Source organism: Arachis hypogaea, chromosome 4 (assembly GCF_003086295.3).
Source record: "Arachis hypogaea cultivar Tifrunner chromosome 4, arahy.Tifrunner.gnm2.J5K5, whole genome shotgun sequence".
NCBI lineage: Eukaryota > Viridiplantae > Streptophyta > Magnoliopsida > Fabales > Fabaceae > Arachis > Arachis hypogaea.
This window is the reverse complement of record NC_092039.1, coordinates 105,316,991-105,389,079: the sequence shown is the minus strand read 5'-3', so window position 1 is coordinate 105,389,079 and position 72,089 is coordinate 105,316,991. Positions and strand designations below refer to the sequence as shown.

The following is a 72,089-nucleotide window of genomic DNA, read 5'->3' as shown; positions in this document are numbered from 1 at the left end:
CGTGGAGACAGTGGGTTTGTAGAGAGAAAAATTTGACTGTTTCTAAATGAATGGAAAGGGATTAGGTTTTTTATGAATTGTTTTTATTGTGTATTATAAATATGATTAGGATAAATGTAGAAAGAACTTTTTTGAATTTAAAATTTTAATTTTTAAATTTTTATTTATTTATAAAATTTAAATTATAATATAGTTGGCTTATGTTGACTTGTAGGGAGTTGTTTCTTTATACTTTCTCTTATTAATTACTTTTTTTTATTAAAACGGAGCTATTTATTAATTACTCTATATCTTACAGATTCAGCTGAATTTTTTATTGTAAAAAAACCCGATTCAGCTTTATTACTGGGCTTATTATTGGGCTTTTCTATATTACTCTTGTTTGCATTATGGAGTAGACACCATAACTTCTGCATGATAGACCATAAACATACTAAGCCATATTTAGAATTAAGACGACAATCAAGCTCCAAAAGAAAAACTGAAACGACAATCCTCACAATATATATAAACAAAACAATGTGTAATCGTTAATTGAGTCGCTAAAAAAAATTAGGCCGTTACTCTGGTGATGAAGAACATATTCTTCATCAGTTGATGAAATTATGTGTAAGGCACAATTAAGTCATGCGTCCTTTATTTCTTGAAAGAAGAGACAGTTTTTGAGGTGCTGCAGGAGCTTGTATCATGTCATGTCTCTCTTCTGTGGGATTAGATGAAGTTAATGACATTATTTTTTCTTAAGTTAATGATATTGTTATTATTTTAGTTAATCCGTTGAGTCTTTTTGGTTGATTATTGGCCAGTGTTTTTTTGTTGTGATTGAGACATTGGGCATTATGGCTAATATTTGTAAATCATACAAAAAAAGGATTTTGGTGTCACAAATTTAAGATTGAAACTCATTATGACCAAAAAGAAAAAGATTGAAACCCATGTTCTCGGACCAACTGAAATCATGAAAATAATAACAATGATAATAAAATAAAGGAGCATGATTACTATGATGGTTTTGAATTAAAAAAATTGAAATAAATAAATTAGTAAAAACAAAAAATATAAATTAAATAATAAAAACTAATTTTAAAGTTTTGTAATTCTATCATTTATATATTATTAATTATTTATTTTATTTTATTTTTCAACTTGTGTTGCTCCATTATTGTTATTATTCTTCAATATTTATCTATCATTTATGATGTTTTTATTAAAATAAATATTCTAAAAAATTTAATTAGTTAAATTTTTGATATAATAAGAATTTGATTGGTATCTAAAAATTATCATATTATTTTATATTTTTATTAAATAATAGAGGAGTGCATAATAATATTTTATAATTAAAATTAATATTTTAATATAAATTTTTTAATATTATAAATTTTATATTTTATTGTTTTCAAAAATTTTCAATTACACTAATAGATGAATGTGCTAGAACTCTTCACATTTCACAAAGCACAAGTATATATTTTTTTCTTAATTTTTGATGATTGTTATTATTCTCACACCAAAATCTTTGCTTTTTTTATTATTGTTTTTGTGGAGATGGGTAAAATCCAAAACCCAAATCTCCTCTTACACTTTCCACCCCAAACTCATTCATTCCTCCTTGTTTACTACACATGCAGCACGCTTCTTCACCCCAAATCAGCCTCTCATGGAAAAAGAAAATAGCGGCAATGAAGAGGTATCTAAAGCCACCAAACTTTCTGAAAAGTTTGACTTCACTAATGAAAACGGAGTTGTTGCTTCACTTTTCCTTCCGATCCGGTGCTGTTGATTCTCTCACAGATTTGGTGCTACTACTTCTAACCCTTTCGGCGGTGCTATTGTAGTTCGTTCTAGTTCAGATGATGCCTTTCTGCTCTGGTGTTGTTAGGTTGCACTTTCGATATTGTGTGCCACCAAACAGCTTCTTTTCAGAGGATGTTGAATAAGGATTATGGTGGATTTCTGCTGGAGATTACCCACTGTTGCCAGTTTTGCTGCTTCATGTGCTAGGATATTTCCTTATCTAGAAATCTAGATAATGCCACATTTATTTATGCCCCCTAGTAGTTCCCATATGTCCTGAATAATTGGTTGAATCTTTTTCATGGAATTTTTTTACTTAATGCAAGATTGGCCCAAGCCGTCTGATTTGAAAAGCCTAAGAGGATTATTGGGATTAACCGGATACTATAGGCGATTTGTTAAAAATTATGGTAAGATTGCTTGGCCACTAACTCAACTCCTCAAGAAAGATAGCTTCAAGTAGGTGGAGAACGCTCAAATTGCCTTTGAAGAATTAAAAAAGGCAATGACTACTCTGCCAGTGCTAGCACCACCTTCTTTCCAAAAACTTTTTACCATAGAAATTTATGCTTCTGACAAAGGAGTAGGAGTTGTCTTAATGCAAGAAGGTAGACCGGTGACTTGTGTGAGGCAAAAAATTTTAGAATAGTACAAGCCAAGTCTGTTTGCAAAAGAGAACTCATGGCAATAGTGTTGGCAGTTTAACGGTGGAGATACTATCTTTGGGGCAATATTTTACAATGCATACTGACAAAAAAAATCTTAAATATCTGCTGGATCAACGAATGGTAGGGGAAGACCAACAGAAATGGATAACAAAATTGTTGGGATATGACGTTGAGATCAAGTATAAAGCTGGCACTGAAAATAGGGTAGCCAATGCATTGTTGAGAAAACTCAATTTCTCATCCCTCACCATCACAGTAACAGCAGTAGAATAGGATGAATTAGAAGATGAAGTGCAAGCTGTTGACAAACTCCAAGGCATTATTTAAGAACTTTTGTAATGAAAAGACACTCAGTCAGGGTTCAAACTTAAACATGGAAAGCTGTATTACAATGGCAGATTGGTGATTCCAAGAAACTCCAAGAGGATTCTGCAAATTTTGAAAGAATTTCATAATACAAAGGTGGGTGTCATTTTGAATACTTTTGGACCTACATGAGAATTTTCGAAGTGATGTATTAGGAAGGAATGGAAAGACAAATTCAGCAATACATCAAAGAATGTGTGGTGTGCCAACGAAATAAGCATAAGATGTTGTTGTCTGCTGGCCTTTTACAATTACTGCCAATTCCTACAAATATTTGGTTTGATGTATCTATGGACTTCATTAGGGGATTGGCCAAGACTTTGGAAATGGACACTATCTTGGTGGTTGTGGATAAAATGACTAAATATGCTCATTTTTTTGCTCTAGCACGATCTTACACACCCAAGGAAGTAGCTGATTTGTTTGTCAAAGAAGTGGTACGACTTCATAATTTTCCAAACTCAATTGTTTCAGATCGAGATAAATTATTCATGAGCAATTTTTGGGGTGAGTTGTTCAAGGAAGCCAGAACCACTCTCAAGAAGAGTTCAGCTTATCATCCACAAACGGATGACCAAAGTGAAGTTGTCAATAAATGTTTGGAAACCTACTTAAGGTGTCTTATAAGTTCCAAGCCAAGACAATAGCCTAAATGGCTAGCTTGGGTAGAATATTGGTATAACACCAACTATCATAGCTCCATTCAAATGTCCCCTTTTAAAGCCTTCTATAGTAAAGAACCTCATATGCTGTTGAAAGGTAGAGCAAAAATAGTGGTAGAAGAAGTTATAGTCCTCCTAGAAGAAAGAAATCGGAAGATTGATGAGCTCAAATTTCAACTTGAAAGAGCCCAAAATAAAATGAAAACATATGCTGACCAGAAAAGGCAATATGTGACCTATGAAAAAGGGGAGAAGGTGTATCTTAAGTTACAGCCATATAAGATGCAAGCACTTGCCAAAAGGATCAATCAAAAGCTTAGTACAAGATATTATGGGCCATTTGAGATATTAGAAAGAGTGGGACAAGTTGCATATCGGTTAAAACTATCAGAAACAACTAGAATTCATCCTATTTTTCATGTTTCTCTATTGAAAAAGTGTATTAGCTCGAATATCCAGCCACAACCACTTCAAGAAGCTATTTCGGAAGAATGGGAGCTTTAAGCTCAACCAGAAGAAATCCTCCAAGTTTTTACCGATGTAGCAGGACAGCTCAAAGTATTGATCAAATGACAAGATTTACCAGAATTTGAAAATTCGTGAGAGTTGGGCACTGAAATTCAGAAGGTATTTTCTTCTTTCCACCTTGAGGACAAGGTGGCTCTTCAAGGGGAGGATATTTTTGAATATCCTAGAAAAAAGAGTGCAAAAAGAAATAAAAGATAAAGAAAAGAGAGCAAATGAGCTCATCATTAGGGATGGAAAGATTCTCCATTTGCCTTTTAATCATTCCAGAAAAAAGATGAGATAAGGAGTTGTGGGTAGGGCATAAACAAGCTATATGATTATTGAAGAAGAATAATTACAGTATGGGAGTGAATTATTTAGCATGGGAGTGAACTATTTTAATTCGAAGACAACACTATTGATGACTGCTCATCGTTAGTAATTTTTAAGATTCTATTTCTTTGGTTTTCTAGTAGAATTTTATAATTAATCAAGTATTTGGAGTTGTGTTAGTGTTATTGTGTTTTCAGCAGTTTTTGTCTCAAAATAATCAAGAATTAAGGCTTTTTTAGTAAGAAAATACAAAGTCAATTTAAAGACGGTCCAATCGGGGCATCAAACCGAATGCCTAGCCTTCAAGCATGGACGGCCGACGGCCAAGCATGCAAGCCTGACGGTTGCAACACAAGCCTGACGTCCCTCCTCATTTTGGCACACACACCCGGCAAAAATTTGATGCGGAATTTATAACCACAAACTAACCGACAAGTGCACTGGGTCGTATCTAGTAATACCTCAGGTGAGTGAGGGTCGATCCCACGAGGATTGATGGATCAAGCAACAATGATTGAGTGATTGGTTTAATTAGACAAACAGAAAATGGTATTGAAGGATCAAAATCATAAACAACGATTTTAGAATATCAGAAAGCGAGCAATAAAATTGATGTGAATTACATATGGAGAAAACAGTTAAGACTTCAGAGATATCTATTTTCTGGATTGACTTTTCTTACTAACTATTTTAATCATGTAAGATTTAATTTATGGCAAACTATATGTGACTAAACCCTAATTCCTTAGACCTTTTTAGTCTCCTCTAAAATTCATCAACCGCCAATTCCTTGGTCGCTTAATTCCAATTAGAGGGTGAAGTTCAATTCTAGTTTATATGCCACAAAAATCCTAATTACCCAAATATAAGAGGATTATATGTCACGTATCCCGTTAAATCCAGATAATTAGAAATTTAGGAGAATATGTTGTTCAAGTAAAGAGCTTTTCCAAGTTATACAAGAACTCAATTAGAACCAAGGTCATACTTCTGTTCAACCCAGATTCATAAATTAAAGAACGAAAACAATTCTTGAATTATAAATCAGTACATGAATTAAAATAGAAAAATAATAGTATCAATCTATACAATAGACAAAGCTCCTAACCTTAACAGTGGAGGTTTAGTTGCTCATGGTTCAGAGAAAAAAACTAGGATTCAGGTAAATTGCAGAATGAGATAGAAGAGAAGAGATTAGCCCGAAGGACTGATTCTTTTCCCTTTTATATCTAATCCTAATTAATGTAATTATATTTTCTAAAACTAAAATAATATCTTTTTCTATTTTAAAATAAAATTCAAATTCAATCAAAATAAATTTAGCTTCATTCGCAGCTTTGCATGAATGCCTTGGGACCACTTGCGTTTTGAGGGTCCACGCTGAACTTGGAAAACTTCAAGTTCAGCGTGGGATGGCAGAGACTTCCTTATTGAGTTCCATTGAATCCACACTGAACTTGAAAATTTCCAAGTTCAGCGTGGAGGAGGCAGTGTCAATTCCACGCTTTCCCTTTGAATCCATGCTGAACTTGGATTAACCCAAGTTCAGCGTGGGATAGTACATGGTTCTCCCTTAGTGCGTGAAGGAGGCAGAGTTAAATGGAGAAAAAGGGTATACTATTATATATCATTAGAAAGCTCTAGAAGTTAGCTTTTCAATATCGTTGAAATCATGTCAATTGAATCTTTGCAACTCAAGTTATTCCTATTTGAGTGAAAGGAGGTCGGGGTTGACAGCATCATTCGCTTTCTTCCTTTTCTGCTACAAAACTCTGTCAAATCCATCCGAATGCTACCTAAAATAAACAAAAATACACACAACTCAAAGTAGCATCCATAGTGGCTAAAAGATATTTAAATCTTGATTAAACTCAACAATTTGAATGAAAATTTACTAGGAAAAGATAGAAAAGATGCTCACGCATCAGCGGCCTTCCTCCAATTTGATGCACGTCTAGTGGCCATGAATTCCTGGAGGCTTATTTGAGCTTACGCCCAAATTTGAAGATAGAAGCCCGGCATACATAAACCTCAACTCCCAAAGGCAATATTATTAAGGCCCAATCTCAATTATACAAATCATGAGAAGCTTTAATCTCATCCAAAGATTCAAGATTCAAGAGATTAGTCATCATTAATGCCTTCTAGAAATATAAAGATTTGGTTGTTAGGATTTATTTTTAGATTAGATTTAAATTATTGTTTTGATTTGAATTTGAAATAGGTAGTTAGTTATCTTATCCTTCGAAAGATAAGATTAGATTGAGTTTTGGAATTTGAATTCTAAACAGAACTTAGGATATAAATAATTGAACATGGTTCGTAAGAGAGATCAGCATCTATCAGGGGATCACACACCTCTCTCATCATTAGGATTATTTTTTTTCTATCATGAGTCACTAAACCTCCCCTGTTGAAGGTTAGGAGCTTTGTTTGGTTTTAGAATTAATGATAGGGATAAGTACGATTTTGGTCCCTAACGTAGAGGTCTATAATTTATTTCGTCTCCGACCTTTTTTTGCTACAAAATGGTCCCCAATGTTTCAATTTATTGTAAAATGGTCCTTCGAACAAAAATATCCCTCCCTCTCTCTCCTCTTCTTCCTCAACCAGAAACAGAAGCAGAAGCGCAAATGCAGGCAGAAGCAAAAATAGGCAGAAGCAGAAGCAACCAAAGCATCAACAACAACAATGAAATAAAAGGAATAAACAGAAACAACCAGAAGTATCATCAACAACAACAATGGAATCCTTTAAATATGAAAAATTAAAAAAAAGGAATAAAAAATTGAAACAGAGGGAAAGGGTTGCGATGGTGGTGGGAAAAGAGGGGTTGCGGCAGTGAACGGCGATGCGGTGTTGGCGGAGTACAAATCGCCACGAGGAGGGCGCTGTGGTGGTCGCGGCGCTGCGGAGGGCTTCGTTCCTCTCTTGTCGGCGGCGCTGTGTATTTGCTGAGAAAGAAAAGAGCGGCGTGGAGGAGCAGCAGCGTGGAGCGGCTGCGGCGGTGTGGAGCTACTGCGGTGGCGACCTTCCCCCTTCCCCCTTCCCCCTCCCCCTTTTCCCGAAACAACACCCCCTCCCGCTTCTCTTTCTCTCCCTCCCCCCATCTCGGTGGCGCTGTATTTTCTCCCACCACCACCACTAGAACCCACCACCACCACCATATTATCATCATCATCATCATCATCATCATCATCATCATTATCATCAGAACAGCACCTAAACCACCAGAACAGAACCACCACCACCACATTATCATTATGGTCATCATCATCATCATCAGAAATTCACAACAATATTCCACAACAAATTTCAGCAACAACAATATTCCACGACAAATTTAAAAAAAAATCCAGAAATTTCACAAACAAATCAAGTTCACAGAAGAAGAAGAAGAAGAAGTGGTGATGCGGTGGTGCGGCAAAAGAAGAAGAAGAAGAAGAAGAAGAAGAAGAAGATGGTGGTGGTGCGGTGCGGTGGTGATGCGGTGCGGTGGTGCGGGGGGGTGCGGTGCGGTTGTGCTGCAGGGGCAATGGTGCGGTGGAAGAAAAAGAAGAAGAAGGTGGTGGTGGCACGGTGCGGTGGTACGGTGGGGTGCGGCAGAGCGGCAGAGTGGCGGGGCGGTGGTGCGGTGGTCTCCCTCCTCTCCCCCTCCTTCCCCCTTGTTCTCCCGCCACCCCTTCTTTTTCTCCCCACCCCCTTCGTATCCCTTTCTTTCTTCTTTTTATTTTTTAATTTATTTTATATTTATTTTATTTTATAATTTTTTAATAAAGGGTAATTTGGTAATAAAAAAAATAAAATTGGTAAAAAGGACGATTTTAAAACAAAGTGAAACCTTTGGGACCATTTTATAGCGAAAAAAAGGCCAGGGACGAAATAAATTTTCAGCCTCTACGTTGGGATCAAAATCATACTTATCCCTTAATAATACAAGTACTTTTTTATTTTAATTCGTGCTTCTTTACTTTTTTAAGATTGAGTTTTGTTCTTCATCAATAACGGTTAAAACTATTGAAAAATATTCTAAATCTGTTTTAGATTCTAATTTTATATTTGGAAAAATTAATATTAGAATTAGCTTGAAACTCATATCACAATCTTCAATTATCTAGATCTAGTTTGAAATAAGTGACATATAATTTGACTAGTGATAGTTCTTGAAGATTGTGTGGCTTAAAATCGAAACCATTCTTCACCTCTTCTCTTGATTAGTTGACCAAGGAATTGATGATTAATTGGGTTTAGAGAAATTAAATCACCAAGGAATTGGGATTTGGTTACACATGATTTGCTGTGAAAAGATTTTTGCATAAATTAAATAAAAAAGCGTAAACATTGTTCTTCCAAGAATCAAACATCTCTGAGGCCTTCAACATTCTCATCTACTGATTTTCTTCCAACTTCAAAGCATTCTCTCATTCTCTTCTTTTTTGTTTCTTCTCTTCTTCAAGATCCACAATTCATAATCTAAGGTTTGATCGATCTAATTAGAGATTTGATTAAACACTGCTTGTCTCAATCCGTTAATCCTCAAAGGAATGATATCCATTCACTGTGGTATTACTTGAATGATCTAGTACACTTATTAGTATCTGTGAGCTCTAATTTTCGCTCATCAACTACATAAAGAAAGAGAGGAAGGGAGAAGAGGAACCAGCATTTGCTGAATTAAAAATTTGAGGCCAAAGGGCTCCTTATGCCCAGAACCTAGGAGCGTGATAGAACTCTACAATTTCCTATTTTGTATTTCAAATTCTATTCTTTCTATTTTCTGTAATAAAGAAGTCAGTAAGAGAATGAAATTTCACTAAATTCATCTCAAAACTCAACTTCTTGACTAGCATTAAAGGTGTGAAATAAGAATTTTAAATACCAATTTTTATACTCTCTATCCTATTTCTATCTCTTCTCAAAATGGTTGAAACACGAAAAAAGACTATTTTTATCCCATCTTCAACCACTTGACTTTGGCCCTCTAACCTTAATATTTCTCTTCATGTCTCCATAACTGTTTTATTTTACTTTACACTTCTTTAATTTTCTCGTCTTGTCCATTTGAAATTTTAGAGGACTGTAAATTTTGTAATTTTAGCTTTAGTTGATCAATCTTTGTCAGCCCTTTTGAAATTATTTTTGCTCCATTTTTTAACTCTCTTTTACAATTTTTCATTCTTGTAATATGAGCCCAACTTTTGCCATCATTCCTGTTCTCTATATTCCATCTTTTCTTAATAATATTTTTTATATTCTTGATTATTAGCCCAAAATACCTCAAAATTAAAGTATTAATTCCTTATCTCCTCTGATTTTAAACAAAGGACAATCGGAGAATGGTCAAAACTTACAGTAGGTAAAGCAATTAATAATGCATGTTGAATTCTTCTTCTTCATTCTCAATTAGCCATCTTCCTATCTATTCTCTCTATTCACACAACCATTTCTTGGATCTTAAACCATGTGAATTTAGCCGCTTTTAAATCTATATCATTAACTGCACAATTGTCCACAAAATTTTTAAAATCCTGAATTTGCCTTCTAGATCTCATTTGCAAGCCTATCTTTTTTTCTTGGTCTAGAATTTCATTAAAGTCTCTTATGATTAATCTCGGTTCACTTTCATTTGTTATTTTCGCTGTTATTTCTCTTCACTGCTTCCTCCTTTTCCTAGGATCCGGATGTCCATACATAAATATAGTTTTCCCTTCCTTACTATTTTTATATTTAATATTTGCTTTAATAAAATTAGAACACCAAGCACAAATTTGAACATTAACATTAGCATTTTAAAATAGAGTTCCGCTAGGGAGATAATGACTTATTTGTACAATGTGTACAATGGGCTATATGAGTTACAAAATGAACATCCTCTATACTATCTAGAAGAACCATCCGAGTACTAGGGATAATAAACATCTTTCCAAAAGCTTAAACTAATTTTCGGGTTCACCAAAGATCAAATTCTTGACCTTTCGGATCTAGAGCTCTAATACCATGTTATGATACCACTCATCCCAAAAACTTCAGCTGATGAAAAAAGATAACACTAATGGTTATATCTCTAATACTCCATAAACCTCCATTGTACATATTGTACAAATATTCCGTTGGCTCCTCATACTTTTCCTTTAAAATAAACCAAGGCCCCGGACAAGTTCCTGAATTTCATACAAAACATATTATAAAAGTGTAACGTTCTTCTAATCCTATCTATACTACTTTCTTTAGCCTTAATCTCAAGAAAAAACAAAATGGACGGCTTTATTGTTTTACATAGATGTTATATTTCTGTAACTATCGCGGGTGCCGCCAACCCGTGACAGTTCCAACTAATCATAGTCATGGCTGAGGATGGAACATGATTCAGCCCACCTCCTCAACCATGAGATCATTTACCTAAATCATCTGTCTCTTGTTTGAGTTTATCATTTTCTTATCTTCCTCTGTGTTGCCAATTGTCTCTTCTAGCATGAACAGATCATTTTCTCCCTTTTTTTCTTTTTAATGCACAAGCTGCTGTTAATATTTTGAATCAACTCTATCTCTCACTGTTTCGTTTTCTCTTTGTCTGGATTACTTTCTTCATATTCTTCTTCATCTCCTTCTTCCACCGCCAATTCCACAAATAAAAGTCTCCATCTTTAGTATTTTGTTTAAAAATCCTATTGGATTTTTTCACATAATCCTATTCCTTATGTTTTTCCCTACTTCTCCAAATAACCTCTCCGCCGGTGGCCAATTTCTTTTTCACGTCCTGTCTACTGCAACCCCTCCTTCTTTTGAATACTCTTCAATTATCGTTTTTTTTTATTTTTTTTGCTACCCTATTTCTCTCTTAAAATGTTCTTGATTGATCTATTATTGGTTGGGTTCATTACTGATTGCTTAACTTGGGCCTCAACATCTTTGTGTCTATTGCTCATTTCTGATTTATTAGTTTTTCTCTGATCTATTAGTTTCTCTCTGATATACTGATTGGACTCTATGTTCTCACTTGTCCTGCTTACTTTAGCATCAATGTGGCCCATATTCATGTTAGAAGGATTGGTTCTTTTTTCAGCCCCAAATGTAGTTTTTCTCCCTCCCTTTCACTTGGACCTTCTATATCGTGCCCCATTTTTATAATTTTTTCCTCTTTAAATGATTTTAAAATTCCTTCCAAAAATGCAATCAGATCTAAATCTTCGGTATCCCTGATTTTTGTTAGTTATCCCGAGTTTTGGGGATATTTCCAACCTGTTCTACAGTCTTCAAATTTTGCAACTCTCTATTTTTCTGTTTACCTATAGTTTCCTCCCCTAATTTTTGGTTAATTCTTTCTATTTTTCTGTTCAGCTACAGTTTTTTCCCTTAATTAGAATGATAACAATGTCATTAACTTCATTTTTTTGGTGACTCATTAACTTCATTTAATCACACAAAAAAAAGACAGGGCATTATACAAGTGCCTGCATTGCCAAAAGTGTTGTCACTTCTTCAACGGGTATCACGGACACGCGTCTAGTAATGATAGTATACACATAATTTCAACACCTGATAAAGAATGAAGAATATATTCTTCATCAACATAGCAAGATCCAAAAAAATTAAATCTTGTAAACTTCATCATTTAAATATTCTTAGCTAATGAATAAAAAGTGATCATATCACAACAAAATAAAACTAGCCGTCAAAACGCTCTCTAGACCTCACTTCTCTCCATAGCTCTGAACTTGGTTCTTATTACTTTGCTAGGAGAGTTGTCACTGTCATCATACTTAGACAGCGGTGACCTTCTTCACTGTCATCACTACTCTTTGATATACCATATTAGCATTTATCTCTATTTTCATAGGTAGGATTCTATGAAATTAAATGTTGGACTCATTTTTTAGTTTTAGTTTAACATAGAGAATATTTGACTTGTTTTCTTTAGACTTAGATCTAATATTTTTTTATTTATATATAAGTGTCATATGACTATCTCATGAAAGAAATATTTTCTCTTATTCAAATATATATATTGTTAGCTAAATGTGAAAAGATTAAATGACTTAGATATTTTTAAAAAAATAATAAATGATTATTTCTATTTACAAAAAGTTTAGAACACTAATAAATTTAGTTATTAAAAAAATTGTATACATGAAAGATAGATTTTAGTTGATAGAATTATCAAAATTTTAAAAAATTATCCAAAATTTTTAACTCACTCCCAATTCTTTATATGTATCTCTCAATAACTTTGTAATTGTGAAGTTCTTATCAAAATGTAAAAGATTATTTTTATAATCATTCTAAAATAAGATAATTTTAAATAATTCCTCCAATTTGTAACGACTCGATGATTTCACCACCTGTAAATTTACAAAAATTTGTAATTCATAAATTTGATCTATATATAATAATAAGTATAGTATCAACCATGATTAACATACACAATAAAATTATCTGCTCTTTATCGAAAAAGATTAAAATGTTCTTCGCTAAAATAATACATTCAAGACATTTTTATTAGTAGAAGTAATATATATATATATATATATATATATATATATATATATATATATATATATTATGTAGTGTCATATATACAGTAATATAATCTATTTTAATTATATGAATAATTATTGTTATTGTTATTTTTATTTTTTTATTACATTAATAAATAATATTTTAAACTAAAAAAAAGAAAAAAATTAATTTTTTTAACTTAAATTAAAAAATTTCTTATAAGTATAACCAAATTTTTATATATATTAATTAATTATAATATTTAATAATATAGTATTTATTATAATAATAATTTAAAATACTAATTTAAAATATACTTTTACTTAGGAAGATCCAAGCAAGGAAGATTAATAGGTACTTGTGAAAGTACAACAGATATAGACAAAATAATGGGTATTCGTGAGAGTAAGTATTTCTTTTATGTCCTTCCTCTTCTTTTCATCTTTATCTCGAATTTTTTTTAGATATCCTCTTACACAAAGTAGATACCCAAAAATATTTATAGATATTATTTTAATTTTAGTGCAAAAAAATTAAAAAAGATCTGACATAATTATCATAAAATAATCAATTCAATTATAATTCAACATAATTTATAATTAATTTAAATGTGAGACGGCATACGAAAATATAACTCAAGATGCAACAAAGTAGTAATCTACAAGAGAAAATTATTCTGACTGTTTGATAGAACCAAAAAATTCGTTGTCATGCGAATTCAGTAATACAATAAGTATAAAAGGTTGCGAAATTTCCCATAATTTAGACATAATATATCATATAGGATTCATCTAGTGTAAAAATGTATATTGGTACAAATTTATAAATTTTTATCTTTATTAAATCTGTTGTGGATACGTGTTGTTTATGTATGGCTAAGATCAGATAGCTCTCAGAAAACTAAGGAGACTGATCGAAGGGTTGGGTGAGCCGGCTGATAGCTTGATTTAGAACGAGGTTCTCATTTTAGAGAGTCCAGTTAGCGCTTGTTGGCTACGAGAAAAAAATAAATTCACCACCATGTACTGACACATGACTACACTTATTGCTTTAGGGCCTGGTTCTGAAGAAACAATGAGCAGCTACTAAAACATCAACGTTATCACATGACACAATAATAATAATAATAATAAGAATAATAATAATAATAATAATAATATAATATTTTTATTTTATTTTATTTTCGGATGAAGGACTGCTATGTGACTATGTCTAATATGTCTAATAAAAAATTTTATTGGACATTCATTTATACATTAAATTTTTTTGATGACTACAAATATCTATCTTTAAACCTCTAATATTTTTTACAACCTCTAATATTTTTCAACGGTTTTTACTTAAAAGGTAGAAAAAGAAAGCATGATAATATGGTATATGTTCATTCCTCTTCCTCCTTTCTTTTTCATTTAACCTATTCCCTCTTTAATTTTTGGTTCGGCCTCAACAATTAACTGCAATGACCCAAACCCTGAACCCTCTTTAATTTTTTATTTTGCATTGACTATTTCTCATTAATAACACCCAAAACTCACCTCAATACTATGCTCAAAACCAACAAACCCAGCTGTATTTAATAACCTTATCTTTTTTTTTCCTTCTTGGAATAACCTTATATTAACCCCATCGGGTTAGTAGTTTCACTATAAGGACAGTTTCCTTTTGATCTATTTTCCTCCTACATTTTTTTAACTCGTTTTTTTTCCACCACTTCCTTATTTTTGACTTGAATAAAACATTTTTCAGTCCACTACTAACACGGACCAAATGCTCTCAACAAAGCGTATCATTGAGCCCATTCTTAGAGAATACAAGGTCCACAGCAACCCACTGTTACGTTGCACGGACGTTATATGTGTCCTCGTAAGAGCTGCCTCCAGCCAGCCATCAGCCATCAAGGGCCCCTATGCAACAAATTTGTCAAGCCGCCCTCCCCAGCCTCGACACCATAACCACGTGTCACTCACGAACTAAAATAGAAGGAATATACGGATTTCTGTATGCTCATTCATCTGTGCACTATAATTCTCCTATCATATATAAGTAAGTCAGTAGTATAGTGTCTGGCATGATCAGATCGTGACTAGTGAGTCCAACCATATATATCAAGAATTTTGAAGTGATCACAATAACTCTGTGCAAAGGGTGGAGGAAGATCAAAATATTCTTCACTAAAACAATCCATGGCATTTTTGTTAGTAGAAGTAAAAAATTAATATATATATATATATATATATATATATATATATATAGTAATATGATCTATTTTAATTATATAAATGATTATTGTTATTGTTATTTTTATTTTTTTATTATATTAATAAATAATATTTTAAACTGAAAGAGAGAGCATTTAATATTTAAAGTAATATTGTAATAAAAGTATATATCAACAAAATATAAATACAGAATCATTCAGCTTGTTTGCTTAAATAAATGTGAAAAATTTAACTTTTATCTTATGTATATATCATGCAATAATTCATTGATTAATGATAAATTTTTAAATATAATTTAGATTAATAATAAATTAATCTTTAATTCTGATTATCGAAATAGAAGATACTATAAAAAAATAAACAAAATAGACAAAACAAAATTTGACACACTTGACATGTAACAAATATAAATTTAATTTTCACATATTGTGAGTATAAAAGAATTTTATATAAATAACAAATTATATCATCATATCAGTAAAAATAATTAAGTTATAAATTTATTATTTAAAATACTCTTTAAATGCATAAATCTAGTTCATGGTTATATAAAACTCTTTACACTATTTATATATTAAAATTAAATTAAAAAATATTATAAAATATTTTATAGGATAAAGTATACTTTTATTTCTAATATTTGTGATATTTTTAAAAAATATCTCTAATATTTAATTTTATTTAATTTGGTTCTAAAATTTTTAATTCATTTAATTTTGTCTCTAGCATTTTTTATTTGTGTCAAAATTATTTTTAAAAGAAATTAATTTTGCCCCTAACATTTTACATGGAGTTAATTTCCAGGAATAATTTTGGTATAAATAAAAAACGTTAGATATAAAATTAAATACAATTAAACGTTAGGGATAAATTAAAAAACGACCATGCTACGTGTACACTAAAATCAGCCATCAATATAAAATAAATATTAGAATATAAATACATTGAAAATAAATTAAAACTTATTTTAGTACCTAATTTTATTGTACAAATAATATTTTTATTTAAAAAATTACAAATATTAAATACTAAAAATATATTTTATCCTATTTTATATTTAATAACTCAATATTATTGGCTATTAGATACCATCTAAAGTTTAACTAATTATTAGATGGAAAAAACAATATTTTTACATGAAAAATAATTAGTAATCTTAACATATATTTTTAATTTTTAAATATATTTTTGTATATTTTATTTTTAATATTTTTTTGAAATAACATATATTTAAATTATTACTCATTTAAATATTAAGAAAATAAATAAAGAAATGTGTTACTCGTAGTCTCGTAATCATTATTCTTTTCGCGTACTCAATTACTCATAATTGGATATGATAAGAGTAATAGTAATTTAGTCTTTAATTTTGTATTCGTTTTTGAGTTTCCAACAATAACTAATTTTGATTAGGAGCGAGAAACACCTATGGGGCGATGACTCATGTCATTGAATGAAGCATTCAATCAAACAATTCGTGGCTTAGAAAATGAGAAAAGAGAAGAAAAGAAAAGAAGAGAATAAGCGCTGAAGTAAAGTGGTTGAAGTAGCATAATCATTGTTCATTCCATTTCCGCAGACCAAAATGGCTGAAGAACAGAGAGCGAAGGGAGAAGAATTTGCTAGGAAAGCAGAGAGGAAAATCTTCTGTGGTTGCTGTGCTGTTCTTGGTTCCAATTATGTAGAAGCCGCTGAACTCTTCAAGAAATCCGCAACTTCCTTCAAACTCGCCAAATCATGTTTGTTCCTACTCTTTCGCATCTCACATTCTTTCAATCTACCTTATTCTTGTTGTCATTTTTGTTATTCATTCATGCTTCATCATGATGGTTATGCTTATGGTGTTAGGTACCTGCTCAAGGTTTTTATTGTATTTTTTTTTAAGATCCATTATGAATTTTGGACTTCTAGGCACTTCGCTTTGTGGAGTAAAGGCCAGAAATGTTTTTCCTTTTGTTTTGCTAGCGTGTGATTTAGAAACACCCTGCTTTTTTGAAATCCTAAATGATCAATTTAAGCATGTAAATTTATTGGTACATTTTCATTTTCCTAAAATAGATTGCCTTGGAGCAACCGTTGAGTTGTCTCTGTGTGGCATCAGTTGCTGATTTAATTATCAGGTAGGCTGCCTGTGCGATCCTTTCCGAGTTCCGACCCTGCGTTAATGCAAGATGCTTGTGCACCGAGCTTCCCTTATATATTTGAGTCTTGTTTATCTTGGGTTGTTTTTGTAATTTTGTTAACTTCCTGTCATCTTTGATGTCTGCGTACACATTTGTTCAGGGGACAAAGCAGGTTCAGTGTACATCAAATTGTCTAAATGCCATATGAAGGTATAGTCCAAGTGTGACTATGAACATTTTCAAACATTTGAAGCGGAATTTGTGTATTCGGGTTTAAATATGATAAGTCGATAACCATTTGCAATGATCACTGCAGTTAGATAGCAAGTATGAAGCTGCAAATGCTTATGTAGATGCTGCTCATTGCTATAAGAAGATATCCACAAAAGGTGCTCTTCAGCTTCAGTGTCATCTGTGTGTGTTTTGGATCTGTTTGCATACATGTAATATGTAAGGTAATCAAACTCGAGATCTCACCTAAACTTGTGGATCTTAGGTAAATTTGAACCGTCAAGACACATCCTATAATCTCGTAAATTCCTTAAAACTCCGTTTGGGAACCTAAACTTGTAAACTGTTAACTTGAGAGTGAACATTGCATATATGACTTGCTGAGTGTTGGCTGATACTTGTCATATATATCAGAATATTGAGTTTGCTTGCTCTTAAGAATTCTTGATTGGGAGGCGTAACCCTCAAATTACACATACTTCTCTCTCTCTGTTAACAATACTTGTTGCTTTGCTTTTGATGTTTTAAGGAGCAATTCCATGCTTAAAACAAGCAGTAACTCTCTTCACAGAGGTTGGTAGACACGTCATGGCTGCAAAGCATTGCAAGGTACCTTCTTCTTTTATGTTGATTTCCAGTCCTTAATAATATAAATTCGGTCTATTTGCTGCACATAATATAAATTGAACCTCTGACTGAAACATCCCTGGCATGTGCCATTTTTCTGGTGCCATTATAGCTACATGCTAGTTATATATATGCATTCATTGTTCCATTGCCGAAATCTCTTGACAACCATTTCGTGTACGCCTTACTGTTATGTTAGAATTCTGCCTCCATTATTTTGAGGATCTGATAAGGAGATTAAATCCTTTAGAGAAGAGTTAAATTTGTCTTTCTGGATCTAGGAAATCGGCGAACTATATGAGCTTGGCCAAGATGCGGAGAACGCTAAAACATATTTTGAGAGGGCTGCTGAACTTTATGAACTCGAGGATGCGACAACAACTGTGATCCAGTGCAAAGCAAAGGTTGCACAATTTTCTGCCCAACTTAAAGAGTGAGTATTGTTCTTCCTTTTACAAATGCAATTTTTTGGTACCGGCATGCTGGGAGTTATGCTTCTTGAACCTCCCTCTGCCTGCATATATATTGGAATTCCATCTAATTTATAACCTTGACAATGGCGATAGCCATTAACGGACTGCATTGGGATAAGCATCTCCATTTGAATCTAATAGTTTGAATTTATAAAACATAAGAACTTGAAATGTATTAATATACTTAGCATTTATCAGATTTCAGAAGGCAATGAAGATTTACGAAGATATTGCCCGACAATCGCTCAACAGTAATTTGCTGAAATATGGAGTTAGAGGATATCTTCTTAACTCTGGCATTTGCCAGCTTTGTCTAGGGGATGTTGTTGCAATTAACAACACCTTGGAGCGCTATCAGGTTTATTCAGTTTTTCTTCTTGATGTTGAAATATTATATTGATGCACATTGTTTATATTTTTCTCATTGATCATGTAGGACTTGGATCCAACATTCTCCAGAACTCGTGAATACCAATTTTTGGCTGTAAGTGGTGGAATTCTCTAGTATTCTTGGCTCTTCATTTTTTCTTTTGTTTATTTTAAATAACTCTTTTTTCCCCCCTTAATGGTCTTAGTACTATTAGCTTGCGTTGCTTTTTAACTCGCTCTTTTCTTGCTCGTTGTTTACTTGATATTGATTGAAATATATTATCAAATTTCAGGATTTGGCTGCTTCAATTGATACTGAAGATGTTGAAAAGTTTACTAGAGCAGTCAAGGAGTTTGAGAGTGCGACCCCATTGGTATGTTTCTAAGTAAAGAGAAACTGACTTTTTCTCCTCTTATTTTTGTCCCGCAACTTGTGTATTAGGAAAAGTAATGCCGCACAACAGCGTTAGATGTTTCTGGTAAATTATAAGAGAAACATCATATGATTATATCAGTAGTTGCATTTTTGTATAACTGTTGGGAAGTAAGGTTTGGTTCTTTCTAGTGTCTGTTATGATATGCTGATGGATTAAATTTGTAAAAGCAATGTCAATAATCCAATTTTGCTTCGTTCAAAAGATCTGACCAATTCAATTCCTCACAATCTAAACTTTTTTCCAATTACAAGTGCATGTATTAAATCAAATCCTTACAATAGTTATAGTTTGTTGTGTTCTTGGTATTTGAGGATTTGCTGATACGATTATTTTTATATAGATGCGTAAATGGACCGAGTTCACACATGATTCAAGACGACATTCAATGATGTGTTTGATTTATATATCCGACCCCACCTAGTTGGACAGAACTTTGTTATTTTTGTTGCTATATTGTTTTGTTATATAAATGCATCTTCTCCTCCTTGACTGCTTCAGCCATTTACAAACCTCAATACCTTTGTGATAGGGTGCAATGGCGTTGTCTGGTCCATGTAACTGACCCCAACTAGTGAGATAATGCTTTGTTGTTGTTGTCAATACCTTTGTGACCTTTACGGTGTCAATTATATCCCATTTCTTTAAAAATCATGTTTCTATACGTTGTTCTAGTTAATTGAATGGACATTTTCTTTTAATATTTAAGGTGTCAAAAGCCAAAATTTTCTTTCAGTTTCATCTAGAGACACATTTATCCTCCTATCAAAGTAGTACATGATTCTCATGTTACATGTGGCATGTATCATGATTTTGATTGTTTCAATTCAATGTAGGATGCTTGGAAGTCAAACCTTCTGTTGAGAGTAAAGGATGCCTTGAAAGCAAGAGAGATGGAAGATGGTGATTTGACATGAAATCAACCACAATTTAATATTTTTCTACTAATGGAGTTAACTTTCAACTTCGACGAGATCTTTGTCATCTTTTTGGTCCACGACCGCTGTATTCATAGTCGAGTAAGATAATTAATTCTTCGCTGGCTTGTAGACATATCTATGAGGGGGATATCTCGCCGGAAATTTTAAAGCTTTCATATCTATTGTTGAGGGTTGTATGTACAGAAGTTGACTGAAAATTTGTTGCTAAGAAAATTTGGAGATATCTTCGTTATAGTTGTCTTGTCTGAATCATTGCTTTATTGAATGAAAACAGAATTGAATGATTACATAAGGTACCTATCCAATGAGAGAGGAATGATTCTTATATTTGGGAGGGGGTCACTAACAATTAACAAACAACTAATAACGGATTGGTTTGGATTGGTTTGGTTTGGGTAATTAGGTACCCAATGAAACAGACATTCATAAAAAAAAAAAAACAAAATTTTTATTTTAAAATTTATGTAAGTACAATAAACATGTAAAATCAATAGAAATAATCCAAATATGTTAAATACCAAATATATTAAAAACTAAACACATTAAAATCCAAACATGTTAAAAATTAAACACATTAAAATCCAAACAAATTAAACACTAAACACATCAAAATCCAAACATGTTAAACACCAAACACATTAAAAATTAAATATAAAAGTGCAATAGAGAGAAACTCAAAATCATTAAAAGGCATATATATATTTTAAATTTTATTTTTTTATTTAATTAATATATGGTCGGGTTCATGGGTTGGTTTGGATTTTGCACCCCTAGAACCTTTATCTGAACCAATTACTAGAAAAAGTCATTGGTTTGTTTTGGGTCGAACCAATTATCCATTAATTCCGGAAGCAATTTAATTGGTTCAGTTCAGGTTCAGACGGGTAATCAGGTTTCTGCTACCCGTGTTCGCCCCTAAAATATTGTAAATTAACTTTATTATCGTTAAAAGAAAGTCACATTAAGATTTTATTGAAAGAAAAAAATGAAAAATAATTCAATAAAAAAATAAAAGAGAGAAACAAATGTCATTGGGACATTTTTTAGTCAATGGGAAATTCGTCACAGCACTGTTAGAGGCTAGCTTTTGATAATACTGAAAAATTAATAGCACATAAGCAAAACTTATGGAATCAAAACTGTTATGGACAATATGCTAAACCCAACAAATCCTTTTACTATTTCTTGGGGTTTGATTGGCAATCCTCTCCACCACCAACTCCAGATTCCCCATATCACTAGACCAAAACAAAAAATTATAGTAGTATATAATTTCTCATATAAATAACAAGAGATGATGTTTAGTGTACTAACTCTTTTAATTAAAGTATTTTTTATTAACTATATATAATATCGTCAAATTGCATATTAAGAAAGGATCTTAATTTGTTATGAAAGAAAAACGATACACATTATCTTGTTAAAAAAGAAAAAAGAACCTCCCAATTTCTGCACAGAAACAAAGAGAAAATTACAAGTTTTAAAGGATAAAATATGTTTTTTATTGGGTTAAGTACAATTTTGGTTCCTAACGTAGAGGTAAAAAATTTATTTCATCCCCGACTTTTTTTTTTTTTTTTGCTACAAAACAGTTCCAAAGATTTCAGTTTATTTTAAAATTGTCTTTTTTTATCAAATTTTTTATTTTTATTCCAAAAATATCCTTAACATAAAAAAAATGTTAAGAGGGAAACGAGAAAGAGGGAAGGGCCACTGCTGCTGCTCCAATCCACCGTCGCTGCTTGTCATCGTTTGGTGGCTGGATCTCACTGCTGCTCCTCTGAGCTCGGTGGAGGTGCTCGATGGCGGTGAGTTCTGGTTCGAAGCAAGAACAGGAGAAGGCTTCGGTGGTGAGCCGAGGGAGGAGAAGAGGTCGTGGTGTGAGGGTGGCGCTAGGGTAGCACGAAGAGCGAAGAAGAAAAGGGTGGCGCTATGATGGCGGATCGGCGTTGTGATGGCTGTGATGGTGGTTTCAGGTGGCTCGCCGACTTCTGTTTCTGCTTCTATTATGTTGTTGATTTCTGATTATTGTTGCTTCTGCTTCTAATTTATTACATTTTTCAATTGTTATTGTTGTTGTTCTGCTCCTGCTTCTGTTTCTGCTCCTGCTCCTGCTTCTGCTTGATTATATTGTTGATTCATTGTTGTTGTTGTTGTTGTTGTTTTGCTTCTGCTTCTACTTGATTACATTGTTGATTTATTGTTGTTGTTGCTTTTAGTTCTGTTTCTGCTCGTGTTTGTGCTTGTGCTTGTGCTTGATTTTGGGAAAGAAAGAGAAGGGGTATTTTGGTCCGAATGAAGGTTTTAAAACTAAGTTAAACTTTCGGAACCATTTTGTAGCGAAAAAAAGGTCGGAGACGAAATAAATTTTCGGCCTCTACATTAAGGAACAAAATCATACTTAACCCTTTTTTATTCCTAACGTTTTTTAAATTTTTTAAAATTACTCCTAATATTTAATTTGATTTAATTATATTTTTACTATTTGAAATAATTTCAATTCTATCCCTACTGATAAATTTTTAATATTTAAAAGTTATTTATTTTTTTTAATTTTATCCTTCCCACTTTCCAATTTCAATTTGGGCCAATCCAAGTTCTCACTGTCTTATGATATACAATATTGACACATACATGATATAATACAATAAGGGACATGTTCACACGCAAATTTTAAATAAATAATTATAATATTTTAATATTTTATTGATATTAAAATATAAATTAATTTTTAATTATTTTTTATATCTTATTTTAATTATATAAATATTTAAAATAATTTTTATTTTAATAAATAATATATATAATTTTTAAATTTATTTTAAAAATATATATTAAGAATAAAATTAGATATCCTGACACATAATGATATTAAGTGTGTCCACAAGTGTATGGTGTTTGAGATGTGTCTACTATACTGCCACGGATTTATAGCTACTGTCATTCTACCACTTTCATCACCACCACAACCACCATCACCTCTTCTTTATCCATCTTCTTCCCTCCAAACAGTAACAATAAAAAAAGCTACTGAAACTAAAATTGAACACCAAAAAATGAACGCTTTCTCTTACCTTCAAAGAAAGTGAGTTTCTTTATAAAAATACTTTCTAAATTTATATTTATTCTAAATTGTGTGTTTCATTATTAGAATCCTTTAACAACAACTAAGAAAAATTCTAACAAAAAAATGAAAGAACACATGCACATGCAACTCAAACTCAAATCTTTTGAAAGATGAAGGAATAGTATAGCAAAAATTAAAGCACAAAAACCTTGAAGAACTTCAATCTATTTTGGGGGGTTACAACTTAATACAAAATGAAAGAAAAAAAAATAAATTCAATAGAATAGAAGATGTATGTGACTAATGAATGTTGGGAGAGAGAGAGAAGATGGGGAGATGCGGGTTCGACGGTGATGGACCGTCATCAATGGACCGCCGTCGATGAAGGTTGGGGAAGATGACGAGGCTTCTCTGGGAAAGGAGGTGAAGCCGGCGAGATCGTGAGGAGGTCGGAAGAGACGGGCTAGGCGTGTGGGCCGATAGGAAGGAGGTGAAGCCGGCGAATCTCGACTAACGAGACCTCCGGAGTAGGGCTGGCAATGGTAGGGTAGGGTAGGGTTAATCCTACCCGTGGGTTAAAATTTCATTAAAACTCTATCCTACCCTACCTATGAGTTGAGAATCTATCAACTTTAACCCTATCCGCACCCTAAAGTTTTAAACTCTACCATACTTTATCCATAGAAATATCAAGTTTTTTCAAAATAAATATAAAATTCAAACATTCTAAATTTTATACATAATAAATGCTTTAAATTTATGAATTAACTAACTAGTTTAATGTTTGCTCATTTATTGCAAGTCATTATATGAGAAAGGTTGTGGGTTCAACTTTTACCTATTTCACTATATACTTAATTTTTATAAAATATGTGTTATATATGGAGTGCGGGTAGGGTAGGGTAGGGTATGGTACACCCTAAATCCGTACTCTACCCTACCCGCATGCATATCCAGACCGATTTCTATCCTATCCGCAGCAGGTCGGGTAGTCTACTCTATCCGAATGGGTTGGGTCGAGTTGGATATTTACGGATAGGGTATGTATTGCCAGCCCTACTCCGAAAGTAGCAAGGACGAAAAGATGACAAAGGAGAGAAGAGGCGGAACACAAGCTAGTGGCATCAACTGCGAGTTTGCGATGCAATGATCCCGTGATCCCCTTGTGCGAGGAAGAAGACTGTTTTGGAAGCGTGGAAAGCTTGGGTGGGGGAGTGGGATTTTGTTTTTGTTTTTGTTCAGAAGGAAGAGAGTGGGATTGAATTGAACTGGAAGGATAAAGAAAAATAAATTTTGATTAATTTTTTACTGTTAAAAATTTAATAGTGAGAATAAAATTAAAATTATTTTAAATGTTAAGAATATAAATAAATCAAATTAAATTTTGAGAATAATTTTAAAAATTTTAAAAATATTTAAGGACGAAAAATATATTTTATTTTTTTTAATTAAAAGGAAAAAAACAGAGGAAAGATTAAGAAAAAATGATTATAGTCAATTCCATGCGTGAGAGTGATGAGACAACTCAAGCAACGAATTGGCCGGTTCATACTCTAAATGTTAATAATTTCATAATTTGCAAAATGACGTCTGAAAAAGACAATTATCCTTTTAAGTTAATTTTTTAAATTACTAAACAGATCGGTCCCTAAATTACTAAAATTTTAAAAAGTTTATCCCACAATTTAAAAGTATAGAAACAAACAATTACTAAAGATTCTTGGTGACTTTTTTTTTTCTATTTATAAGTGTGTTTTTCAATACAGTACATGAAAGATTAATTTATCGTAAATTAACTTTTATTTAATAAAGTGATTGAAAATTTTTTAGAACTCAATTTTTATGAAAATTGAATTAAATGTTAGTATTTGAAACAAAAATAATTAAAATACTTTAGGTAGAATTTAATTCAGTTCCTTTATTTTTTTTAAAAAATCAATTTCAATTCAAATAGATTCGATTTAAAATTCCATTCTATTTAATACTTAAATATATAAAATATCTTTATAATTTAATTCTTATTAACTGTTACGGTTTGGCCCAAGCCACCTACGGGTCGACCCGATCCCTTGATGACCCGACTCGAACGGTCGGGCGCGTACCACTCGCTATACGACCTGAATACGCGTCCTCGACAGCTCACTCTTATAGCGGTGGAGAAGTTTCGAGGAAAGTGGGCCTATCCTCGAAGGGCCCACCTCTGACACGGTATAAATGGGAAATGACCTGCCCTTCCCCCAAGGTACGTCACACTCTACCTTACCCCCTTTTTTGCCTGCACAGTCAACTGACTTGAGCGTCGGAGTGTCATTGCAGGTGACATCTCTCCTCTCTTTGTCAAAAGCTCGGAATGTCGGTTCTTCGTCTCGCCATCGCGACCCATTCCAGGCCACACCCCACCTACTCACACAAGGATCATCTCGAATCGTCCGGTACACGACTTATCGGACATTGGCGCCGTCTGTGGGGACAACCACCGAAGCTGAATGGAGATCGTGCTAGGTCCGGGGGACCACAGCCGCGCAGCAGCCACCAAGGGGGCGGCCTCCGTTGCCTCGCCCTGCGAGCGATTAAGATCCCCTCCACGACGAATTGGGTTGCAGTCGAGAGCCCAAGAGAGACGCCCCTTTGGGGAAACTAGCAGTGACAACGCCAGGATAATGCAGGAGCTGCGCCACAGGGTGCAAAATCTGGAGCGCCAACTAGCAGATCAGGAGCATCATCAGCAGACCTCCAACCCTGACTACTCTCAGTCTCCCGAGAGTCGGGGAAGAACCTCCCACCGAAGCAGTCGCTCCCGGCGCACCTCCATACCGAGATCAGAATCGAAAAGTAGCCGGGAGGATCGGGAATGCCCCAGGAGGCGAAACGATACAATCATCTACGCTCGGGGCAAACAGGCGTCTGTCATGCGACGAGACCGTGAAAACGGAGAAGAGAAGTCTGAGAGAACACGGCGACCCGTCATCATGGGCACCACCCCGTTCCACCGTTCCATCCTCGAGGTCCGGTTACCAAAGTACTTCGACAAACCAACAGACATGAGGTATGACGGGACACAAGACCTGCAGGAGCACCTAACGGCCTTCAAGGCCCGAATGAACCTCGAAGGAGTGGGAGACGAGGTAAGGTGTCGTGCTTTCCTGGTCACCTTGGCAGGCCCGGCGATACGGTGGTTCAATAGCCTCCCGCAGGGTTTTGTGGCCGGTTTCTCGGACATCAGCCGCGCCTTCTTGGCGCAATTCACCATTAGGATAGCAAAGGCAAAGCACCCAATCAATCTCCTCGGCGTGACCCAGCACACTGGGAAGACGACCAGGAAGTATCTAGATCGGTTCAACGACGAATGCCTGGAAATCGAGGGACTAACCGACTCTGTGGCCAGCCTTTGTCTGACGAATGGCCTCCTTAATGAGGATTTCCGAAAATATCTCACCACCAAACCGGTCTGGACGATGCATGAGATCCAGATCGTAGCCAAGGAATACATAAATGATGAGGAAGTCAGCCGAGATGTCGCTGCCAACAAATGGCAGCCCTCCTACAATCAACCCAAGCAACACGGTAACGGAGAAAGGCAGAAGAGCAGGTCAGAGACGGGGGTCTAAGCAGAGCACCCAGACCGCCTCCCCGGGTCGGAAAATTCACCAACTACACCCCACTCACCCTCCCCATCATGGAAGTTTACCAACAAATAGCCGAAAAGGTGATATTGTTGAAACCCCGACCTCTGAAAGATCGTACAGGGGAAAACAAGAATCTCTACTGTGATTACCATAAAGGCTATGGACACCAAACACAAGACTGCTTCGACCTGAAGGACGCATTGGAGCAAGCGATCAGGGACGGAAAACTGACTGAATTCTCCCACCTCATAAGGGAGCCGAGGAGACAACATAGGGACCACGGTGACGAGGGCAGGACCCGATCGACGAAACGGCGACAAGAGCCAGAGGAAAATGATCAAAGCCTCACCGTAATAAACGTGGTGACCGCCAAAAACACAGCGCCGAAGTCGAGATCTACACACAAGAAAGATGCCAAAGTCCTGGCAATCTCCTCCTCGTCGGCACGAAGCTCCAAGAGGTCCCCGACCATTTCTTTCGGGCCAGAAGATCATTGGTTCGACGAGGCCCCCGAGAACCCACCCATGGTCATTACGGCTAGGGTGGGAACCGGCCTCGTCAAATGAATCCTTGTGGACACGGGGGCAGACTCGAACATTATGTTCCACAACGTGTTCGATGTACTAGAATTACGGGACGCCGACCTCATGACCCACCAACACTGTGTCATAGGGTTAGGTGACCACTTCATCAAGCCAGATGGGATAATATCTTTGCCGACCTCCGTGGGACAAGGACAAGGACGGAGGTCAATAATGGCCGAGTTCGTGGTTCTACGGGACTCCACTGCCTACAACATCATCCTGGAGAGGAAAACGATTAATGATGTTGAGGCAGTAATCAACACGAAGCTGCTGGTCATGAAGTTCGTTGCTGATGACGGATCCGTAGGATCCATAAGAGGAGATCTGGAAATGGTAGTCGCTTGTGACAACGCCAGCCTCTCCTTGAGAAGAAGTCTAAAGAAGCGTCTGGAGTGTTTCTTGCTGACCTAGACGCCAGAGTTGACGATAAGCCAAGACCAGAACCAGAGGGGGACTTGGAAAAGTTCAGGGTCGGTGACATAGAGGAAAAGTTCACGTTTGTTAATAGAAACCTCCCACATGAGTTGAAAGAGCCTCTAGTAGAAATAATCAGGGCCAATGGAGATCTATTCGCTTGGACACCAGCGGATATGCCGGGCATAGACCCCAGAGTCATGTCACATCACCTGGCCGTCAAGCCGAACACCCGTCCAGTAGCCCAAAGAAGGAGGAAGATGTCCCAGGAGAGAGCAGAGGAGGTGGCCAGGCAGACGGTCAACCTCCTAGAGGCAGGTTTCATACGAGAACTAGACTACTCGACCTGGCTGTCAAATGTAGTTCTGGTAAAGAAGCACAGTGGCAAATGGAGAATGTGCGTGGACTATTCCGACCTCAACAAAGCATGCCCCAAGGACTGTTTCCCCCTTCCCGACATAGATGCACTCATCAACGCGGCGGCGGGGTATCGGTATCTGAGCTTTATGGACGCCTATTCCGGCTACAATCAAATACCGATGCACCGACCCGACGAGGACAAGACAACATTCATAACACCTGGGGAACCTATTGCTACAAGGTGATGCCATTCGGCCTGAAAAACGTAGGGGCAACATATCAAAGGCTGATGAAAAAAATATTTGGCAGCCTCATAGGCAAGACAGTAGAAGTCTACGTGGACGACATCCTCACAAAGACTACGCAGCCTGACGACCTCCTGAGCGACCTGGGAAGTGTATTCGCATATCTCCGACAACACGACATGAGGCTCAACCCCCTCAAATGCGCTTTTGCCATGGAAGCTAGAAAGTTCCTAGGATTCATAATAACCCAAAGGGGAGTGGAAGCCAATCCCGAGAAATGCCAAGCAATACTCCAAATGAAGAGCCCGGGCTGTGTCAAGGATGTTCAGAGACTAGCAGGTCGCCTCACCTTATTATCCCGCTTCCTCGGAGCATCGGCAGCAAAGACCCTACCCTTCTTCAATCTGATGAGAAAAGGAATAGCATTTGAATGGACTCCTGCATGCGAGGAAGCGTTCAGACACTTTAAAGAAATCCTAGCAACACCCCCGGTGCTCGGAAAGCCCAAATCCGGAGAGCCACTATACCTATACCTAGCCATAACGGGGGAAGCCCTGGCAACGGTTTTGGTACGAGAGGAGGAGAAGGCTCAGCAACCGGTTTATTTCGTGAGCAGGGCCCTACAAGGGGCGGAACTGAGGTACAGAAAACTGGAGAAGCTAGCTCTGGCACTCCTGGCCTCTTCTCGAAGATTAAAACAATACTTCCAAGGCCACCAGATTGTCGTTAGAATGGACCAAGGAATCCGACAAGGGCTCCAAAAACCCGATTTAGCGGGAAGGATGATGACTTGGTCCATTGAGCTCTCCCAATATGACATACGGTACGAACCTCGGCATGCGATCAAGGCGCAAGCAATGGCAGACTTCCTGGTAGAAGTGACAGAGGATCCAACCGAAGAGACGGACATACGGTGGAAGCTCCATGTTGACGGGGCCTCCAACCAAACGTCCGGGGGTGCCGGGATCATCCTCGAAAGCCCGACTGGGGTCGTGTATGAGCAGTCGATCAAGTTCGAGTTTCCTGTTTCAAACAATCAAGTAGAATACGAAGCTCTCCTAGGAGGCCTTGCCCTGGCAAAGGAAGTCGGAGCGACAAGGCTGGAGATATGCAGCGATTCACAGGTTGTTACCTCGTAAGTAAATGGGAGCTACCAAGCCAGAGACTTGGTATTACAAAAATATTTGGAAAAAGTCAAGGAATTGAGCAAAGCATTCGAGGAGGTCACGATCCAACATGTTCCAAGAGAAAGGAACACACGGGAAGACCTCCTATCCAAGTTGGCCAGCACGAAACCAGGAGAAGGCAACCGGTCTCTCATTCAGGGCATGATGAAGGAGCCAGCAGTTACCCTACACCTGTCAAGACTAAGCCCCTCCTGATTAGACCCTATCACTAGCTTCCTGGAAAGCGGCAAGCTCCCCAACGACGAAAAAGGTGCTAAAACATTGAGAAGGGAGGCGGCCAAGTACGCTATCATTCAGGGACAGTTGTTCAAAAAAGGACTCAGCCAACCCCTGCTGAAGTTCCTACATCCCGACCAGACGGACTACCTGCTCAGAGAAGTCCACGAAGGATGTTGCGGCCACCATATAGAGGGCAAAGCCCTACCTAGGAAGCTAATCCAAGCAGGATACTACTGGCCGTCGATGATGGCATATTCTAAAGAATTCGTGAGGAAATGCGTTAAGTGTCAAGAGATCGCTAACTTCCACAAAGCACCAGCTTCGGAACTAAGCCTGTTAACGTCCTCCCGACCTTTCTCATAATGGGGAATCGACCTTTTGGGACCTTTCCCGGTCGGTCCAGGGTAGGTCAAGTACCTCATAGTCGCCATCGACTACTACACCAAATGGATAGAGGTCGAGCCACTGGCCAGCATATCCTCATCCAACTGCAGGAAGTTCATGTGGAGACAAGTAATAACCCGGTTTGGCATTCTGGAAACCGTCATCTCGGACAACGGGACGTAGTTCACCGACAAGAAGTTCACAGAATTCCTCGCCGGCCTAGGCGTAAAACAAAAATTCTCCTCGGTAGAGCACCCTCAGACAAACGGCCAGATCGAGTCTGCAAACAAGGTCATCCTACTAGGACTCAAGAAGCGGCTTGATAATAAAAAAAGGTGCTTGAGCCGATGAACTCGCCTCGGTCCTCTGGTCCTACCGGACAACCGAGCAGTCATCCACGGGAGAAACCCCTTTCCAACTAACGTATGGGCTAGACGCGGTAATACCTGTGGAAATCGGTGAGCCGAGCCCACGGCTACTCCTGAAGGGAGTAGAGGAAGCTATAGAAAAGGATTTAGTGGACGAAACAAGGGAGATGACCCACTTGTCAGAAACAGCACTCAAGCAAAGAATGGCCGTGCGATACAATGCCAAAATACTGAAAAGAGAATTCGAACAAAACGATCTCGTCCTAAGACGCAACGACATCAGTTTACCGACCCCTGGAGAAGGCAAACTGGCGGTAAAATGGGAAGGTCCCTACAGAGTTAAAGAGGTGATCGGCAAGGGCGCCTACAAGTTGGAAAAGCTCAATGGCAAGGAGGTCCCGAGAACATGAAATGTGGACAACCTGAGGAGGTTTTATTCCCAACTCATGCATGGTGACCTGACAAGTTAAGTGGTTTACTTTGTAACAATACCTTTGCTATGGCTATAGACTTGTTTGATTACCGGTTAAATTGTACTTGTCCATATTTTCTTTGTTTTGTCTACTTTTCTTGGCCAACTCATCGCGCAAACGAGTCTCATGCAGCACGTACCGAACGACACAACGATATACGGCCCCAGGACTGATCACCCCGGGAGCCCCCTAGACTAAAGCCATAACAAACGGCCACAACAAAGGAAGAACTCAATACCACATAACGGTAAAACGAATAAGTTGGCAAACGGACAAATGAAAGCAACATAATAAGCAAAGAAATGTATCCACAAACCAACCAAACTATTAACAAAGTCACGACAAAAAGCCTTAGTTCCAAGAAGTTCTACAACAGACCCATAAAAGCACAAGGTACAAGAAATCACTTCTTCGGCATGTCGACAACCTTGCCGTCCTTGATAGTCTTAAAAGCACCAATTGCTGATGTATCGAAATCAGGAGCAATGATCTTCACTTGAGCCTTGAGGGCCTCCTCGGTCATAAAGATTGAATTCTTTCCTTACTCTCTAACTTCCTTATGCTTCCTCTTGAAGTCCTCAGCATCGTCCCGAGCAGTCTTAACGGCTGCAACGGCCATGTCCCGTTCCTTCTCCAAAACGACCACTCCGCCTTGCGCAGCACTTAGCTGACTCTTCAAAGTCATCTCCTGCTCCGTCAGACGAGACACGGAAGTGTTAGCAGTTTTCAACTTCTCTTCGACCGACGCGGTCTTCTTCTCGGCAGCCTTAAGCTTATTACCCGCCTCGGCCAGCTGTTCCTAAAGTGTTTCAACTTGAGCCTTGAGCTTGTTATTGGCTGTGGCGGCGGTCTTGAGTTTCCGACGAAGCGATGCCATACCTGACAGCTCGAACTCAGCCTTCCGAGCTCTGGCCGCGCCGCGAAGGAGGGTGCGATACATTGAGAAACCCCATTTTTAAGGTTTATCTTGTATTAATTTTAGGAGATTTTATTACCTCTTACCCACATTTATTCAATGAATTAGCATGATTTTGTGATTGTCTCCTTATTTGTGCTTAGATGTGAAAATATGCTTTTAGACCTTTAATTTGATGATTTTTTATCTCCCTTTGATTCCACTAGATGCCTTGATGTGTTTGTTAGTGATTTCATATTGAAAAGGCTAGGAGTGGATCAAAGGAGTGAAGAAGAAAGCATGCAAAGTGGAGAAATCATGGAAAGTCAAAGAAGTTGAACTCGCCCATGGACGCGCGCGCACACTTGGCGCTTGCGCGCACCTTGCGAATCACCCCATGGACGCGTACGCGGGCTGTGCGCGTACGCGTCAGTGCCGATTTATAATTTTTTAATGAAAACGCACCCAACAAACTCTCAAGGGTTGTGGAGCCCAATCTCAACCAACTTTGGCGCCAGAAATGCTATTTAAAGCCAATGAATGAAGATCAAAGAGGAGATCAATTCATTTTTACACATTAGGATTAGTTAGAAGTAGTTTCTAGAGAGAGAAGCTCTCACTTCTCTCTAGAATTAGGATTAGGATTAGGTTTAGTTCTTAGATCTAGGTTTTAATTCATGCATTGTTCTACTTATACTCTTCAATTCCTTGTTGTTGCAATCATCATTCTTCCAATCTTTTGTTGTAATTTCCTTTATGTTGTTCTTATACTTTGTTGTAGATCTACTTTTGTTCCTTCTATTCTCTTTCAATTCAATTAAAGGTAATTCATAATAATTGTGTTCATTTGATTTGTTGTTGTTAATTCTTTGCAATTCATTGTTGTTAAATTTTGTTCTTGTTGTTGAATTACTATGTTTTCCTTTTGTGCCTTCCAAGTGTTTGATGAAATGCTTGGAAGGATTTTAGAGTAGAATTTTATACTCTTGGCTTGGAAAGGTAACTAGGGAACTCTTGAGTTGCTAATGTCCATGTAATTGATGATTGGGATCCATTGACTCTAGTTCTCACTAATTGAATTAGTGAAGAGTTAGGACTTATGGACTAGGATTGATATATCTCATTTAACTTTCCTTTACTACTAGTTAGAGGATGACTTAATGAGATTAATCCTTGCTAATTCTCATATTGAGGTTAGTAATTAGGATAGAGATCCTTGACCACCAACCCTTGCCAAGACCTTTTTAGCCATTAGTTTACTTTTTAGCATTTAACACCATAAAATGAGAAGATATAAAAACAAGGAAGCATACATTGTTGGAATGAGGTAAATCACTAGACTTGAGTGAGTGAATTAGTGTGACATTAATGACAAAGACGTGTGTGAATTCTAAATTGCACGGTTTAGACACACATTAGCATAAAAGTTATGTCACAAAAGAAGCATGCACTTCACTTATCCTAGTATGCTTGAGATGCTTTAAGTGAACTTGTAAGGTAAGACAAGCATTAGAGAAGCATGAAAGCATTCAAGTCAAACACATATGGATGCATATGATCATGAAATGCAATGCATTAAGGTAAATGCACATCATCATCCATCAAGAAATTGCCTAATCACAGAATAAGGCTCAAACCACATGGTGGCCAAATCATGTAATTCAAGAAGAGTTACAAGCTCGAAGGCAATTCTCATCACTTGGTATTCTTAAAAGGTAAGCATGAAAAGCTCAAAACCAAGTAGCAAAATATAACCTCAATTAAATAGTCCAACAAAGTTTATAAACATAATGATGTTAAGATAACATCCCTTTTTAATACTCAGCAGCAATTAATGGTAAACAAAAATTACAATCCAACACTTACAATGAAAAAGAGAAATGAAATGAAAATTAACTAAAACTAACTAAGCAACTAACTAACTAACTAATTAGTTAACTAACTAACTAATTAACTAACTAACTAACTAATAACTAACAAAAATAAATGGTTATCAATGGTGTTTGGAAGTGTTGGATGAGGGTTAGGAGGAGGGAAGAAGAAAGGAGAAGGAAAGAAATGGAAAGAGGAGAAGAAAAGAAGTGGATGGAAGAAAGGACATCCACGCGTACGCGCACATGGCGCGCGCGCGTCGATGGCTTATTTCGAGAGTGGCGCATACGCATCATGTGCGCGTGCACGCGAGTGGGGTTGTGCCAAAGGCACAATGTTAGCGCGGCATAGGCACAACTCTCGGGTCAATGTATGGAAGGTGAAACTTCTCAATCCACGCATACGCACGCAGGGTGCCCGCGCGTGGATGGTCAAAAACGCTTGATGCACGCGTACGCGCGTAGTGCGCGTACGCGTGGATGGTGCTCTGTTTTTCAAAAATTTTTTTGCTATGTTTTTGCACCAATCCAAGCATTCCAAACCTCCAAACAGCTACCAAAACACCATAAAACCTTATTTAACATACTAAACTACCAATTAGACTCAACAAACTCAACAAAACATGATATTAACTAAATTTTACACTATTTACAAAAGAGAAAATGAAAAGATGTTACCATGGTGGGGTGTCTCCCACCTAGCACTTTTGTTTATTGTCCTTAAGTTGGACTTATGGGGAGCTCCTCATCAAGGTGGCTTGTGCTTGTATTCATCTTGGAACTCCCACCAATACTTGGTTCTCCATTGTGCCCCAAGATTTCCTATGGGTTGAGCCAAGTGTTGATGGAGTTCTTCACAAGCTTGGGGCTCCCAAAGTTGGTCCTCTTTTTCTAATCCGGGATCCCACACTTTATTTTCACACCCGTCTTGAAGTTGATTATCATTATTAATCCATCCAGGTGGTAAGCAAGATGAATTTTCAAGATGATACCAAACTCTCCTTTTAGACCTATTCAAGTGAGCACTAGCCCAACCCTTGCATCTAAGCTTTGAAGTATCAACCAAAATGAGCTTTGATTTACAACGCCATCCACTAAACATTCTTCTCTTACGCTTTATCCCACAAATTATCCTAAGTTGACCATCCGTTTCAAGAAAACCATACTCAAGTGGGGTAATAAAGCTAATAGAAATGAGTTTTACCCACTCAAGTAAAGGAATAGATGACAACCTAGGCAAAGAAGCTTCCAAAGATATTGACAAAGCGCACTCAACTTCCGTTCTTCTTTTTCTAAGTACTTCCACCTCTTCACAAGATTTTTCAAATTCAATCCTTTGTTCATCAATTTCATTTAACTCTTCTCCATCACTTAAATCATAAATGGGAGGTTGAGAGAAATCTACCTCCACATCGCTCTCTTCTTCATCGGGAGAAGGTTCTTCAAGTTCAAAGGATTCACCACCATTAGGATTTGATGCTTGATCTTCATCTCCAAGGGAACTCAACTCTTGCTCCATTCCTTCCAAGTATTCATATGGGATATGCCTTGGAGGTTGTGCACATCCCTCCTCAACATCAACTTCAATCTTCTTGGAGGGGTTTTCTATAACTCTAGGTTCCCATGGAGGTTCCGCATCTCCTAAGTCTTCAACCACTTCTTCCCCTTCTTCAATAATCATAGGCTCCTCCAATTGTTCTAACACAAAGTGGCATTCCTCCTTTTCCACCGGAGTTTCCAATCTCTCTTTCATTCTATGCTCTTCTTTTGATTCTCCACATGTAGCCATGGGAGTTCCTTGAGTGTCCAAAAGTTGGGATGCTAGCCGGTTTACCACATCATCCAAGGCGGTCATGAATTGTTGCACATCCCTTGTCATCTCCTCTTGTCCTTGAAGGAGAATGGTGCGCGAAATTGTGAACAATACTTTTCACAACTCTCATAATCCCCGGTCATGAACCCCAAGAACTTGGTGTTCAATACCATGGCATTACACAACTTCGCACAACTAACCAGCAAGTGCACTGGGTCGTCCAAGTAATAAACCTTACGCGAGTAAGGGTCGATCCCACGGAGATTGTTAGTATGAAGCAAGCTATGGTCATCTTGTAAATCTTAGTCAGGCAAACTCAAATGGATATGATGATGAACGAAAATAAACAATAAGATAAAGATAGAGGTACTTATGTAATTAATTGGTAGGAACTTCAGATAAGCGCATGAAGATGCCTTCCCTTCCGTCTCTCTGCTTTCCTACTGTCTTCATCCAATCCTTCTTACTCCTTTCCATGGCAAGCTTGTGTAGGGTTTCACCGTTGTCAATGGCTACCTCCCATCCTCTCAGTGAAAACGATTGCATATGCTCTGTCACAGCACGCGGAATTCAGCTGTCGGTTCTCGGTCAGGCCGGAATAGAATCCATCGATTCTTTTGCGTCTGTCACTAACGCCCCGCCTGCTAGGAGTTTGAAGCACGTCACAGTCATTCAATCATTGAATCCTACTCAGAACACCACAGACAAGGTTAGACCTTCCGGATTCTCTTGAATGCCACCATCAGTTCTAGCCTATACCACGAAGACTCTGATCTCACGGAATGGTTGGCTCGTTTGTCAGACGAGCACTCGGTTGTCAGGCGATCAACCATGCATCGTGCAATCAGGAATCCAAGAGATATTCACTCAATCGAAGGTAGAACGGAGGTGGTTGTCAGTCACACGTTCATAAGTGAGAATGATGATGAGTGTCACGGATCATCACATTCATCAAGTTGAAGAACAAGTGATATCTTAGAACAAGAACAAGCGGAATTGAATGGAAGAACAATAGTAATTGCATTAACACTCGAGGTACAGCAGAGCTCCACACCTTAATCTATGGTGTGTAGAAACTCCACCGTTGAAAATACATAAGTATAAGGTCTAGGCATGGCCGAATGGCCAGCCTCCCAATGATCTAAGATAGCATAAAATGAAGATAGCTACCAAAGTCTCTGAATACAATAGTAAAAGGTCCTACTTATAGAGAACTAGTAGCCTAAGGTTTACAGAGATGAGTAAATGACATAAAAATCCACTTCCGGGCCCACTTGGTGTGTGCTTGGACTGAGCAATGAAGCAATTTCGTGTAGAGACTCTTCTTGGAGTTAAACGCCAGCTTTTATGCCAGTTTGGGCGTTTAACTCCCATTTTGGTGCCAGTTCCGGCGTTTAACGCTGGAATTCCTGAGGGTGACTTTGAACGCCGGTTTGGGCCATCAAATCTTGGGCAAAGTATGGACTATCATATATTGCTGGAAAGCTCAGGATGTCTACTTTCCAACGCCGTTGAGAGCGCGCCAATTGGGCTTCTGTAGCTCCAGAAAATCCACTTCGAGTGCAGGGAGGTCAGAATCCAACAGCATCTGCAGTCCTTTTTAGTCTCTGAATCAGATTTTTGCTCAGGTCCCTCAATTTCAGCCAGAAAATACCTGAAATCACAGAAAAACACACAAACTCATAGTAAAGTCCAGAAAAGTGAATTTTAACTAAAAACTAATAAAAATATACTAAAAACTAACTAGATCATACTAAAAACATACTAAAAACAATGCCAAAAAGCATACAAATTATCCGCTCATCACAACACCAAACTTAAATTGTTGCTTGTCCTCAAGCAACTGAAATCAAATAAGATAAAAAGAAGAGAATATGCAATGAATTCCAAAAACATCTGTGAAGATCAGTATTAATTAGATGAGCGGGGCTTTTAGCTTTTTGCCTCTGAATAGTTTTGGCATCTCACTCTATCCTTTGAAATTCAGAATGATTGGCTTCTTTAGGAACTTAGAATCCAGATAGTGTTATTGATTCTCCTAGTAGAGTATGATGATTCTTGAACATAGCTACTTATTGAGTCTTGGCTGTGGCCCAAAGCACTCTGTCTTCCAGTATTACCACCGGATACATACATGCCACAGACACATAATTGGGTGAACCTTTTCAGATTGTGACTCAGCTTTGCTAGAGTCCCCAACTAGAGGTATCCAGGGTTCTTAAGCACACTCTTTTTGCCTTGGATCACAACTTTATTTCTCTTTTTCTCCCTTTTTTTTCGTTTTCTTTTCTTTTTCTCTTCTTTTTTTTCGATTTTTTTTTCATTGCTTTTTCTTGCTTCAAGAATCATTTTTATGATTTTTCAGATCCTCAGTAATATGTCTCCTTTTTCATCATTCTTTCAAGAGCCAACATTCATGAACCACAAATTCAAGATACATATGCACTGTTTAAGCATACATTCAGAAAACAAAAATATTGCCACCACATCAAAATAATTAAACTGTTATAAAATTCAAAATTCATGCAATTCTTTCCTTTTTAATTAAGCACGTTTGTATTCAAGAAAGGTGATGGATTCATAGGATATTCATAACTTTAAGGCATAGACACTAAGACACTAATGATCACAAGACACAAACATGGATAAACATAAGCACATAATTTTCGAAAAACAGAAGAATAAAGAACAAGGAATTCAAGGAACGGGTCCACCTTAGTGATGGCGGCTCTTTCTTCCTCTTGAAGATCCTATGGAGTGCTTGAGCTCCTCAATGTCTCTTCCTTGTCTTTGTTGCTCCTCCCTCATGATTCTTTGATCTTCTCTAATTTCATGGAGGATGATGGAGTGTTCTTGGTGCTCCACCCTTAGTTGTCCCATGTTGGAACTCAATTCTCCTAGGGAGGTGTTCAGTTGCTCCCAATAGTTTTGTGGAGGAAAGTGCATCCCTTGAGGAATCTCAGGGATCTCATGATGAGTGGGGTCTCTTGTGTGCTCCATCCTCTTTTTAGTGATGGGCTTGTCCTCATCAATGGGGATGTCTCCCTCTATGTCTACTCCAACTGAATAACAGAGGTGACAAATGAGATGAGGAAAGGCTAACCTTGCCAAGGTAGAGGACTTGTCCGCCACCTTATAGAGTTCTTGGGCTATAACCTCATGAACCTCTATTCCTTCTCCAACCATGATGCTATGGATCATGATAGCCCGGTCTATGGTAACTTCGGACCGGTTGCTAGTGGGAATGATTGAGCGTTGGATGAACTCCAACCATCCTCTAGCCACGGGTTTGAGGTCATGCCTTCTCAATTGAACCGGCTTTCCTCTTGAATCTCTCTTCCATTGGGCGCCCTCTTCACATATGACTGTGAGGACTTGGTCCAACCTTTGATCAAAGTTGACCCTTCTAGTGTAAGGATGTTCATCTCCTTGCATCATAGGCAAGTTGAACGCCACCCTCACACTTTCCGGACTAAAATCCAAGTATTTCCCCCAAATCATAGTAAGATAATTCTTTGGATCCGGGTTCACACTTTGGTCATGGTTCTTGGTGATCCATGCATTGGCATAGAACTCTTGAACCATCAAGATTCCGACTTGTTGAATGGGGTTGGTAAGAACTTCCCAACCTCTTCTTCGGATCTCATGTCGGATCTCCGGATATTCACCCTCTTTGAGTGAAAAAGGGACCTCGGGGATCACCTTCTTCAAGGCCACAACTTCATAGAAGTGGTCTTCATGCACCCTTGAGATGAATATTTCCATCTCCCATGACTCGGAGGTGGAAGCTTTTGCCTTCCCTTTCCTCTTTCTAGAGGTTTCTCCGGCCTTGGATGCCATAAATGGTTATGGAAAAACAAAAAGCAATGCTTTTACCACACCAAACTTAAAAGGTTTGCTCGTCCTCGAGCAAAAGAAGAAAGAAGAGAGTAGAAGAAGAAATGAGTGGGAAAGTGGTTTGAATTTGAATGGTGAGGTAGGTGGGGTTTTATGAAGGATGGATGTGAGTGGTGAAGAGAAAGATGGGATTTGATAGGTGAAGGGTTTTTGGGGAAGAGGTGTTGAGGTGATTGGTGAATGGGGAAGAAGAAGAGAGAGAGTGGTGGGGTAGGTGGGGATCCTGTGGGGTCCACAGATCCTGAGGTGTCAAGGAAAAGTCATCCCTGCACCAAATGGCAAGCAAAATCACATTTTGAGCCATTTCTGGCGTTAAACGCCGAGCTGGTGCCCATTTCTGGCGTTTAACGCCAGCTTCTTGCCCATTTCTGGCGTTTAACGCCAGTCTGGTGCCTCTTTCTGGCGTTAAACGCCCAGAATGGTGCCAGACTGGGCGTTAAACGCCCAACAGCTAACCTCACTGGCGTTTAAACGCTAGTGGGTGCGTCCTCCAGGGTGTGCTATTTTTCTTCCTGTTTTTCATTCTGTTTTTGCTTTTTTCATTGATTTTGTGACTTCTCATGATCATCAACCTACAAAAAAAAGAGAAAATAACAAAATAAAATAGATAAAATATAACATTGGGTTGCCTCCCAACAAGCGCTTCTTTAATGTCAGTAGCTTGACAGAGGACTCCCATGGAGCCTCAGAAATGCTCAGAGCTATGTTGGAACCTCCCAACACCAAACTTAGAGTTTGAATGTGGGGGTTCAACACCAAACTTAGAGTTTGGTTGTGGCCTCCTAACACCAAACTTAGAGTTTGACTGTGGGGGCTCTGTTTGGCTCTGTTTTGAGAGAAGCTCTTCATGCTTCCTCTCCATGATGACAGAGGGATATCCTTGGGCCTTAAACACCAAGGATTCTTCATTCACTTGAATGATCAACTCTCCTCTATCAACATCAATCACAGCCTTTGCAGTGGCTAGGAAGGGTCTGCCAAGGATGATGGATTCATCCATGCACTTCCCAGTCTCTAGGACTATGAAATCAGTAGGGATGTAATGGTTTTCAACTTTAACCAGAACATCCTCTACAAGTCCATGGGCTTGTTTTCTTGAGTTGTCTGCCATCTCTAGTGAGATTTTTGCAGCTTGCACCTCAGAGATTCCTAATTTCTCCATTACAGAGAGAGGCATGAGGTTTACACTTGACCCTAAGTCACACAAGGCCTTCTTGAAGGTCATGGTGCCTATGGTACAAGGTATTGAAAACTTCCCAGGATCCTGTCTCTTTTGAGGCAGTTTCTGCCTAGACAAGTCATCCAGTTCTTTGGTGAGCAAAAGGGGTTCATCCTCCCAAGTCTCATTTCCAAATAACTTGTCATTTAGCTTCATGATTGCTCCAAGGTATTTAGCAACTTGCTCTTCAGTGACATACTCATCCTCTTCAGAGGAAGAATACTCATCAGAGCTCATGAATGGCAGAAGTAAGTCCAATGGAATCTCTATGGTCTCAGTTTGAGCCTCAGATTCCCATGGTTCCTCATTAGGGAACTCATTGGAGGCCAGTGGACGCCCAGTGAGGCCTTCCTCAGTGGCGTTCACTGCCTCTTCTTCCTCCCAAAATTCGGCCATGTTGATGGCCTTGCACTCTCCTTTTGGATTTTCTTCTGTATTGCTTGGAAGAGTACTAGGAGGGAGCTCAGTAATTTTCTTGCTCAGCGGACCCACTTGTCCTTCCAAATTTCTAATGGAAGACCTTGTTTCAGTCATGAAACTTTGAGTGGTTTTGATTAGATCAGAGACCATGGTTGCTAAGTCAGAGGTATTCTGCTTAGAACTCTCTGTCTGTTGCTGAGAAGATGATGGAAAAGGCTTGCTATTGCTAAACCTGTTTCTTCCACCATTATTATTGTTGAAACCTTGTTGAGGTCTCTGTTGATCCTTCCATGAAAAATTTGGATGATTTCTCCATGAAGGATTATAGGTGTTTCCATAGGATTCTCCCATGTAATTCACCTCTTCCATTGAAGGGTTCTCAGGATCATAAGCTTCTTCCTCAGATGAAGCCTCCTTAGTACTGCTTGGTGCATTTTGCATTCCAGACAGACTTTGAGAAATCATATTGACTTGTTGAGTCAATATTTTGTTCTGTGCCAATATGGCATTCAGAGTGTCAATCTCAAGAACTCCTTTCTTCTGACTAGTCCCATTGTTCACAGGATTTCTTTCAGAAGTGTACATGAATTGGTTATTTGCAACCATTTCAATCAGTTCTTGAGCTTCAGTAGGCATCTTCTTCAGATGAAGAGATCCTCCTGCTGAGCTATCCAAAGACATCTTGGATAGTTCAGAGAGACCATCATAGAAAATACCTATGATGCTCCATTCAGAAAGCATATCAGAAGGACACTTTCTGATTAATTGTTTGTATCTTTCCCAAGCTTCATAGAGGGATTCTCCTTCCTTCTGTCTGAAGGTTTGGACTTCCACTCTAAGCTTACTCAATTTTTGAGGTGGAAAGAACTTTGCCAAGAAGGCATTGACTAGCTTTTCCCAAGAGTCCAGGCTTTCTTTAGGTTGAGAATCCAACCATGTTCTAGCTCTGTCCCTTACAGCAAAAGGGAATAGCATAAGTCTGTAGACCTCAGGGTCAACCCCATTAGTCTTGACTGTGTCACAGATTTGCAAGAACTCAGCTAAAAACTGATGAGGATCTTCCAGTGGAAGTCCATGGAACTTGCAATTCTGTTGCATTAGAGAAACTAATTGAGGCTTAAGCTCAAAGTTGTTTACTCCAATGGCAGGGATAGAGATGCTTCTCCCATAGAAATCAGGAGTGGGTGCAGTAAAGTCACCCAGCACCTTCCTTGCATTGTTGGTATTGTTGTTTTCAGCTGCCATGTGTTCTTCTTCTTTGAAGAATTCGGTCAGGTCCTCTAGAGAGAGTTGTGCTTTGGCTTCTCTTAGCTTTCTCTTCAAGGTCCTTTCAGGTTCAGGATCAGCCTCAACAAGAATGCCTTTGTCTTTGCTCTTGCTCATATGAGAGAGAAGAGAACAAGAAAATGTGGAATCCTCTATGTCACAATATAGAGATTCCTTGAAGTGTTAGAGGAAAAGAAAAGTAGAAGACAGTAGTAGAAAATTCGAACTTATCAAAGGAGATGGAGTTCGAATTTTGCATTAAGGAATAGTGTTAGTCCATAAATAGAAGGATGTGAGAAGAAGGGAAGTGATTTTCGAAAATTAAGTAGAAATTTTGAAAACATTTTTGAAAAACATTACTTAATTTTCGAAAATGAAAGTGGGAAAGAAATAAAGTGATTTTTGAAAAAGATTTTGAAATTAGAAATTAAAGAGATTTGATTGAAAATTATTTTGAAAAAGATGTGGTTAAGAAGATATGATTGGTTTTAAAAAAAATATGATTGAAAAGATATGACTTGAAAACATTTTTTTTTAAAAAGATTTGATTTTAAAAATTAATGACTTGCCTAACAAGAAAAGATATGATTCAAAACATTAAACCTTTCTCAACAGAAAAGGCAACATACTTGAAATGTTCAATCAAATCATTAATTGTTAGCAAGTATATTTGAAAAAGGAAAGAAATTGATTTTGAAAACATTTGATTGAAAAGATTTGATTTGAAAAAGATTTGATTTTGAAAAACTTTGAAAACTTGAAAAAAAATTGATTTGAAAACAGAATCCTCCCCCTTGTGCCATCCTGGCGTTAAACGCCCAGAATGGTGCATATTCTGGCGTTTAACGCCCAAAATGCTACCTTTTTGGGCGTTAAACGCCCAACCAGGTACCCTGGCTGGCGTTTAAACGCCAGTCTGTCCTTCTTCACTGGGCGTTTTGAACGCCCAGCTTTTTCTGTGTGATTCCTCTGCAGTATGTTCTGAATCTTCAATTCTCTGTATCATTGACTTGAGAAGACACAAATTAAAAATATTTTTGGATTTTTAATAATAAGGAAAAATCAAAATGCAACAAGAATCAAATAACAATGCATGCAAGACACCAAACTTAGCAGTTTGTATACTACTGACACTAACAACATGAAAATGCATATGAGACACACAAAAACACTCAAGTCAATTGAATTTAAAGATCAGAGCAAGAAAATTATCAAGAATTACTTGAGAATCCTTAATACATATGAATGAATGCATGCAATTGACACCAAACTTAAGATGAGACACTAGACTCAAACAAGAAATTTTTGGATTTTATGATTTTTCTGATTTTTTTGTGTTTTTCGAAAATTAAGTGGAAAAAGGTATCAAAATTCTTAATGAGAATTCTAGGAATCAGTGCAATGCTAGTCTAAGACTCCGGTCCAGGAATTAGACATGGCTTCACAGCCAGCCAAGCTTTCAAAGAAAGCTTCGGTCCAAAACACTAGACATGGCCAATGGCCAGCCAAGCCTTAGCAGATCACTACTCCAAAAGCAAGATTGATAAAGATCAACAAGCTCTTGTGATGATAAGTTGAAACCTCGGTCCAATGAGATTAGACATGGCTTCTCAGCCAGCCAGACTTCAACAAATCATCATGAAACTCTAGAATTCATCTTCAAGAATTTCGAAAAAAATAAATACCTAATCTAAGCAACAAGATGAACCGTCAGTTGTCCAAACTGAACAATCCTTGGCACTGATGTTACCAAAAGCTTGCTCAAAACTTGAACAATCCCCGGCAACGGCGCCAAAAACTTGGTGCACGAAATTGTGAACAATACTTTTCACAACTCTCATAATCCCCGGTCATGAACCCCAAGAACTTGGTGTTCAATACCATGACATTACACAACTTCGCACAACTAACCAGCAAGTGCACTGGGTCGTCCAAGTAATAAACCTTACGCGAGTAAGGGTCGATCCCACGGAGATTGTTAGTATGAAGCAAGCTATGGTCATCTTGTAAATCTTAGTCAGGCAAACTCAAATGGATATGATGATGAACGAAAATAAACAATAAGATAAAGATAGAGGTACTTATGTAATTCATTGGTAGGAACTTCAGATAAGCGCATGAAGATGCCTTCCCTTCCGTCTCTCTGCTTTCCTACTGTCTTCATCCAATCCTTCTTACTCCTTTCCATGGCAAGCTTGTGTAGGGTTTCACCGTTGTCAATGGCTACCTCCCATCCTCTCAGTGAAAACGATTGCATATGCTCTGTCACAGCACGCGGAATTCAGCTGTCGGTTCTCGGTCAGGCCGGAATAGAATCCATCAATTCTTTTGCGTCTGTCACTAACGCCCCGCCTGCTAGGAGTTTGAAGCACGTCACAGTCATTCAATCATTGAATCCTACTCAGAACACCACAGACAAGGTTAGACCTTCCGGATTCTCTTGAATGCCACCATCAGTTCTAGCCTATACCACGAAGACGCTGATCTCACGGAATGGTTGGCTCGTTTGTCAGACGAGCACTCGGTTGTTAGGCGATCAACCATGCATCGTGCAATCAGGAATCCAAGAGATATTCACTCAATCGAAGGTAGAACGGAGGTGGTTGTCAGTCACACGTTCATAAGTGAGAATGATGATGAGTGTCACGGATCATCACATTCATCAAGTTGAAGAACAAGTGATATCTTAGAACAAGAACAAGCAGAATTGAATGGAAGAACAATAGTAATTGCATTAACACTCGAGGTACAGCAGAGCTCCACACCTTAATCTATGGTGTGTAGAAACTCCACCGTTGAAAATACATAAGTATAAGGTCTAGGCATGGCCGAATGGCCAGCCTCCCAATGATCTAAGATAGCATAAAATGAAGATAGCTACCAAAGTCTCTGAATACAATAGTAAAAGGTCCTACTTATAGAGAACTAGTAGCCTAAGGTTTACAGAGATGAGTAAATGACATAAAAATCCACTTTCGGGCCCACTTGGTGTGTGCTTGGACTGAGCAATGAAGCAATTTCGTGTAGAGACTCTTCTTGGAGTTAAACGCCAGCTTTTATGCCAGTTTGGGCGTTTAACTCCCATTTTGGTGCCAGTTCCGGCGTTTAACGCTGGAATTCCTGAGGGTGACTTTGAACGCCGGTTTGGGCCATCAAATCTTGGGCAAAGTATGGACTATCATATATTGCTGGAAAGCCCAGGATGTCTACTTTCCAACGCCGTTGAGAGCGCGCCAATTGGGCTTCTGTAGCTCCAGAAAATCCACTTCGAGTGCAGGGAGGTCAGAATCCAACAGCATCTGCAGTCCTTTTTAGTCTCTGAATCAGATTTTTGCTCAGGTCCCTCAATTTCAGCCAGAAAATACCTGAAATCACAGAAAAATACACAAACTCATAGTAATGTCCAGAAAAGTGAATTTTAACTAAAAACTAATAAAAATATACTAAAAACTAACTAGATCATACTAAAAACATACTAAAAACAATGCCAAAAAGCATACAAATTATCCGCTCATCAGAGAACACCAAGGGTTTCATCCATTAGAGGTTGGGGTGGATGGGAGGATTCATCATATTGGGGGAAGAGTTCATAATAGGAAGGTGGTTCATCATAATTAGGGTGTGGTGTTTCAACATTCTCTACTTTTTTCCACTTGTTGCACAACATGCTCCATGGTTGCTTGAAATTGGTCCAATGCTTCCTTGAGACGATCCCTTGACTCTTGTTCCACTTGGATATCATGATAGGGATCATATGGCTCTTGGATCGATGGTAATGAGTATTATTCCATGTAAGGTTGTGGTGAAAGGTAGAATTCATCTTGTGGTTGAAAAATTTCATTTATTGAGGGTGGTTCTTGGAAGTATTGAGGTTGGAATGGTGGCGGTTCTATGTGTGGCTCATATGGTTCAAAAGGTGGTTGGTATGGTGGATATGGATCAAGGTCATATGGAGGTATTTGGTAAAAAGAGGCTTGTGAGTATGGTTGAGGGCTATGTTGAGGGTATGACTCATAGGCATATGGTGGTGGTTCTTGAAAGTCACAAGGAGATTCACCATAGCCATTTGATTGGTGTGCATCATAGAATGGCTCTTCTTCATAGTGCATTGGTGGAGGTTGTTGCCAAGAAGATTGATCATATGCATATGGCTCCTCCCACCTTTGGTTGTCCCATCCTTGATACACATCTTCATTATAGTCCTCATTTCCTACAACATGTTGATAACCAAACTCATAGCCAAGGTGAGAATTCATGATAGCAAGAGAAAAATGAAAATAAAATCAAATAAGAAGCAAGAAAATTAAATCTTAAACTAGCAAGAGCTAACAAAAGCAAATATATTCACACTATTCACATATATACAATAACCAATAACATAACACCATTGCGATTCCCCGGCAATGGCGCCATTTTGATGAACGAATTTTTGACGGTTTAGAATTTCACTAAGAAAATCTCGTTGTAAAGTATAGTTTCTAAACCAGCAATAATCCTTTCATACAAACATTTGTTTGTCACAAGTACAAACCCTTAAATTTATAAACCGAAGTATTGAACCTCGGGTCGTTCTCCATAGGAATTACAATAAAGTGTCTTGTTATTGGTTGTGAGTTATTTTTGGGATTTTGATAAGAAACATGGAAGTTAAATGCTAAAAAGTAAACTAATGGCTAAAAGGGTCTTGGCAAGGGTTGGTGGTCAAGAATCTCTATCCTAATTACTAACCACAATATGAGAATTGGCAAGGATTAATCTCATTAAGTCATCCTCTAACTAGTAGTAAAGGAAAGTTAAATGAGATATATCAATCCTAGTCCATAAGTCCTAACTCTTCACTAATTCAATTAGTGAAAACTAGAGTAAATGGATCCCAATCATCAATTACTTGGACATTAGCAACTCAAGAGTTCCCTAGTTACCTTTCCAAGCCAAGAGTATAAAATTCTACTCTAAAATCCTTCCAAGCATTTCATCAAACACTTGGAAGGCACAAAAGGAAAACATAGTAATTCAACAACAAGAACAAAATTTAACAACAACGAATTGCAAAGAATTAACAACAACAAATCAAATGAATACAATTATTATGAATTACCTCTAATTGAATTGAAAGAGAATAGAAGGAACAAAAGTAGATCTACAACAAAGTATAAGAACAACATAAAGGAAATTACAACAAAAGAATGGAAGAATGATGATTACAACAACAAGGAATTGAAGAGTAGAAGTAGAAGAATGCATGAATTACAACCTAGATCTAAGAACTAAACCTAATCCTAATCCTAATTCTAGAGAGAAGTGAGAGCTTCTCTCTCTAGAAACTACTTCTAACTAATCCTAATGTGTAAAAATGAATTGATCTCTTCTTTGCTCTTCATTCCTTGGCTTTAAATAGCATTTTTGGCACCAAAGTTGGTTGAGATTGGGCCCCACAACCCTTGAGAGTTCGTTGGGTGCGTTTTCATTAAAAAATCATAAACCGGCACTAACGCGTATGCGCACAGCCCACGATACATCCATCGTGCTTGCCCCGAAAGGTCGGTACCATGGAAATGTTCCTCCATGCCAGGAAGCAATTGGGTATCTATGAACGACCCGACATCAAAGTTCCTTTCCATAACAGTAAGGATACCCTCGGGGCTGGACTGCGACCTTTGTCTTTTGGGAGTAGGAATAACCCTCAACTCCTCATCCTCCTCCCGAAGAGCGGAAGACGAGTGCCCGGTACCTGTCACTTCCTGGAGAACGGGAGAACCATGCATTGGATTGACAATATTTTCCGGCATGACCACATCGGGAGGCATGGGTGCCACTTGTGTCCCCTCGTTCTCGGAAGGCGCCACTGATTGCCCTCCGGCCTCCTCAGCATCCTCTTCCTCCAGGAAAGTCTTGTACAAGTTTTCAAGGCCGGTCACTTCAGCAGACATCCTCACTGTAAACAAGAGATGAACAAATTAGTAACTAGCATACTAAGACAAAACAAGTAACCATGCAAAAAACAGACACGACATAAGCGACTCACGAATATAATCCCGGGCGACCTCCCGAGTACCCATGAGGAGGTGGGGATTCACATGATTTTTGGTGAAAATAGCCCATAACACGTCGGCTATCTTCCGATCCACAGCCGACATCCCCTTGTAGGTGACCTTGATAAAAGTATTGGACCCCGTCCCGAAACTCCAATACGTCAGGATGAGGCGCTCTCCCTCCAAAGACAACCAAAAGGGGTGACGACCCTTAACTGGCTGAACCTTAAAGTATTTATCTTTGAACCCATGGTAGGAATCCTCGAACAAACCAAATATTCTCCGCCCTTGGGCAGATCGGAAGGACATAAACCCTTTTTTCGACTTCCCCTCTTTGGAAGAGTTCGTAAGGTTAAAGAAAAAGAGGAAGACATCAATAGACACCGGCAGCTCCAGATACTCGCACACCATCTCAAAACAATGAATCGACACCCAGCTGTTCGGATGCAGCTGCGACGGCGCCACAGAAATCCGGCTTAAGAGCCCCATTTGAAAGGCGGAAAAAGGAATGCGAAATCCCACCTAGGTAAACATGGCTTTATAGAACCAAATCCAGTCGGCCACCCAGGGAGCATGGAAGTTAAGCTCGTACAACCGCTCATGAGGAGCAGGAACGTATACATCATAATTGGCCTCCTCGTCGGTACCCCCACATAGGTACTCGGCCTGACGGAACTCGGTGAGTTCCTCCTCACCCATTTGGTTCGGGAAGTCTCTGAGGTCGGAGACCACCCAAGCATACGGGTCGTAACCCGCGTCGGAGGTGGAAGCCCGAGCGACAACACGAGGTATACCTACAGTAGGGGCACCACTCGATTAGTCTATGAGGTCGGAAACCCGAAAAAACCCAGAAACTACACTTCATCCACCCTACAACTCAAACTAAGCATGCCTGAAGTCAAAATCAAACAAAACCCATTCTAGAATGGAAACCCCCCTAGCGACCTATTCGACATCGAAAAGATATCCATTTTGCAGAAACCTTACAATAAGCATGCACAACAAACATGCAAAAAGACATGAAATAAAAGAAAAAGGATCGAAGATTACCTGGATTGATTGCAAGAACTTGGAAGAGAAAGGAACGCACAAGGATTCTAGGATAAGTCTCTGATGATAGGAAATGCAGAAGGAATGTGTGGAAAGAACAAGAATGAGAAGGGAAAATCCATGCAAAACCGTTTAAAACTGCTGTAGTGGGAGCGCGAAAGGCCTGAGGGCAAAATGGTCTTTGCACACATGGTTTTCCAACCCATTATGAGCATTTAAAGCTCTGCGCGAGGAACGAGGCGACAAATGATCGTCCCAACAATGAACAGACACACACGCAAGGCGCGCGTCCCCCCCACGAGCGACCGACCTGACGACAACGACCGAAAAGATAACACGCCACCAATAACCCATGTGGTTAATTGCGGGCGCATTGGGGGCACTGTTACGGCCTGGCCCAAGCCACCCACTGGTTGACCCGACCCCTTGATGACCCGACCCGAACGGTCGGGCGCGTACCACTCGCTATGCGACCCGGAAACGCGTCCTCGACAGCTCACTCTTACAGCGGTGGAGAAGCTTCGAGGAAAGTGGGCCTATCCTCAAAGGGCCCACCTCTGACACGGTATAAATGGGGAAGGACCTGCCCTTCTCCCAAGGTACGTCACACTCTACCTTACCCCCCTTTTTCGCCTGCACACTCAACTGACTTGAGCGTCGGAGTGTCATTGCAGGTGACACCTCCCCTCTCTTTGTCGAAAGCTCGGAACGTCGGTTCCTCGTCTCGCCATCGCGACCCATTCCAGGCCACACCCCACCTACTCACACAAGGATCATCTCGAACCGTCCGGTACACGACTTATCAGACATTAACTTTTTTACTCACTTTCTCTTAATGTGTCCTACCTTTCAATATATACTCTCTCTTCTCTCACCACTTTTATTTCTTTTTTTTCCTTTCTTTCAACTTATTTAATATGCTGTATATATTTTTTTTGAAATATCTTCTATGTAAATCTAAAAAAATATACACATGTATAGATTTAAGTGTTTAACTTAGATTAATGACACCAATCGTTTGCCAATACGTCCAAACATTTCAAGTGAAGTTGTGACAATCCTTTTTTTATTCTAACTAGGCCTATGGCCTAAAACTAAAGAAACTAAACGACAATTTTCTTGAAAAACTTCATCCCTCTCATCCGCACAAGCAAACGGTACCACCATGGCTAGAATTTCTTTAAATTACCTAATCTCCTTCTCCATATCTTGTCCATGCTTAGCCAAAACATCAACACATTGGTTTGCCTCTCTGAAAACATGCCGAATCATCACCCTGTGTGGTCTAGTCATAAGCTCTTTTATGGAATGCACTAACAAAGCTCTTACATGCTTCTCCACCATTAAACTTTGGAGAAGATTAACAACGCAACTAGAATCAGACTCCACTACAAGGTAAGGGATGCTCATTTTCACTGCTAATTTCATACCCACAAAGAACCTCCAAAGTTCTGCTACTGTGATTGTACACTTTCCAATGTTCATGCTAAATTCGGCGAGAAACTTTTCTCTGGTGTCACAGATGATGCCGCCACTAGCTCCTCTGCTACCCGATTGAAAGACAGAGCCATTAACATTTAACTTGGCCTATCCCTCTACAGGTGGTTCCCACCTGATCTCCAAGGTCCTAGTAAGTTTGAGAATTTTGCTACTCTATTCAGTGATGCTGAGAATATAATTGTAGTTTGCTGCTAAAGCTGTAATCATATGTTGAATTTGGGCTTGTTGACTGTTCTGATTATTGAAAACAAGCTCATTCCTGCATCTCCAGGCTGTGTTGCAGGTAGTAATAAAAATGATGGTCCATGGGGTACCATTATGGGAAGGAGTAAACTTTAAAAGATTGTTCTCCAACCATTCTTTGTGGGCTTGGTTGAAGAAGTTAGGCTTTAAGTTACTATTGACAATGCTATTCCATACGGTGCGGATGAAAGGACAGTCACACAACATATGGATCAGAGTCTCATCATCATTTCGGCATCTTGGGTAGCTTCCATTCTCGGTAAAGCTTCTCTTCTTTCTCTTGAAATTTGTCATCAGAGCATCATGAGTAATCAGCCAACTAAAAGACTTGAGTCTTTGTGGGAGTTTTGCTTTTCAAATATGTTTATAAAGTATGTTGTCCTCTCCTCTGTCACTGTAAAACATTTCATAGGCTGATTTGATAGAAAAATTACCATTCGAATCAGCTAGCTAGCTGATGAAATCATCTCCAATATAGGGGTTGAGTACTTTAATAGCATGAATAATATCTATAAGTTCCTCAAGTAGAACCAGGTTTAGTGCTTCCCAATCCCACTCGCCATCTTCCGTTACATAATCTGCTACTTTCTCATTTAGCTTGTTTTCATCTAACTCAATTAGGGATACCTCCAAAAGTTCTGTAAAATCTGGAACCCATTGTTCTTTCCAAAAGAAGCCAGAACTCCATTTCCTAGCCTCCAAGTAAGGCTACTTTTAAATTTTTTCCAGACTTTAGTAATCCCGAGCCATGCATTAGAATTACCTGATCTGCGTTGAATATTAGGCATGATACCTTCACCACAACCATACTTTGCCCGTATAAACTTGACCCAGAGCGCTTCTCTATTGTGGATGAGGCACCAAGCAAGCTTCATTACAAATAGGGAATTAGAATCTTGTGCCTTTCAGATGCTTAACCCACCCTTCTCTTTTGGTTTACACATGCTGTCCCAACTAAGAAGATGTATTTTCTTTTCCTTATCACTGCTTTTTCATAAGAAATCTCTGCAAATTTTGTCTATCCTGTTGCACACTACTACTGGAATCATCATGGTTTGCATGCAGTAACTAGGAATGGTTGATAGCACAGATTATACAAGTGTTCACCTTTCGGCTAAGGAGAGAGTCTTTCTATTCTAGCTAGATAACTTGCTTTGCATCTTGTCAATAACAAATTGAAAATATTGTTGATTGCATCTTTCATGAATGAGAGGGACTCCCGAGTATTTTTTCAAGTTAGCTGTGAGGTTGATTCCTAAGTCTTTGCTCAACATTTGTCTCATGGTATGATTAATATTTTTAGAGAAGTACATACAAGACTTGCCAAAATTGATTTTCTTTCCTAAATACTCACAAAAATGATTTAAAGCCTCCTTGATAATCTAAACCTATTTTCTATCCACTTTTGCAAAGAAAACTAGGTCATCTGCAAAACATAAATGAAAAATTTTAGGCCTCTTCTTGATAGAGTTATAGGTTCTCATTTCTTATCATGGACTAACTTATTTATCAAATGGGATAAACGTTCAATGTACAAAACAAAGAGGTACGGAAAAAGAGGATCTTCCTATCTGATTCCTTTATTTTGGGAGAAGCTTTCTGATGGAGAACCATTCCATACAAGGTTCATGGATATCGTCGATATACAAAAGCTAATAACACTTCGAATTTGATCCGGGATCCCTGCATCTTTGAGGGAGTCCATCACAAAGAGCCAATTAAGTCTATCATAGAAAACCTTTTCCATATTTTTTATTCCTCATGGTGTGTACCACCTCTTGTACTACTAAGATATTATCTACACTAACCCTGCCAGGTACAAAGTTTGACTGAGTATTAGAGATAAGAGAAGGCATATATTTTTTCAATCTAGATGTAATGAGTTTATTCACAATTTTATAATAAACATTACAGAGACTAATAGGTCTAAAATGTCCAAAATTTTTCGGTGAGAGAATTTTGGAAATAATAGCTATCCGAATCTTGTTCACTTCTGTTATGTTGTGAGGCTCTGACGTGGCAGAAATTGGCCGATTAAGAATTTATAGAGAAAACAGCGTTGCAAGAACAGTTCTTAACCAAATAAAATCCGCTTATCAATTTAGAAAAGAGTTGTCACAAAATTAAGAGCAAAATACTGGGAGTAGAAATCCCAGGTCGTCTCCCAACGAGTTGACAAAAGAGTGCAGCTTATTGGTCAGAGATTTTTCAAGAAATTTTTTGAGTTTGAGAAACAGAAAAATAAATAATAGTGAATTTAAGCAACGGAAATTAACGAGAGAATTTATATAATTCAAATAAAAGCCTTGATCGGGAGGAGATTAATTGGAAGTTCTATTCTTGTTGAATTTTTCCAAGTGTAATAATAAAAGGTTGTTGTTCTACTTGGTCATCCCTTATATAATAAGGAAAAGTCAAGCAACTAACCAACTACCCTATCGCTCGCGTCCTAATCCTTTCATAAGAAAGGATTAGAGTCAGAGAGAGTCAGCCAACAACTCCCAATTAAGATTAACACTTGAGTATTCTAACTCAAGGTTCTCCTCTTAATCAACTCCTAATCAAGTTAGGAAACTACTCCATTAACATGAATATAACTTTCACAGAATTAAAAAGGAAATAAAAGGAAGACATGATAAACAATAACTGAAAATCAATTAAAAGTAAAAATGGTTCTTTGCATTAATAAATCCCAAAATCATAAACATACTTATCCAAACAGGGTTAATGGGGAATAAAAGAGTAAAAGAATAGGAAAACAAACTAGAATAATGAAGCTTCAACGGAGTTAATGACTCTTCTCAATATCCAAAGCAAAAGCAATAAGACTTTAAATACTATGAATGTGAAGAAAACCTAGAGGAAGTGGTAGAATTCTCTCTCAGATTTAAAACTAAACTAAAACTATGCGTAATGAGAATGTCTTGAGTCTCTGCTTGTCTCCTGACTCTAATATGTGTTTCTGGGCCGAAAACTGGGTCCAAACTCAACCTAAAATCGCCCCCAGCATTTTCTGCGATTTCTACAGGTCGCGCATGTCACGCGTACGCATCAAGCACACGTACGCGTCGCTGGTCATTCTCGCGAGCCACGCGTACGCATCACTATTCAAACTCGCTTTCCGCGCGCATGCGTCAGGTACGCGTACGCATCATTCCTCGCCGTTCAACTCCTTAGTTTCTTGTATTCCTTCCATTTTTGCAAGCTTCCTCTCTACCCTCTAAGCTATTCCTGCCCTATAAAGCCTGAAAATACTTAACGCACAGATCACGACATCGAAAGGTACAAGGAGAATTAAAATATATAATTTAAATGTCTAGGATGGAAGCTTTCAACCATGGAATAAAATTGGGAAGGAATTGTAAAATCATGCAAATCATACGAATAAGTGAGTAAAGAGTTGATAAAAACTACCCAAATTAGCACAAAATAAACCATAAAATAGTAGTTTATCAGGCTCATTAAAAACTTCTTTCACCCAAGTCGTAAGGAAATTTGCCACCACATCCCAAGCTTGTTGATAGAATTTGGCTGGGAGACCATCGCTTCCCCGAGCCTTCCATATTCCTATGGAAAAAATCGCGTCCTTAATCTCTTCGTTTGATACCTCCTTAGCCATATCCTAATACTCTATATCCTATAACTTAGGAAACTGATTAGAAATAATAAAGTCATTATAATCAGATCCTGAACAATAGAGATTCCTAAAAAAATTAACATCCCCAACTTTAAGAGTGTCCACATTGTTCACCCATTTGCCTTCCTCACTCTTTAAGGCTGTGATTTTGTTTCTCTTACGTCTTCCATTTGCTTTTGAGTAAAAATATTTTGAATTTTTATCATCAAATTTAATGGTATCACATCTAGACATCTGTTGCCAATAAATCTCCTCTTGAATTGCTATTGTCTCATATTCTTTCCACAAATCTTTTTGGAGTTTATCCAAGAAGGGATTCTTGTTGAAAGAGTTCTTTTTATTGATTCTTTCAAGTCTTAGGAGAATGCGTTGTTTTGTCTTGAAGATATGCCCAAAAACTTCTTTGTTTCAAGTCTTAGCTGTGTTGACAAAGTTGTTAATATTCTATAACAAACTATTTTGTTCCAGCCAGCTACTTTTAACTATATTATTATAATCCTCATACAAAACCCAAAGAGCAAGGAATTTAATAGGCTTAACTCCTTTTTCCCCTTGAGTCAATTTAAAATCCAACAAAATAGGGGAGATGATCGGACTTAGTTTGGGTAAATATTTAACACCAACATATGAGAAAATATAAAAAAAAGTTAAAATTACTAATAAAACAATCTAATCTTCTCTTTTGTAGTCCCCTTTACCAAGTAAAAGGGGTCCAAAGAATCCAAAATTCTTAAACTCACAATTATGTAAAACATCATTAAAAATATTAGTGTTAAGAGAAAGATTAGAATAACTTCCTATGTCATTCAGAGAAAGAATGGAGTTGAAATATCCTCCTAAACACCAAGGTCCACTAATATTCTTAGTTAAATCCTTTATCTTGATCTAAAGCTCTCTTCTATTTTCGACCCTAGGGCTGGCGTAAATAGCAGTAAAAAATCAAGGAGTATTACTTTGCCACTACACTTCTATATGAACAAACTGTTTGTGAATGATGAATGGCTTTATGTTCCATGAATTTGACCTCCAAAAACACCATATGCCACCTGAAAAACCTTCAGTATCACTAATACACCATGAGTCAAACCCTAATTTTCTGATAATAGCCTCAGCCTTAGTACCTGAGACATTGGTTTCTAACAAGATACAAAAATTAGTTTATATCTAAACATAAGATTATTTAAAATAGATTTGAAGCCTTTAAAAGAGGTTCCTCTATAATTTCAAGACAAGATATTCATAGATACTAATGTAAATGAAGAAGTCTACTCGAAGATAAAAAACTCCCTGGTGCAAAAGAGGCTCCTCTAGGCTTTCATAGCCTTAGGTTCCTCTTCGATATATGCTGCATTCTCCACCATACTATCAAGGTCAATTGCCTTATTATGTGCTTCTCCACCATACTTACTTGCTCCTGGAGGGTTCTCTTTATAATACTCATTGTTTTGATTTATATTTTCCCCTTCCATAACCCTTGTTATGTGAGCATCTAAGATAGGGTCATTAGTACTATTAGTAGGGATATAATACCTTTCTTTGTGGCTTGAATAAACTGCTTTCGAAAGTCTGCTAAATTGCCTCCAATATTCCTGGTGCATTTGAGCCTTCTCTTTGTTTTGTTCTCCTTGAGAAGGTTGACTCGGTTCAGCAATAACAATTGTCTTTTGTTTGTTTTGAGATGTACTTGTCGATTTCAGCTGTTCTTCATTAAGTTTTTTGTTTATCTCTGGACTCTTTCCTTTTGTGTTTTGGTTAGCAGAGTTGACATTTTTGTCTCCTTTATGATTTTGATTCTGTGTAGCCTGTTTGACAAATTGTTGACTTGCTTTGACATTTATCTCTCTTTTTTGCATTTGCTTGGGCTGACTTTTCTGGTACTATTCTTTTTTTTTTATCTTCTCTCTCCTGAGCTTCTTTCTCATTCTGAAGAGCATCAAATCTATTATTAAAACTTTCTTTTTGATATTCCCATAATTATTCCCTAATTCTTGTCTATTTTTTCTCTGGGGCCTTTTGACAATCATCTAGGGACCATATAAACATTTCTCATTTACAATAGTTAAGTCTGATTTTTTCTCCCCAGATTGATGCTCGTGACTTTCCTTAACTGTACCAACGGCTATTTCCATCACCCCAGATTTTTCGTTGCAATCAGATCTTTCCTAACATGATTTCCTATATTCACCAATGCTGGCTGGCCTTGGACCGCGGCGGCGTTTTCACCCTTCCGGTGGTTCTATTCTTCACTAGCTGCTTGAGATTGTTGTATGTCCTTTGCTTCCTTCATCTTCTCCGGACATCCATCATATTTATGTCTGTATCTACCACAATTGAAACATATTAGATGAAAATCTTCGTATTCTAGCCTGAATTCTTTCCCCAAGGTTGAAAAATATGGCACTAGTTTTTTTCTTAAGTCAACTTCCACACAAATGAGTGCAAATTTACCTCTTGAGTGAATAGACATGTGTTCATCCACTTTGAGCATGGTTTCAATAGATTTTCCAACCTTCCATAAAAAAATATCTATTATATAATTCGGCTGAGAGATTGAAAATTTTGATCCAACCAACAACCTTTTTAACCTCACTCTCTTGGAGTATGGATAAAGGCCGCCACCTTTGAACCAAGAGGTAATGATCAGCGATCATCCAGGGACCCTCAAACAAAGCATGTGAATAATCCTCTTGGCTAGAGAATCTCACTAGGAAGTACCCTTCGACAAGGTCCATCACATGAACTGCTTCCTTCTTTGTCCATCTCCTATTTATCCACCGTTCTATAGTCTGTAAATTCAGATTCTTCCCTAAGGGCTTAACAATGAGTGCTTGCTTTTATGGTCTGAACCATTCATCATATTCTTCTAAAAACACCTCTATAACAGGATTTGAATTGAAAGGAGTCTGTGATTCCTCCATATGTTCCATCGGATCTTTTTCGGAGATGTAGTCTTCTGTGACCATCTCCACGATTTCATATGGATTCAGCTTTCCAAGCCTGTCGTTCATCAGCCTATCCTTGTAGGAAAGCTTGGAACCTTCGGATGCACCATTGACAAGGGTAATAACATTCTCCAATGAGTTTTTAGACTCTTTAACAATCTCTTACTTTTCTTCTTCTTGTGTGATCTTCATATGTTCCTCTGCTTGATCTTCTCCATCCATCTTGACTTTTTTTTGTGCTCCTCGTCACCAGATCTTCCTCTTCTGGTGATCGTTTGTCAGTTTCAACGATAGTAGCTAACAGGTTCATTCAGAAAAAAAATTTTGCTATTGGTTCGAAAAGTTGTGACAATCATGACACTAATAAAAAGTGACATAATTTTATTCTATTTAATAATATGAATTAGTTGTTATAATTTACTATTAATAACTAGTCTTTTTTTATCTAGTATGTCATTAGACCACTCAATAAATTAGTTCTTGATAGTTCATATTTATTTTTTGTTGTTGATTTGTCGTTAAAATCAACTATGAAAAATCATTTAATTATTTTAATTAATAATAATATTTTTAAATTTAATATTTTTAGATGTATTTTAATTATTTCATATAATTTAATAAATAAATATATTTATTATTTAAATATAGTATTATATTAATAAAGGATAAAATTGTCTATTATAAAATTTTAATTCATTTGATAAACATTCTAAATACCGAAATTTAATTCAATTTTATAGTTTTATTAAGGGTAAAATACGATTTTGGTTTTTAAAGTATAGGCTGAAATTCGTCTTCAACTTTTTTTTTTGCATACAAAATCGTTTCTAAAGTTTAAAACCATATTTTAAAATTTTTCTTTTTATTTAAATATTAAAATTTTGGACCAAATTATCCATAACAAAAAAATTATAAAATAAAAAAAGAAAAAAGAGAAAGAGAGTGTTTTTGTTTGTGCGAAGGAGAAATGGAAGAAAAAGAAAGGAGAATGGAAGAAAAAGAAAAAGTTGTCTACGATCCACCTTTCGCCGTTACCTCTGTAGAATTTTAGTCTCTTAGGTAAGGACAATTTTAAAACTAAGTTAAACTTTAGAGATGATTTTGTATGCAAAAAATAATTGAAAACGGGAAAAAATTTTAACCTATATTTAAGAACCCAAATCATACTTAATTCTTTTGATAATTCATTTTAAGAGTTAAATCTCAATTTGACCCCTGAAATTTAATCCAATACTCAGAATAATCCTCACAATTTCGTTGGCCCCAATTAGAACCCCAAATTTGTAATTGTGGCTCCAATTTACCCCTGCCATCATCTCCGTCACCAGAATGCTAATTTGATGCAATTGCATGACACAATGGACACTACTTAAACGACGGCGCATTGGTTTTGTGCCCAAACCCTTTGAAAATCACGCCGTTTCAGTTTTTTTGTGGGTTAAAACTCTCTTTCTTTCCACTACGACATCATAAGTTGCCAAACATTAAAAAAACCCTTACACTACATGGTTTCCAAAGGTTTTGTGCGCGAAACCAATGGGCCGTCGTTTAGTTAGTGTCCACCATGTGATGCAATTGTGCTAGATCAGAGGAGATGATCACAGGGGCAAGTTGAAGCCACAATTGTAAATTTGGGAGTTTTAATTAGGACCAACGAAATTGTGGGGTCATTCTAAGTATCAGGCCAAATTTCAGGGATCAAATTCAGATTTAGCTCTCATTTTAAACACTAAAATTTAATTTAATTCTAACTAAAATTTAATTTTTGATATAATTAAATTCTGTACCATTAAAGATATGTTATTAGTTAGGTTGTAAGTGCAAGTTAGAATTCAAAAAACACTTCTAAACAAAAGAGTGAATTAACCATTCTACCAAGCTGGTTAGATTCGCAGCGAGTCAGCAACTATACTGATTATATTATAACCGTAAAACATAGACGACAATAAGGTGCCGTCCTGAAACGCTGTTTCAGATTTACTTTAATCTGAACAAGAAGACGGCACTTGCTGACGTCAGCAAAATGTGGTTCCACTTCACTACCAACTTCCAAGTTCCATCTCTCTCTTCTTCTTCCCCGTTCTTGATGTTTATATTATACACAATAACACCATTCACTCACATACCACTACTACCTTCCTTTCCAATTCCATGATCATGGCCTCTTCTTCTTCATCAATTGCTTCCAACTTCACCCTTCCGAGGAACAACGACGCCATATTGAAGCAGTGTGGCAGTAGCACGGCCGTGTTTGGAAGCGTTCGAGTGTTAAATCACAAACCGCGAAGAAGAAGCTGTGTGACTTACGCTTCTTCCATTCAGCTGCAGCAGCAGGTGGAACCGTCGCTAATTGGTGATGTTGACAAACAGAAGGATGATGGTAGAGTGTTGAAGGTCGGTCTTATTTGCGGCGGTCCTTCTGCTGAGCGTGGGATTTCCCTCAATTCAGCTAGATCAGTTCTTGATCACATACAGGTAGTATCACTTATCTTGCACAAATACCAATATCACTATTGAATATTCACAATTGCTTCGGTACTTTCTGTAAACTAGAGCTAAATTATCCCCTGTCATGTGTAAATAATCAACTCACACGTCTAATCAATTCAACTTATAGATAAAGTTTGGATAATAAAAGTAAGCTTATGGAGCACGCATTAAATGTCTTCCAAGATTACACAAGTATTTCTCAAGCTTTAAACTCCTACGACAAGTTAGTTGTCTGAAGTTTAATTCAAATATGATACTCTATATTCAAATAAAAATATGTAAGGAGTATTTGAATATAATATACATGTATATAAGGTAATTTAATCACAACTTTAACAAGAATTTGTGTATCAAAATTTTGTGTTACATATAGTAAACAGGTTGCACTCCTATTTTGGAGAAAGTAAAGCATCAAATTTGTGGTGTTTGAAGTTTGTAACTTACTTTGAAGTTATGAACCCTCTCCTGAGGATAGGTACTAGGAAAGTGGAGAGGGTACAGTTTTGATATGTAATTCGCTACTTTTTGTTATTAAATGTTTAAGTATTTCTTTTAAGAGATATGGGACAGGGAATTCGGTACATGGTATGTAGGTAAACGAGAGAAACAAGGTAAGTATGATATGACTTCTAAGGTCCTTGAAACTGGCAAATTCTATGTTGAGGCCTAAGTTGACTGGGTTGTGCCGAATTCAGGAACCTTGGGAGAGGTTTCAAAGCTTTCCAGAGAAATTTGAAGTCGGTTACCAACTTTGATGTTTGTTTAGAGATCAAATTGGTCCTTAAATTGACAGTTATTTAACATCCATATTGTGTTATGTGACAGGGAGATGATTTACTTGTGAGTTGCTATTATATTGATTGCAATCTCAATGCATTTGCAATATCTACTGCTCAGGTTAGTATAGTATGTGCCAAAATTGTGTAGCATGATCTTCTATTTAACTATAGTTTTTGACCAAGCTGATTGGTATATCTGGTTGACAGGAATTCTGATCTGAATGTTTCTAAATTTATCATTTGAATGAAACAAGGAAGGATAATCTACAGTTCTAACATTACGATGGCAAAATATTAGCTGAATAGTTTTTCCTTACGGCTTCCTTTTCTTCTTAAACATCACTAAAACATGTTTTTCTAAATTAGCAATGTTTATTGTGATATTAGTCCTGGCTAATCTCAGTAGAACTTAATAAATGAATATCCATTTGATGATCACCTTTGGCTAAAGATTTTTCAGTATCTTACATTTGCCAAGTAATCATGTCTTAGTTTTCTTATAGATGCAACAAGTTTATTTGCCTGTTACTACTGAGTGATTTTCGGGTGCATGAACGGTTATTGTTCTCGATTTAAAACTCTAAAGCTAGGGCTTTTACTATCATGTCTTCAATTACTTGGTAGCAAAGTGAAATGGAAAATCGAAAAAGAAAAGTAAAGAAAGAAGGTGATGTTTATTCCTTCCAAGTCATTTTTCTTGTTTCCATTTTTTTCCACAGGTATATTCTAACACCCCTGCAGATTTTGATTTTAAACTTGATAGGTCAGTAAACCCTTTCAGATTAGTTAAAATCACAATAATAGAATTATTGGTAAAATCTGTTTCTTATTTAGGAACAATTAGTTACGCAACTAATTAATATTGTTCGAAGAGTGGTCTATGAATAACAACTTTGTCGCCAAGTTTATGATATTCTTCTTTAACATAGAAAGATTGTTCCTGAACTAGAAAGAATTTTGCTAATAACTTCTCCTTCCTTTTTTTTATTTTTATCTTTTTGTTTTGTAATTTTTATCTGCTAGGTACCCCTGAAATTATAGCATGGAACAATTTACATTTGTAATAACTTGTGCAAAGTTGGTGGCTTGTTTATTTTGCAGCCTTGCCCAAAGTTTCCAAACTTTGGATGACTTAGCGGAGCATCTAGCTAAAGCTGTGGATATAGTGTTTCCTGTTATACATGGTCAATTTGGTGAAGATGGCACGATCCAGGTGCAATATATATACGAATTTCTTAAAGGCTGTAATGATTTTGTGTATCTAAATGAATATTATTTTCAGGAATTGCTGGAAAAGTATAGTGTTCCATTTGTTGGCACAGGATCAAATGAATGCCGAGAAGCATTTGACAAGGTACAAGAATTATGTACTCTCTCTCTCTCTCTCTCTCTCTCTCTCTCTCTCTCTCTCTCTCTCTCTCTCTCTCTCTCTCTCTTCTTTGTTGCTCTCACTATCTTTACCTCTCGCACTTAGTATTTGCTCAAAGTTTCTGCCAGTATAAAGCATCATTGGAGCTCAGAAAGCATGGATTCATAACAGTACCAAGTTTCTTAGTTCAGGTATTGAAAGTTTTGTTTTAACACTTACTTGATTAGGCAATTCAATTGACCAAATATGTCTTGCACAAGTGCGTATCTTCTAGTTATTATAATCATATCTTGACATGTATTTTCAGTGTCCAATATCCAGTGTTTACTAAGGTGTTTTTCTAGCTTTATGGTTTAGCATGTATAGTTTTCTGATCAAATGACCAAGATTTTCTTATTTACATATACCGTGAGACTTGATAACATTATGATGACAATTAGGGTCATGAAACAAACCAATCAGAACTATCAGAATGGTTTAAACGGCATCGGCTAGACCCTGACTCTGGGAAAGTTGTGGTAAGGCACTTGATTTAGTCCATTCCTTGGAGATTTGTTGACTCATTTCAGCAGCTAGTTATGCTCATATACATTTACAATTTTGTCTCAGGTAAAACCAACAAGAGGAGGGTCAAGCATCGGTGTTGGAGTTGCATATGGTGTGGCTGATTCTCTCATTAAAGCTAATGAACTTATCTCCAAGGTATGTTAAGTCTATTCAGAACTGGATGAAGAGAAAATTTTTATTAATGTAACAACTTTTGTTGAAGTAGAATGAATATAGAGAAAATTAAGGAGGGATACAACTTGACTAGAATTATTTACTGTAAAATTTATGCCTATCTCATTGTATATGTTAAGTTTTTGTCATTGATTTTGTCTGTGACAGGGAATTGACAATAAAGTGTTAATAGAAATGTTTCTTGAAGGAGGGAGTGAATTTACTGCAATTGTCCTTGATGTTGGATCAGGTACACATCGGCGTCCTGTTGTACTACTTCCAACTGAGGTACAATTTGTTTTTCCTTCCACAAACTTTTTTACTGCTATTCTACTGTGCAACCATTTTTAACCCTCTGTTGGTTCTAAGATTTGAAGTGAGACAGCAGACAGAAACTATCACTATTCACGGCTTCATGCTGCCTTATCTGCTGAACTGTAGTTGGAATAGAATAGTCAGTCCATTTATGAATCAATAAAAAATGTCAATGCTGATGATTATTCTATTCCTTCCATTCCCTTTCACACTAATGTCTTGAACTAGACCTTATTGAATTTCTTCTTCTAAAATTTAAATTGAAGTAGCAGAAAGTAAAAGAATTTTTTCACTTGAGCAAATATGTTGTACTTTTGGTCATAGTATGATGCCATAAATGTGGATATGGAATTTCATGTAGCAATAAATATGTTGTACTAGTTATGTTAATCTTTAGTTAGAAAGGAAGTTCAGTTTTGTGGCTGCTTATGTTAATATGAAATTAATCATACAAGTTGGATATGGAAGTTGCAATCTGCTTTTACCTAATGAATATTTCATACTCGATAGTAATAGTGCATATTAGATGAACAGGTTGAACTTCAATCCCGTGGCGCAAATGATGTGCAAGAGAATGATGCAATATTTAACTACCGAAGGAAGTACCTTCCTACCCAACAGGTCAGTGTTATGTATGTGGCAAGGTGTATTGCACATGCTTGCTGATATTAAAAATGGTGTATGAAGTGATCTTTTTCCTCCAGTTTATTGAGTAGTTAATTTCAAGCCAATTACAGTCAGCGTGTATCTTTCTAATTGGATGAAGTATGTATGCTGCATAGGTTGCTTACCACACTCCACCTCGATTTTCCTTGGATGTAATTGAAAATATACGCAAAGGAGCATCTCTGTTATTCCAACAGCTTTGCCTGCAAGATTTTGCAAGGATTGATGGATGGTTTTTGCCCAATTCAGCTTGTAACTTACCATCTTCAGAAAGTGAGTTTGGGAGGACGGAATCTGGTACCATCATATTCACTGACATTAACTTGGTGAGAAGATTTTCATCCTTGGAAAGAATGCAGAAAATTGATTCATGCAGTTTCACTACTAATGTTTTTTTTTTTTTTTTTTTTTTTTTTTTTTTTTTTTTTTTTTTTTCTCATTACTGCTGATAGTGAAATTTGTTGCATGTTTCAGATCAGTGGTATGGAACAGACTAGTTTTCTATTTCAGCAGGCTTCTAAGGTATCTTCTGGATCTGTCTGCATTCATATGTCTTGTATTGAATATTCAGAGTCTTATATTTTCCTCATATACTTCTATGTCATGGTTGTGTTTCTCTCTATTTCTGTGTGAATTTTAAGTAGTTTCTTTCCTTTAAGTTCACCTTTCATCTTAGTGTATTTTAAGACTTCCTGTCTATATTATCCAGGTTGGCTTTTCTCATACAAATATTCTTAGGAGCATTATTCACCATGCTTGCTTGAGGTTTCCAAACCTTGCATCGATTATTAACAAATCAGGTCAGGTCCCAAGCAAATCAAAATACTCAAAACTTAACAGGTCAGTTCCTCACCACGAAGGAGCTCGAAAAGTTTTTGTAATTTTTGGAGGTGACACATCAGAACGGCAAGTATCTCTTATGAGTGGTACAAATGTATGGCTTAATTTGCAAGCTTTCCATGATGTAAGTGTCCCCCAATCAGGAAGACCATAAAGTTTCTGTTCAGTATACATAATGGTTGGGTAATCATCTGCTGAAGTGTAATCATGGTTATTACAGCTTGAGGTTACTCCATGTTTGCTTTCCACAACAAGTGAATATGAATCCACTGTGGATGGAAAGAAGGCTGATAATGTCATGAATAGAACAGTATGGTCGTTGCCGTAAGTATTGTCCATTTAACCTTTTACTAATCAGGATAAATATGAGGATTTTAACCCTGAAAAAATTATTGTTTTTAACCCTGGAAAAAATCATTTATAGGCCTACAATTTGCAGCTTAAGCTTTAGGAATGTTGGTACTTTACATTGTAGTAAAGCCTCAATTTGGTCAAGGTTGATATTTGCCACCATCACTATTCAAACAACAACAACAACAACAAATCCTTATCCCACTAGGTAGAGTCAGCTACATGGATAAATGACGCCATTGAGCCCTATCATGATTATGACTACAGTGAGATTGTTTACACATAAATTTCCTTTGACAACCTCATGTATAGTCTTTTTGGTTTTCCTCTACCTTTCGCCATCTGTTTATCTTCTATTTGATCCATCCTCCTTTGGATGCTCTGGCAATCTTCTTTCTATATGTTCAAACCACTTGAGACGACCGTCACTATTCAAAACTCAGTTAAATTTCAGCACCAATAAATTGGCTTTTTGCCATTTAGTCCAAATGAATCTTATATTGGTGGTAGTGTTAGGAATTGAAATCACTCTTGGATCTGCATCTAACCACTTAAAATTTTTTAGGCTTGGTCCTTGATTGTGCTTGCAATTCTTCCTGCTGATGTAATGGTGGGCACTGTGTTTTGCTTTTGGATTTTTGCACGTGTCTTAAACCATGTCATCCTGAAGAAAGCAAATTTTTTGTTCAGTTTGATTCTTAGAATTAGCACCCAGAAAGATATCCATTTATTTGTGCATTCCATTTTTTTAGTGAATTATGGTTCATGCATGTGACCTCTGCATATTGTAACTAGAGTGAGGTGTTTGAGTCATTGTTATCTTTTGTACAGTTATTCTCTTGTGCTACGACATACAACTGAGGAGGTACTTGCTGCATGCATAGAAGCAATTGAGCCTGATCGGGCTGCAATGACATCCAACCTGCGGGAGAAAGTAATGAATGATCTCATGGAGGGTTTTAAGGATCATAGCTGGTTTTCTGGGTTTGATATTGCTGATGAATTGCCTATACGATTTTCACTCAAACAGTGGATCAAGCTAGCCAAGAAGGCCGAGGCAACAGTATTTATTGCAGGTATTTAAAGCTATATGTGTTGTCTAGATGGCTAAACCTTAGCCTCAATTTCTTTGTTAATATATTATTAGTTGGAATGCATTATTAGTAATCAATGTCAATAGTGGAGTGTGACTAATATCTTAATAAGAATCATATTTGGTTAAAGCCAATATTATTCATAAGAATGATCTGTTTAAAAGTGGAAAAGCTATTTGTTCAAGTAGTGACATGACCCGAACAGGAAGCATGCTTTTAACATTTTTGTAATATATTATAAATCTGTAGTTTAGACTTATAGACATTTCTGGCTAACAAGAACTTTGGGAATGTCTTTACAAGATATATCATTTGTTACTTGTAGTTCATGGAGGCATTGGAGAAGACGGTACGCTTCAATCACTGTTGGATGCTGAAGGAATTCCTTACACAGGTTTGTTTATATTTCATACTGAATATATGGGATTATTAGGTATGCGATATTAACTGCATAGGTTCAATTTTCTTTCATCTTCTGTTGAAGGTCCTGGTGCAATGGCATCGAAGATTTGTATGGACAAAGTTGCAACATCTGCTGCTTTAAAGAATGTATGTTTTCGTAATTCAAACATGGTGTCCTTGAATGATGAGCACTCCTATAACATTATTTTCCTAAGTTGGACATGTTTTTCTGACTAAGCATTCAAATCATGTTATTTTAGCTGGCAAACTCGGGAGTTCTTACAATAAACAAGGATGTCAGGAAAAAAGATGATCTCTTAAGTAAGCCTATAAATGAGATATGGCATGACATCACCCAGAAGCTACGGTGTGAAACATTATGCGTCAAGCCAGCGAGAGATGGATGTTCAACAGGAGTTGCAAGATTATGGTAGATTTATCAGTTTGTTAGTATCTTAACAAATATTGCGTTATTTACCATGATTGAAAAGGTTGTTTCAATACTTTTCTGATCATTTTATTGTTATGCAGCTCCTCAAGTGACCTTGCAGTATATGTAAAAGCTCTAGAGGAATGTCTACTAAGGATTCCTCCAAATAGCTTATCAAAGGTATGGATAACGAATAGCATCATGTATTTATCAAGATTTCTTATGTTGGGGAATTACGAGTGATGTTACTTAGAGGTACAATGTACAGTTTTATACTGTCTTACTTGGTGTGACCTTAGTATGTATTACTATTTACAATATTGTTGTGTCCCGCAAAAATAGAATATACTTCCCTAGTAAGTATAAAATTCAATATCCTTCATTCTTCTTCCTTCTTGTCTTATTTAGCTAGAAAAATTTCCCTAGAAATATTAGCACTAGAACTCAGATAAATTTGCATTTATTGTGGTAACTGTTATATCATTACACACACTACATGTGCTCTTCATCTTTTGATTTCATGACATTATTTTTCTCTTGATTGATTGATATGCAGGCACATGGTATGATTGAGATGCCAAACCCTCCTCCAGAACTCTTGATCTTCGAACCATTCATAGAGACAGATGAAATAATCATGACATCTAAATTTAAGAACGAGACTTCTGATGGTCTCACGTGGAAGGGGCTTAGTAGATGGGTAGAAATAACAGTTGGAGTTGTAGGAAAACGCGGTTCGATGCACTCGTTAAGTCCAAGTGTAACTGTGAAGGAAACCGGTGATATTTTGTCGCTAGAGGAGAAGTTCCAAGGTTTATTCCAAACACTTAATTGTAGTCTTTATTTTGTACAAACTTAGTTGCAATTAGCATGATCTTCATGCAAATTTTCATAGTAGGATAAGACTTTATATTGTTGTTCTTATGAGTGTTTGGGAATGTGACTTCCTGCCACCACTGGAGAGAGTTTGTGTGGATCTCTTGTGGATCTCTGTCTTTTGTTTATGTTTTTCCTTTTTCTAAAATAGCTACAATTTCGTTTTTTACTATGCTTCATCTTTTAATGTCTTTGCATATTCTTGGCAGGTGGGACTGGCATCAATCTGACTCCACCTCCCTTATCAATCATGAGGTACATTGATGAGATTCTACATCTCTTTCCGCCACAAAACCTTCTTTATGGCTCATAATTTCTTAGCTTTCTTATTCTGTCTTTTATTAATAAATTCTTTATGGCATTGAAATTCAATTTAACAAACAATCACAAGATCATAGCCTTTTGTTGTGACGATAAATAATTATATTTAAGAGTTGATCATGTACAAAGTCTGCTGATGACTAAGTTCCTTACAACTTGTGACAAGGTTGATACTTCTACCCTGATACTAATTATATTAACATAACTGCCGTTTACAGATTGGTAAAAAATAATCCAGACAACTACTAATTAAATAACTTAGCTTTAGGGGAAAAAGAGGAATGGATTGACATGTTACAAAAATCTGAATTTGATAAAGAAAATAATTAGATTAATGGTTTGTACCTAAATATTCTGCATGCGGCATTTTGTTTACCTTTATCAAATGTGCAGATGCACACTCAGCTTTTTTCAATTTTGATCACTGTAGGTTTGTCGAAATACTTGATTTCTTGGCAATGTAATGCAAATCCATCTTTCTAGTTCAATATTCAATATAAAAGAAAATTTACTATGGAGTGAAGAGTTCCTGATTTATGCTTAAGTTGATATTAGTCATTTCCATCATAACTATTTACAGAATATGTGGAAAATTTTTGTTTCTTCACGCTGCAATGATGCTGGATTGACCTACTTTTTCTGAGTCAATTTTTCTTGAAGTGCATTTGAGTTTTTCCTTCCCTATTACAGTGCAAATGCATTGGAGAGATGTAAAAAGCACATTGAACTTATTGCAAACACTCTACAACTGGAAGGATTTTCTAGAATTGATGCATTTGTGAACGTTGACAGTGGAGAGGTTCGTTGATTTTCTTGTTTGGCATGTTATTTTTTTCCATTTTTTATCCCCTGATATGTTTATGATGACTTGTCTTGATGAATAGCTAAAAGTTTAAGCTATTCCTCTCATAAATAGCTGGAAAATGGGATTTGAAAATTTTGAAATAAGAATAATGATAACAATGACAATAACAATAACAATAATAATCATCCAAACATGCTTGGTGCACAAAAATATGAGGGAAAGTTGAAAGTAAAGTGTATGCACAAGAATGAATTCAAACATGCTTTGGTTATAAGCTGTTCAAATGCATTGCTGTTTGTTGTTAGTCTATCAATCGAATGTTGCCACAACTCTCAACTCATTGAAATGAGGACAATAGTCTTCTCATATAATAGTATATTGTGTTTCAATGACTTCTTCTCACCTAACACCTTTATAATTTTCAATGTTTTTAGGTTTTGATTATAGAGGTGAATACAGTGCCTGGAATGACTCCTTCTACTGTTCTGATTCATCAGGTAAAGTACCTCCACGATATGATATTTCTTTCTCTTATTCTTTCCATGTGTATATTCTACTAGGCATTCATGAGGTATGTCATTTTGTCGCTGATATCCCTTAAAAACTTGACAATTACACCACTGTAGTCAAAAGCTAACAAATACAACCCATATTTGAAAGTATTTGTCAAGCAAAATCAATCTATTGGGTACCACAAAATAAACGTCGATCTTTGAGAAACCATTTTGTCAATTAATATTTTGATAGTCAAAATGGGGGTTTACTCCTTTTGTTGCATAATTATGCTAAATCAGTTAACCTTATTGTAAAGGCTAGTGATATGAACTTGAAGGAAATGGAATTGAAAATTCATTGTTATTACTTAGAAGAAAACATGTACAAGTTAGCATCTATATAAAATTATAAATATATAAATTACCTTTTATTTCAACATATTTTATAATTTTAACTTTTCTTCTCATTTCATGTGAATCTCAGGCACTAGCAGAACAACCACCATTATATCCTCACCAATTCTTCCGTAAACTTCTTGATTTGGCTTCAGAAAGATCCATGTGATCTCTTGTTTTATTATTGTTTCCAAAGGTGGTCACATTGAAGTTATCATGTATCACTTATATGAAAGTTGTTGCCCTTTATAATGTAATGCTTAACTTTGGATCATTTACTTGCTTCCCTTTCTGAATGTGTTCTCAGATGCAATCATTGATTATATAGTTTGTGTACTCTTAAACTGGCTTTGAAGAAAATGATTTTGTTAGGATACATTATGAAATTGGCACCAATACTAACTCATATGGATTCAGCCTAGCGCCCTAGCCTAGTGAAAAGTAAAAAGTCGTGCTATCTAGTATTGTAAAAATATTCATTAAGAATTTAAAAACCTTTTTATATTTGTACCCTAAAGGTTTTCTCAAAATATGGAATAGTCTAGCCCACCCGTTTGTAGATATTATCTGCTTTACCATTCTGTGATAGAAGAAATCTTTCACTTTCATCCATCGAAACACGTACACAAGGGAGAAGTATCCATATTCTTATAAGATGTTTTGCTTTTTTCTCCAACCGATGTGTGGACGATTTTGATGGATAAGTGTGGGAGACATTGATATTATTTCTACCATCAAGAACAAAATTGGGAATCCTGAAGTGTCAAATCGAATGATATCCTCAAATGGGTTGCTGGGTCATTATGCATTGCATTGCCGTTGACGTAGGAGGAGAGAGACGACAAAGAGGGCGACGACGATAATTATGAGGATCCATAGTTAGGATTTCTTTCCATACTCTGTTGTTCGGCATTTTTTTTATTTTGTTTAGCACTTTGTTATTTAACATTTTTTATTTCTAACATTTAATTTGACATGCAAAATAATTAACATTTTTATTTTTTGTTTTAGTTAAAAATAATATTTAGTTTTGATTATGTTTAATGGAGAATAAATATTGATTGTGAAAATATTCATTAGGAAAGCAGGTTGTAGAGATTTGTGTATATTTGATTAAAAATTAATTTTTCAATAATCTAAGTATTAACTTTTGGATTTTACAACGAAAAAATTTCGAACGTAAATAATTATTTTAATTTTTAAAATTAAAACTATCCAATAATTTATCGTCAGAATTACTGTAAAAATATTCAATGGTAATTACCGTTGGATTTAATCTGCCGTACTTATTAAATAGTTTCATCAATCTTGATCACACTAATGTCAGATTAATCTGACAGTAACAATTTTTTGCCGAGCTTTTTTTGTACAGATGTTGTTTGACGGTAAATTCAACATAAATCCGATGATTTTAACCAAATCTTTGTAGTAAATGAAAGGTGAGGAAAAAAATAACGATAAAATTGGAATATAAAAAAAGATTTAAATAATAAAAATAAAATTTATTTTAAATATTGAGGATAAAATTATTAAAAAATAGAGATAATTTTAAAATATTTAAAAATATTTAGGACAAAAAGCTTGTAAACCCTGTTAAATTAGTAGATAATTAGTCAATAAATTAGTTTTTAATAAAAAAGATTAGAAATGTGAATATTATATCAAATTAGGATAGAACTCACCGAAATGAGAATTTTAACACTAATTTCGAAGAAATCGATCTAAGATTAGATCAAATAGACCGAACCGGTTGGACTGGATCCAAATCGGGCCGTGGGCCCAA

At 36.9% G+C, this 72,089-nt stretch overlaps 2 protein-coding genes and 1 non-coding gene across 6 annotated transcripts; all 3 read left to right on the top strand.

Annotated features, from left to right (window-relative positions):
* Positions 1-16,325: 16,325 nt before the first annotated feature.
* Positions 16,326-20,478, top strand: LOC112797127 (alpha-soluble NSF attachment protein). 2 transcript variants are annotated; one of them, XM_025839901.3, is made up of 9 exons: positions 16,326-16,787; positions 17,332-17,381; positions 17,488-17,560; positions 17,932-18,011; positions 18,311-18,462; positions 18,701-18,860; positions 18,939-18,986; positions 19,165-19,245; positions 20,142-20,478. In XM_025839901.3, exons 1-9 carry the CDS (start codon positions 16,634-16,636, stop codon positions 20,220-20,222), a joined length of 879 nt encoding a protein of 292 aa, XP_025695686.1. In that variant the 5' UTR covers positions 16,326-16,633; the 3' UTR covers positions 20,223-20,478. The 2 variants fall into 2 exon arrangements, with proteins under 2 accessions (XP_025695686.1, XP_025695687.1); XM_025839902.3 differs by having other exon boundaries at positions 19,649-20,478.
* Positions 20,479-42,023: 21,545 nt separating this feature from the next.
* LOC112799367 (small nucleolar RNA R71) lies at positions 42,024-42,131 on the top strand. The gene has a single exon (XR_003200945.1). It is a non-coding gene; the product is annotated as a small nucleolar RNA R71 (small nucleolar RNA).
* A 17,657-nt stretch (positions 42,132-59,788) lies between these two features.
* LOC112797126 (uncharacterized) lies at positions 59,789-70,580 on the top strand. 3 transcript variants are annotated; one of them, XM_025839899.3, is made up of 24 exons: positions 59,789-60,433; positions 61,274-61,345; positions 61,947-61,990; positions 62,329-62,440; positions 62,510-62,581; positions 62,725-62,787; positions 63,037-63,114; positions 63,206-63,298; positions 63,485-63,604; positions 64,166-64,252; positions 64,414-64,623; positions 64,772-64,819; positions 65,007-65,261; positions 65,358-65,461; positions 66,320-66,564; positions 66,908-66,976; positions 67,067-67,131; positions 67,245-67,414; positions 67,516-67,594; positions 67,971-68,226; positions 68,500-68,545; positions 69,302-69,410; positions 69,851-69,913; positions 70,395-70,580. In XM_025839899.3, exons 1-24 carry the CDS (start codon positions 60,110-60,112, stop codon positions 70,473-70,475), a joined length of 2,865 nt encoding a protein of 954 aa, XP_025695684.1. In that variant the 5' UTR covers positions 59,789-60,109; the 3' UTR covers positions 70,476-70,580. The 3 variants fall into 3 exon arrangements, 2 of the variants coding, with proteins under 2 accessions (XP_025695684.1, XP_025695685.1); XR_003199607.3 differs by having other exon boundaries at positions 59,906-60,433; positions 67,245-67,430; XM_025839900.3 differs by lacking the exon at positions 61,947-61,990 and having other exon boundaries at positions 59,844-60,433.
* Positions 70,581-72,089: the final 1,509 nt, after the last annotated feature.

Excerpts from the sequence above, each read along its gene's own strand:
- LOC112797126 (XM_025839899.3), top strand. The coding sequence starts at position 60,110 with ATGATCATGGCCTCTTCTTCTTCATCAATTGCTTCCAACTTCACCCTT. Across the intron at positions 61,346-61,946 it reads TTGCAATATCTACTGCTCAG|GTATATTCTAACACCCCTGC; the intron begins GTTAGTATAGTA and ends TTTTTTCCACAG. Across the intron at positions 67,415-67,515 it reads ACAGGAGTTGCAAGATTATG|CTCCTCAAGTGACCTTGCAG; the intron begins GTAGATTTATCA and ends ATTGTTATGCAG.
- LOC112797127 (XM_025839901.3), top strand. The coding sequence starts at position 16,634 with ATGGCTGAAGAACAGAGAGCGAAGGGAGAAGAATTTGCTAGGAAAGCA. Across the intron at positions 18,463-18,700 it reads TTTTCTGCCCAACTTAAAGA|ATTTCAGAAGGCAATGAAGA; the intron begins GTGAGTATTGTT and ends AGCATTTATCAG. Across the intron at positions 19,246-20,141 it reads TTGAGAGTGCGACCCCATTG|GATGCTTGGAAGTCAAACCT; the intron begins GTATGTTTCTAA and ends AATTCAATGTAG.